The following is a 72,089-nucleotide window of genomic DNA, read 5'->3' as shown; positions in this document are numbered from 1 at the left end:
CCGGGACCTGTGGGGTCTAGAAGTTTGGTTTATGTAGGTGAAGTCCTATGTGATGAACAGTCATTCAATTATTTGGGGAACTGGGTCATTGTCTTTGTGAAGAGCTGTCCAATCTGAAGCTTTGGCCCTCAACTGATGAGGTTGTCTCTGTGGATCGGCTGTTTGAATGTTGGTTAGGTTCCAGGATTGCAAGAGTTAATCATAAATGCATCAGTTTAAGATGGGTCACACAGTTCAGTGAGTAGCGGTAGTAACACTGAGTAATAGACAGGTGTGTATGGCCTTAGTGGGTATTTATTCCATGGTTAAATGTAAAGGAGACTAGACGAATAAGGTAATGTATCTCCTCAGAGATAGGATGTGTCCACAAATTCAATCTGCAGGTTTAGCTGAAGGACTGGTATCAAGACAGCAGTTATCTGTGGCCTACTCAAGTCCAGAGAATGTGCTACTAAATCTTAGTGTCTCCAGATATAGAGGTATGTATGCTGGAAAGTTCTTGTATAGTTGTCTAGCGTGGATGAAACCCCCAGGTCCAATCAATTGTTTGGTACTGAGTAGGACTTTCAGGCCTTGTGTAGCTTGTGCAGAAACAAATGTAAGGGCTGTAATTTTACTTACAGTGTAGGCCTGCAGTCACATCGCCACCACTCAGGAAGGATTTTCACTCTTCTCGATATATCTGGCAGACTGGTCTGTGTCCCGTTGTAGGTTTTGGCTCATAGAAAATGGTTTGCTTCCTATCTCTCAAATTGCTTGTTTACAGTTTCCTTTAACAGCTTATCTTCTGATCTTTTGCCTCTCTCAGTAGGAGTACCACAAGGCTCAGTCTTGGGCCCTTGCCTTTTTTTCTCTCTATACATCCTCTCTTGGATAACTTATTTTTTCCTTTGGGTTCCAATACCAATTATATGATTATGAAACCATAAATTATATTTTCTCTCTGAATATCTATCCCTCTTTATTCAACCAGATTACCATTGGTCTCTCTGCAATTTCTTCCTGGATGTCCTGGCACTACCTCCAACTTAATCTGCCTAAAACTGATCTGCTTCTTATCCCCCCCCCCCTCTGCGAGGCATTCAACACCTGACATTTCTTTTACAGTTGGAGACTCTATCCTCAACACCTTACCTAAACTCCCATTTGCTTCACATATACAAGTGCCATGCACACCTATGTCCACCCGGCACCACTGCCCCACATTTTTTTTTTTTTTTTTTTTTTTTAAATTCACTTTTATTGAGGTTTAGTACAATAAGTGGTACAGAATGCAAGGCAAAGAATAAAATGAAAACATTGAATCGAAGACATGGCAATAACAATCTTGATACAGATCACTTTGGTCTATTACATCATAGAAAAAAGAAAATAACTTAACATACCACATTTAATAAGTAATGCCTCGTATTGCCATGCTACATTGATTACACTTAATAACCTATTTGATTGATTTTAAACCTCCTTTTTCTTCCTTCCTTAATTTATCTTCCCCTTCTTCTCCCCTTGTCCTCACAAAGAAAAAAAAAAAAAAAAATTTAAAAGAATTTTTTTTTTAAAATTAAATAAATAAATTGAGACCCCCCCCGCCTTGAGGAAAAAAAAAGAAAAAAGGGGGGAGGGGGAGAGAGCAACTTGGATCGTATATCTAATCAGCACCCCCCGACTTCCGCCCCCACTCCCATCGCCTACCACAAATTTAACAACACCAGTTCTGAATTCCTAAATGGGAAGATTATAATTTCTATTTCATTAATTGGATAGCCTTTGATAAAGGCTGACCATTTTAGAAAGAATTTTTTTATATCTCCCTCATTGTCAATATTAGTATCTCTTTGCTCAATCATACATTGTTTTTTCAAACAATTTTTTACCTCGGGAATTGAGGGAGTCTTGGGACCCTTCCAATACTTAAGAATCAGATATCTGGCAGCCAAGATTGTGAGAATAATTAGTTTTTCCTGAGGTTGTTGTCGTGCTTCCAATTGTACACAGAAAATAATCTGTGTTAAAGTGAGTGCCAGAGGGGCAGCCATCAGATTTTTATTGAGCCAAAATTCAACTCTGTGCCAGAATTGGCGTATTTTTGGACAATTCCATAGCATATGGACCAAATCTGCTGCAACAAGGGAGCATTTTGGACAGGCCCTAAATTCCGAGTTATGTATTTTATCACCTAAGGCTGGGGTAAAGTATGTTCTATGTAAGATTTTAAGATGTGCTTCCCTCCATGTAGCAGAAAGAGTGGCGCGAGAAACTCGCTCTATTGACCTCTGTACGCTATTTGGCTCTACTAATTTAGAGGAAATTAACCTAGACCATGTCGTTGCTATGTGTTCCAGTAAAGGAGTTCCTTTATTAGCGTTAAGGAGTGCATAACAGGGAGTAATTGACATACGTCCAACTTTTATCAGATTCAACCACTTCTCCAATTCTCCTAGGGTCCATGACCAATCCATGTTCCTAGTAATCTTTGAACCGTAGTGTCTAAGTTGCAAGTATGCAAAAAATTCTTTATGTGATAAGTTAAATTCATTTTTCAATTGCTCAAATGTTTTTATAACATTTGAGTCATTTTCAAAGATTTGCTTAACTTTTACCAGTCCTAAATGGAACCATCTGTCAAATATGGCCATTTCCAAACCGGGTTGGAATCTAGGATTTCCTTTTATTGGTAAGTATTGGGATACGCTGCAATCCAGTCTTAGAGCCTTCCCTATTTTCCACCAGGCTTTAATCGGATTCAAGATACTTTTGAGCTGTTTGATTTCAGGGGGTAGTAACTTGGGTGCACAGTGAACCAGACCGGTGAGGAGATATGGGTGACATATATTTGCTTCTAATGAAATATTTGTAACATAGTCTTTAAGAAGAATCCAGTCTGTCACTGTTCGTACTAGAAACGCCATGTTGTACTGCCGAATATCTGGCAAGGCTAAACCCCCATATTCCTTTGCCAAAGTTAGTTTTGTTAGGGAGATTCTCGCCTTTTTCCCCTGCCAAAGGAATTTACCAACTGCCCTATTGAGCAGCCTGATGTCTTTTCCATATAATATTAGTGGGGTGTTTTGTAATATATACAGAAGTTTCGGGAGAAGAATCATTTTATATAAGGCTATTCTCCCAGATAAAGAGATGGGTAAGCCTTGCCAAGATTTCAGTCTCTCACAAATCATTGTTAATACAGGTGTTATATTAAGTTTGTACAGCTCGGTAAATCTTACTGGTATGATGATACCCAGGTATTTAAAGGATTCAGAGACCTCTTTAAACAGACTATCTTTAATTGAATCACTGTTTTTATTTAACCAGAATAATTCCGATTTGGAGGTGTTGACCATATACCTGGAGAAAGAACCAAATTGTTGAATAATGCTAAGCAGTTTGGGTACATTCGACTTTGTATTTGAGATATAGAGAAGGATATCATCCGCATAGAGTGCGGCTTTCATTATATGTTCGCCCATATTAATGCCCTCAATGCTCTGTCGGATCTTAATTGCCAGAGACTCTATGGCAATGTCGAAGAGAAGAGGGGACAGGGGGCATCCCTGACGCGTCCTCCTTTCAATTGCGATATCTGAAGATAGTGAATTATTGACTATCAGTCTGGTGGATGGACATATGTATAGGTTGTGGATAAAATTAACAAAATTATCTCTGAACCCAAATTTAGCTAGAGAGGTGAACAGGTGACTGAAATAAACTGAGTCAAACACCTTAGCCGCATCAATGGCGACTATTGCAAGATCCTTTTTGCCCCCTGTCCCTCTCTCTCTAGTTTGAAAAAATTCAGTCATCAAGATAACCTCCCTAATTTTAGATGCTGAGTTGCGGCCATGGATGAATTCTGCTTGATCCTTGTGGATAATATATGGGAGGCCGCCTTGAAGCCTACGTGCCAAAATTGAGGCGAGGATCTTATAATCCGAATTCAAGAGGGCTATCGGTCGGTAAGATTCCTTATGATTGGGATCCTTGCCTCCCTTCAAGAGCAAGGTTGTAAAAGAGGCTGAGAAGCCAGCTGGTATAGCATTGCCATCAATAAAGAATTCGTTATATGTTTTGCATAAATACGGGACTATCTCTGAAGTTAAGATCTTATATACCTCATTGGGAAGACCGTCTGGGCCTGCTGCTTTATTCATTGCTGACTCAAATATAGTTTTACTCACTTCCTCATTGGAGATTGGGCTATTCAAGATAGAATTCATATCTGCTGTGATTGTAGGACAGTTTACCCGGCCCCAAAATTGTTCCGACTGAGATTTATCTGCAGTTTTTGCAGAATACAATTCGCTATAATACTCTGTAAAGGCCTCGAGGATATCTTCTGTTTTCACCAGTGACTTCCCTTGGTGAAGAATTCCTTCAATCATGGGGGGCTTGTTATCACCTTTGGCTAACTTTGCTAATAATTTGCCAGATTTATTGCTGAACCGGTAAAGCTTGGCCTGAAACCTTAGTTCTTTCTGTGTTTCCAGTAATAATGCCATGGCATCTCTTTCACTCTTTGCTTTTATGTATTTAGCCCAATGGAAAGAAGTGTTCTGCAGGAGATAGCGGTTATAAGCATTAGTCACAGAATTTGTGACCTCTTTCTCTCTCTTTTTCAATTTTTTTGAAATCATAGCGGCATAAGCTGTTATTTCCCCTCTAAGAACTGCTTTGGCAGCTCCCCAGAATATTTCTGGACGGTCAGCAAACTCGGAATTAAAATGAAGATATTCCTTGAATTTGTTAATCAAATGCTTCTTAAATTTAGAATCATTAACCAAGTAATATGGGAATCTGAATCTTGTAGAAGAATTCATGAACCGATTAAGCTGTAGTTCTAAAAAAATAGGGGAGTGATCCGATAAAGTTATAGGAGTTATTCCTGCAGTGGTTTTCATTGTGCATAGTCTATCATCAATTAGAAAGAGATCTATTCTGGATAGAGTTTTATGAGCCCTGGATAGGCAAGTATATTCTCGGACATCAGGGGTTTGAATCCTCCAGATGTCTTTAACAGCTAGATTCTGAGTTAAAGTTTTAAATATTTTTGTTTCAAGATTGTCTCTTTTTTATTTTGCTTGTTTATTAGTCTGCCGAAGCCTATCTAAAGGAGATTGTGGCGCCATATTGAAGTCGCCTCCTATTACCACATAACCTTCTGAGTAGGTCAATATTTTAGATTGCAGCGTATCCCAAAACTCATAGTCTAGTGTGTTAGGTGCATATATGTTACACAGAGTGAACAGTTGATCTTGAATTTTAATTTTCACCATCAAAAATCTCCCCTCAGGGTCTCTTTCTGAGTGAATTAGTTCATATTTTAGTCTTTTCCCAATCAGTATGGCTACCCCTCTCTTTCTCCCAAGACTGGGAGAGGCAACAACCTCTTTTACCCAGGAGCCTTTGATTTTTTTTAATTTCGTCTATGCTTAAGTGTGTTTCTTGAAGAAATGCAAAGTGGGAAACAATTGCTTTTCTTTTGATGGGGGTCGAAATACCACCTATATTCCATGATGTTAGTTTAACTTTGTCTAATTTTTTAGTCATCTGTTAACATGACAGAGCAATTGTAGCAAGAGGCGAGGATGGGGGCGGGCGAAGGGGGGAAACCAACCCGACACACAGAAGGAAAAAAAAAAAGGGGGGGGGGGGGAAGGGGGAGGAAAAGAAAACATGTTCTAAATATTTATTTAGAACCTCACAGTATCTCAATTCAGTGCTCAGCAGGGAAATCTCCCCTACTGAGTTCTTGGTCCAATAGTGATCCTCTTCTGAGGTCTGCTTTATTTTAAAAAAACCCATGCCTATTTTATTGAAGGTCTTTTAGCCTAGTTGTTATCTATTTGTAGCTGTCTATCTACACATTGTTTGTGTTGTGGATTCTATTTCAAGGAAAAAAAATTCGGCTTCACAAGCATTTTCTAAGAAATGTACCTTGTCCCTGATGGTTATTCTAAGTTTGTGTGGGTATAATAGTGTCGCTTTATATCCTTTTTGTATCATTTTTGTGCATACTGGTGCCAATTCTCTTCTTCCAGAAGCTGTCTCGGCTGAGAAGTCCTGGAACAAGAGAATTTTGGCACCGTCTAAGCTGATTGGTTGTTTCTTTTTAAATTGTTGGAGTATGTTAGTTTTATCAAGGTAATTTAAAAAACGTACAATTACTGGTCTGGGCCTGTTATTTGTTTTGTTGTCAGTCGGAGATGGGCCTATTCTATGAGCCCTTTCTATTATTATGTGAGAGGTAGGCATTTCTAAGAGTTGTACTAGGGTCTGCGAGACAAACAAGGAAAGATCTTCGTATTTTTTGTCCTCAGGAATTCCTATAATCCTAATATTGTTCCTACGAGATCTGTTTTCAAGGTCTTCGACTTTTAACATTAGTTTTTGAATTTTGGAGTTAGTTTCCTCTAGACTGGAACTATGCGAGATGGTAAGATCCTCTAGGTCTGAGACCCTCTGCTCTGCCTCCTGTAATCTGTTTGAAAATTGCCTAATTTCCTGAGAAAGTTGTGCTATATCCTGTTTTATTTCAAATCTCAGAGTTTCAAATTTGGGAGTTAATGCTTCTGATATGTTAGAGACCAGACTTTGAATATTTAAGGTCTCTATAGGAGGGTTAGTAATAGATGTAGTGATATCTGTAACATTTTCTGAGACTCCTTTTGTTTTCTTGTCTTTGTGCCTGCCTGCCATGCTTGGAGAGGTAGTTCTGGGAGAGGTATTAAAAAATCTTTCCATAGGACAAGTGAGAGCTGTGTAAGGGGAATGTGTGACTAGGTAAGTGACAGATTATGAATTATGGACCGAAAGGTCTAGATATGGGACGTGATTGTAATAATGTGAAAAGGTGAAGTGTGATGTTGTGAGGAGTGGGTTATTGTGAGATAAAAAAAAAAAAAAAAAGGGGGGAGGTGAGGTTGAGAAGGAATAAACTCTATATTATTGACCTGTAAAACAGGGTACAATATAGGCGTGTTGTGTAAGTGCCAACAGTGACTATTCAAGACTAAAACAGTGAGCCGCAGGAGACGTGAGGTGTTTGAGTGATTTAATACAAACTATTCAACCAGGCAATGGCAGGATTAGATCAAAGCGACCTCTTAGCAGTTTTTACTTGCCAGTTCCAGGCAAAACAAGGATATTCTTAATTTGGGTTTATAGGTTTATAGGGCAGGTTTTATAGCATAGCTTTTTTGGAACCCTAGAGGAAAATTTTATATACAAGAGAAAGCAAGATATTTTAATTGCCAATATTCATATCACATATTTGCGTGTGAAAAATTACTTGACAAGGCAAAAAGATTATATAACAACGTGTGGGAATTATTATTTTAAACTGCCGAATTACAGATTCCCTAATCTTAGGTTAGTCTTCCCTTTCTTGTCTTCTTACAGATAAAAGCAGCCAATTGTATATGTGTTTATATGGTGTACATGCTGTTTATTAGAATGCTCAATATAATAGAGGTCTCATATCTATGCCCTAAAGATAACTAAAAATATTACATGAAACACCGAACTAACGTGAGGGGGTGTTGTTTTTCCTGGACAACTGTGAAGGTGGAGATGTATTCAGGGAGAACTGTATTTTCTACTTTAGATTCAGCTGAAAGGTTTATCCCATTGAAGCAATAAAAAAAATCCCTCAGATTGAACCTTTGCTAGTGTTCTAAGAATAATAAGCAATTATATTTACAATTATACGCTTATCCCAGGCTTCCTTGAAGATATTCACTGATACAGTATATTTTTATTTCCTAATACCCCTGTTATTACTGCAAAAAGTCAGACATGTTAGCATTTTCTAGGAAAAAATCAAGCAAGTGTTAGATTTGCAGCAGGTTAGAACAAAGACTTAATATCTTATAACATCATGCATGTGTTAGTTCTCCATTTCCTATCTCCTTCAGGAGTAGGGATATACACGCTCAGTATAATAGACTTCTTGTGTCTATAACCAGCTATGACTGAGGTTATTATTTGCAGCAAAAAAAAAAAAAAGAAATAGCGTGGGAGAATATTGTTTTTTCCTTGAACAATTATAAAAATGGGGAGGTGTTCAAGGGAAGCTGCATATTTAACATTAAATTCAGCTAAGAGCTTTATCTTATTGAAGCAAGTAGTCCCTCAAATAAAACCTTGGTGTTCTGGGAACAAATGAGCAGTTGTAATTACAAATATATGCTTATCTAAACCTTACATAGAGATATTCATTAGTACAGTATATTTCTGTTTACCAATACCCCTGTTATTTCTAGTAGAAATCAAAATTGTTAATATTTCCTGGAAAATAAGATGTTAATTTAACGATAAGTTGAGACAGGAACTTAATGTCTTGTAACAAAGTGCATGTGTTGGTTTTTCAGTTCCCAGCTTTATCAGATTTAGGGAGAAAACTAAGCTACAATTATTGTTTCCCTTTAAACCAGGGAGTTTATGATATGCCTATAATACAGAGGAGCAAAGCAAGCAACAAGATATTAGTATGCTGGGGTAAGTAGAGTAGATTTCTCTAATATCTCAGGCCCCCCTTTTTTTCTCCTTCCCTTTCCTTTTAAAGTCCTGTAACACGGACAAAGCAAAAAAAAAAAAAAGAATAAGCCAGGCAAAAAGAAACAGGTGAGGAAGTTAGTAGCTCATGCAAAAGTTTGTACAGTTCTCCCTTTATCCATCCAACTTCCTTGTGAATGAAAATAGACAAAAAGAGGCACAGACCCCCAAGCTGGGAGATGTACTTTACAGGCCTCTTAAAAGCTGTCTTTACTTTTAGGTCTAACAGAAGGCTTATCCAGTTTAAGTTTAGATGCAGTTTTTTAGATGCTTGTGTTAAGTCTCTGTGATTTCCAAGTGGCCCGGTAACTTACACCCCAAACAGGAAAAGAGTACCTTATGCCATACAGCTCAGTGAAATGGCAGAAAACAGAACCTGTAGTTTTAGTGAGTCAGCTTTCATCCGATATTCTGGGTGTTTGTTTCCCTCAAGTCAGTTGAGAGTACAGGCTGCACCTCCCTCCCGGATTAGTTGGGCGATGTTCACCAAGCAGGGGCTGCCGAGATTCCACAAGCAGCAGCGGTGTGTGGAGTTTGCGACTCGGCAGTCACTCCTGTGCTATGTCGGTGGATGATCCGGCGCCAGTCGACAGACGTCACCAATCGGCGTCCAGTTGTTCCCTGTATCGCGTTTCCTCTGTGGAGCTGGGGAACAGCAAATTGGCTCCGTTTCTTCTGTGCCGGAAGGGAGGCAGGTAAGGTTAGAGATGTTTTGGGGCGAAGCAGAAGGGTTCCTTACACCGGGGCAAGACCAAGGGTCTGAAAAAGAGGTGCCTGATCTTTGGTCTTTAGCCAGGTCCAAGTATCCTTAGGGTAGACGTCAGCCTCAGCGGGTTTCCCTTCCACCTCCTCACGCAGCACCGGTGGGAGGGGTGGAGGGAGTCTGCCTATGCTTCTGTTCAGCGTATTCAGATGCAGGGAGTTAAGTCTATAGTGACCAAGCTAGAACACGGTGCGTTGTAGTTGCACCGTTATGGAGCCGGGATCCAGATATCCTTGGATTGTTTTAGCCGCCCAGGACAAAAAGGTCGGCGCGAAATTAGCCGCCAGTGGCTAGTACAGGAGTTTAGAGAGAGCGTGCACACAGCGTGTCCTGCACCAGTCTCCTCCCCCCGGATCTCAGAGCCAAAAAGTACCACTGCCCCACATTTATCATTCCACACTATGGCTAGTCTGATGACCGCTGCTTCTTAACTCTCAATTGTTTGCTTATACAAGCTTGCTGCTGGATCCTTTGACAAAATCCTTTGACAAAAATGGCCCTAAATAGAATGGTTGACCACCTTCAGGATAGGCTAAGCAATGTGTTTAGGTGAGTTTTCTCTTAAGCTCTCTTAAAGCCATTTCTTGAGCCTAGCCCCAGTTCCATACCACACCCTTCTTTAGAAGATGTAGCAGTAGTTTTGCTAATGCAGCATATTTGTCAATAACTTTGCGAGAATAATTGGTCATGTGTAAGAATTATCTTAATTTCTTTAGGTTAGTGGGGGTTTTAGAATGAATTATAGCTTCAACCTTTATCTTTTGAGTAACCTCATGTCCCAGAAAGTTGACATGGGTACAGCACCATTGAGCTTTTTGCAGGGATAATTTGACACCTGCTCTTTTAAGTTGTACACTAACACCCATAAACTACCTATTAACCCCTAAACCGAGGCCCCCCCCCACATCGCAAACACTATAATAACATTTTTTAACCCCTAATCTGCCGACCGGACCTCGCCGCCACCTACATTATACCAATGAACCCCTAATCTGCTGCCCCTAACATTGCCGACACCTACTTACATTTATTAACCCCTAATCTGCCACCCCCAATGTCGCCGCTACTATATTAGGTATTAACCCCTAAACCTAAGTCTAAACCGAACCCTAACCCCCCCATCTTAAATATAATTTAATTTAAACTAAATAAATTTAACAAAATTAAATAAATTATTCCTATTTAAAACTAAATACTTACCGATAAAATAAACCATAAGCTAGCTACAATATAACTAATAGTCACATTGTAGCTAGCTTAGGATTTATATTTATTTCACAGGCAACTTTGTATTTATTTTAACTAGGTACAATAGTTATTAAATAGTTATGAACTATTTAATAACTACCTAGCTAAAATAAGTACAAAATTACCTGTAAAATAAATCCTAACCTAAGTTACAATTACACCTAACACTACACTATAATTAAATAAATTACATAAACTACCTACAATTAATTACAATTAAATTCAATAAACTAAATTACGAAGAAAACCCCCCCACTAAATTACAGAAAATAAAAAAAATTACAAGAAGTTTAAACTAATTACACCTAATCTAAGCCCCCTAATAAAATAAAAAAGCCCCCCCAAAATAATAAAATGCCCTACCCTATACTAAATTACAAATAACCCTTAAAAGGGCCTTTTGCGGGGCATTGCCCCAAAGTAATCAGCTCTTTTACCTGTAAAAAAAAAAATACAATACCCCCCAACATTACAACCCACCACCCACACACCCCTACTCTAAAACCCACCCAATACCCCCTTAAAAAACCTAACACTACCCCATTGAAGATCACCCTACCTTGAGCCGTCTTCACCCAGCCGGGCAGCAGTGGTCATCCGATCCGTCCAGATGTCTTCATCTGATCCGGGCAGAAGAGGACATCCAGACCGGCAGAAGTCTTCATCCTATCTGGGCAGAAGAGGACATCCGGACCGGGAGAAGGCTTCATCAAAGCGGCATCTTCTATCTTCATCCATCCGACGAGGAGCGACTCCATCTTGAAGACATCCGGCGCGGAGCATCCTTCCAGCACGACAACTAACGACGAATGACGGTTCCTTTAAATGACGTCATCCAAGAGGGCGTCCCTCGAATTCCGATTGGCTGATAGGAACAGCCAATAGAATGGACCTCGCATTCTATTGGCTGATCCAATCAGCCAATAGGATTGAACTTCAATCCGATTGGATGATTAAATCAACCAATCGGATTTTTCCTACCTTAATTCTGATTGGCTGATAGAATCCTATCAGCCAATTGGAATTTGAGGGATCCCATCTTGGATGACGTCATTTAAAGGAACCGTCATTCGTCGTTAGTCGTCGTGCTGGAAGGATGCTCCGTGCCAGATGTCTTCAAGATGGATTCGCTCCTCGTCGGATGGAAGAAGATAGAAGATGCCGCTTGGATGAAGCCTTCTCCTGGTCCGGATGTCCTCTTCTGCCCGGATAGGATAAAGACTTCTGCCGGTCTGGATGTCCTCTTCTGGCACATCGGATTAAGACTTCTGGACGGATCGGATGACCACTTGTGCCTGGCTGGGTGAAGACGGCTCAAGGTAGGGTGATCTTCAAAGGGGGTAGTGTTAGGGTTTTTTAAGGGGGTATTGGGTGGATTTTAGAGTAGAGGTGTGTGGGTGGTGGGTTGTAATGTTGGGGGGGTATTGTATTCTTTTTTTTAAAGGTAAAAGAGCTGATTACTTTGGGGCAATGCCCCGCAAAAGGCCCTTTTAAGGGCTATTTGTAATTTAGTATAGGGTAGGGCATTTTATTATTTTGGGGGGCTTTTTTATTTTAGTAGGGGGCTTAGATTAGATGTAATTAGTTTAAACTTCTTGTAATTTTTTTTTCTGTAATTTAGTGTTTATTTCTTTTCGTAATTTAGTGTTTTTTCTTCGATATTTAGTTTATTGAATTTAATTGTAATTAATTGTAGGTAGTTTAGGTAATTAGTTTAATGATAGTGTAGTGTTAGGTGTAATTGTAACTTAGGTTAGGATTTATTTTACAGGTAAATTTGTACTTATTTTAGCTAGGTAGCTATTAAATAGTTAATAACTATTTAATAACTATTCTACCTAGTCAAAATAAATACAAAGTTGCCAGTAAAATAAAAATAAATAATAAGCTAGCTACAATGTAACTATTAGTTATATTGTAGCTATCTTATGGTTTATTTTAGTATTTAGTTTTAAATAGGAATAATTTATTTAATTGTAGTTAGTTTATTTAGATGTATTTAAATTATATTTAAATTAGGGGTGTATAAAGGTTAGGGTTAGACTTAGGTTTAGGGGTTAATAACTTTATTATAGTGGTGGCAACGTTGGCAGCGGCAGATTAGGGGTTAATTAATTTAATATAGTTGCGGCGATGTTGGGGGGGCAGATTAGGGGTTAATAACTATAATGTAGGTGTCGGCGATGTTGGGGGCAGCAGATTAGGGGTTAATACAGATAATGTAGGTGGTGGCGGTTAATAGTATAATGCAGGTGGTGACAATGTGGGGGGCGGCAGATTAGGGGTTAATAAGTGTAAGATTAGGGGTGTTTAGACTCGGGGTTCATGTTAGGGTGTTAGGTTCAGACATATTTTTTCTTTCCCCATAGGAAACAATGGGGCTGCGTTAGAAGTTGAATGCTGCTTTTTTGAAGGTGTTAGGTTTTTTTCAAGCCAGCTCAGCCCCATTGTGGAAATCGTGCACGAGCACGTTTAGCCAGTTTACCGCTAGCGTAAGCAACGCTGGTATTGAGGTGAGATGTGGAGCTAAATTTTGCTTTACGCTCACCTTTTTTCGGCTAACGCCAGGTTTGAAATAACCTGTAATACCAGCATTGGCTTAAGGTAGCGTTAGAAAAAAAAGGAGCGTTAGAGCCGCACAGCCTTACCGACAAAACTCATTATCTAGCCGATAGTGTTTAAACTGTTGCAATACTCTTTACAAGGCAAACCAAATTGTAACTTTTTAACTAGCCTTATTCACAATAGAATTTCATTCAATTAACACAATGAGATTCCGATATATTTAGCTGCTAACATTCAAGCAATACAATTAGCTATTTATCCACAATTTATCCTATATAATTCCAATTTAAAACATCAGAAATTGTATATACTATTTGTGTAAACAACCAATTCCTATGCTAATTTATCTAAGCTGAAATAAATTCTTAGTCACTTATAATTAAAATTAATTCTAAGATATGTATATCTATATTTTGCAAAGATAAATTACTTAGCATACAAAAGACAAACTTAACACTATACAGGACTATGAATGTAAGCTAAAATACATCTGCTCTCTTTAATCTATTACTTACAGCAGCAATGAATGTTTGTTTTAAATGTTTACCTATGTTTAAAATATTAAAAATTAGAACAACCATACATCACCAAAAATTACCAAATCGATAATTCAGCTCCCAAATTTGTTCCACCTCATATGAAAATAAGTGTAATTGCAATTGATAAGAGATAGTATGGCCCACTTTGCTTATAGTTTGACTGTGTCCCACGCAACAGTTTTCAGTCAGTCTAGCAAAATTATCAGCAGCCTCCTTTCTCATCCTGCATTCCAGCTTATATTGTCTAATCATATGTGAGAAAAATGGGAGGCCCTTTGAAAACCTTGTCCCTTCTTATTGGTTCATTTTGGGAAATGTATCTTTTAACAGTCAAATCTTTTGGCTGTAATACTGGACTTTGGCCATCGGGGGGCAACATGACAAACAAACAGCAATACAGTCCTAACGTTTATTTTATACTGCTAATATCTCCCTATATAATGATTATTTTAAACATACTATAATTTATTGCATTTATCACTTACAATATTAAAGGGACACTATACCCAAATTTTTTCTTTTGTAATTCAGAAAGAGTATGCAATTTTAAGCAACTTTCTAATTTACTCCTATTATCAATTTTTCTTCGTTCTCTTGCTATTATTTGAAAAAGAAGGCATCTAAGCTTTTTTTTTGGTTTCAGTATTCTGGACAGCACTTTTTTATTGGTGGATGGATTTATCCACCAATCAGCAAGGACAACCCAGGTTGTTCACCAAAAATGGGCCGGCATCTAAACTTACATTCTTGCATTTCAAATAAAGATACCAAGAGAATGAAGAAAATGTGATAATAGGAGTAAATTAGAAAGTTGCTTAAAATGTCATGCTCTATCTGAATCACGAAAGAAAAATCTCTCTCTCCCCCCCTCCTCTCTCTCTCCCCTCCTCTCTCCCTCCCTCTCCTCTCTCTCTCCCCCTCCTCTCTCCCCCCTCCTCTCTCTCTCCCCCCTCCTCTCTCTCTCCTCCCTCCTCTCTCCCCCCTCCTCTCTCTCCCCCCCTCCTTTCTCTCTCCCCCCTCCTTTCTCTCTCCCCCCTCCTCTCTCTCTCCCCCCCTCCTCTCTCCCCCCCCTCCTCTCTCTCTCCCCCCCCCCCCTACTCTCTCTCTCTCTCATCCCCTCTCTCTCTCTCTCTCTCTCTCTCTCTCTCTCTCTCTCTCTCCCCCTACTCTCTGTCCCTCCCCCCATCTCTGTCCCTCCCCCTCCTCTCTGTCCCTCCCCCCATCTCTGTCCCTCCCCATCCTCTCTGTCCCTCCCCCTCTCTGTCCCTCCCCCACTCTCAGTCTCTCCCCCTCCTCTCTCTCCCCCTCCTCCTCTCTCTCTCCCCTCTCTCTTTTGTGCTCTCTCCCCCTCTTTTGCTCTCTCTCTCTCCCCCTCTATTTTGTGCTCTCTCTCCCCCTCTTTTGCGCTCTCTCTCCCCTCTCTTTTGCTCCCTCTCTCTCTCCCCCTCTCTTTTGTGCTCTCTCTCTCTCCCCCCTCTATTTTGCTCTCTCCCCCATCTCTTTTGCGCTCTCTCCCCCTCTCCTCTCTCTCTCCCCTCCTCTCTCTCTCCCCTCCTCTCTCTCTCTCTCCCCCCTCTCTCTCTCTCTCTCCCCCTCTCTATCTCCCCCTCTCCTCTCTCTCTCTCCCCCTCTCCTCTCTCTCTCCCCTCCTCTCTCTCTCCCCTCCTCTCTCTCTCTCTCTCTCTCTCTCTCTCCCATCTCTCTCTCCCCCTCTCCTCTCTCTCTCTCCCCCTCTCCTCTCTCTCTCTCTCTCCCTCCTCTCTCTCTCCCATCTCTCTTTCCCCCTCTCCTCTCTATCTCCCCCCTCTCCTCTCTATCTCCCCCCTCTCCTCTCTCTCTCTCCCCTCCTCTCTGTTTCTCTACCCTCTCTATCTTGCGACCGCACCCGACCATGCCCCCTTCACACCCGACCACACCCCTTTCATGCCCATTCATGCCCAACCACGCCCCCTTCATGTCGGCCACACCTCCCGCTCATGCCCGGCCATGCCCACTTCTGCCGCAGATGAGATCAGCTAGGGAGTAGGACTCAAAGGCCAGGTGTGTTTGTCCTCATGCTGTCTCTATTGCGCATGACAGTTTCGGACAAACACACTTGGCCTTTTATATAATAGGATAAATTCTCTAAACTAAATACAATTAAAAAAATTTATCTAAAATACAAAAATCAAACACTAAATTAAAGAAAATAATAAAATAATTACAAGATTTTTAAACTAATTACACCTAATTTAATCCCCCTAACAAAATAAAAAAGACCCCCAAAATAAAAAAAGCCCTCCCCTACACTAAATTACAAATAGCCCTTAAAAGGGCCTTTTGCGGGGCATTGCCCCAAAGTAATCAGCTCTTTTACCTTTAAAAAAAATGACAACCCCCAACATTAAAACCCACCACCCACACAACCAACCCTACTCTAAAACCCACCCAATCCCCCCTTAAAAAACCTAACACTAACCCCTTGAAGATCATAGTACCTTGAGAAGTCTTCACCCAACCAGGCCGAAGTCCTCAACGAAGCCGGCAGAAGTGGTCCTCCAGACAGGCAGAAGAGGTCCTCCAGACGGGCAGAAGTGGTGCTCAAGATGGGCAGAAGAGGTCCCTCAGACAGGCAGAAGTGGTCCTCCAGATGGGCAGAAGTCTTCATCCAGGCGGCATCTTCTATCTTCATCCATCCGGCGTGGAGCGGCTCCATCTTCAAGACATCCGACGCAGAGCATCCTCTTCTTTCGATGTTGACTGAAGAATGAAGGTTCCTTTAAGTGACGTCATCCAAGATGGCGTCCCTTCAATTCCGATTGGCTGATAGAATTCAGCCAATCGGAATTAAGGTAGGAAAAATCCTATTGGCTGATGCAATCAGCCAATAGGATTGAGCTCGCATTCTATTGGCTGATTGGAACAGCCAATAGAATGCAAGCTCAGTCCTATTGGCTGATTGGATCAGCCAAAAGGATTGAACTTCAATCCTATTTGCTGATTGCATCAGCCAATAGGATTTTTCCTACCTTAATTCCGATTGGCTGATAGAATTCTATCAGCCAATCAGAATTGAAGGGACGCCATCTTGGATGACGTCACTAAAAGAAACCTTCATTCTTCAGTTGAAAACGAAAGAAGAGGATGCTCCGTGTCGGATGTCTTGAAGATGGACCCGCTCCGCGCTGGATGGATGAAGATAGAAGATGCCGTCTGGATGAAGACTTCTGCCCGTCTGAAGGACCACTGCTGCCGGATTTGTTGAGGACTTCGGCCCAGTTGGGTGAAGACTTCTCAAGGTAGGGTGATCTTCAAGGGGTTAGTGTTTTTTTAAGGGGGGATTGGGTGGGTTTTATAGTAGGGTTGGTTGTGTGGGTTTTAATGTTGGGGGGTTGTCATTTTTTTTTTTACAGGTAAAAGAGCGGATTACTTTGGGGCAATGCCCCGCAAAAGGCCCATTTAAGGGCTATTTGTAATTTAGTGTAGGGAAGGGCTTTTTTATTTTGGGGGGGCTTTTTTATTTTGTTAGGGGGATTAGATTAGATGTAATTAGTTTAAAAATCTTGTAATTATCTTATTTTCTGTAATTTAGTGAGTTTTTTTTTGTACTTTAGATAAATTTTTTTAAATTGTATTTAATTCTATTTAGTTTAGGGAATTGATTTAATTATAGTGTAGTGTTAGGTGTAATTGTAACTTATTTTACAGGTATATTTGTATTTATTTTAACTAGGAAGTTATTAAATAGTTAATAACTATTTAATAACTATTCTACCTAGTTAAAATAAATACAAAGTTGCCTGTAAAATAAATATAAACCCTAAGCTAGATACAATGTAACTATTAGTTATATTGTAGCTATCTTAGGGTTTATTTTATAGGTAAGTATTTAGTTTTAAATAGGAATAATTTATTTAATGATAGTAATATTTATTTATATTTATTTAAATTATATTTAAGTTAGGGGGTGTTAGGGTTAGACTTCGGTTTAGGGGTTAATAAATTTAAAATAGTGGCGGCGATGTTGGGGGCGGCAGATTAGGGGTTAATAAATATAGGTGGGTGGCGGCGGTGTAGGGGCGCAGATTAGGGTGTTACATGTTAGGGTGTTAGGTGTAAACATTCCCATAGGAATCAATGGGATATCGGGCAGCAGCGAACATAAGCTTTCGCTGCTTTCTGACTACCATTGATTCCTATGGCATCCACCTCCTCCAGGGCGGCGGATTGAAAACCAGGTATGCTGGGCCGGAATAGTGGCGAGCGTACCTGGTAGATATTTGATAACTTACAAAAGTAGTCAGATTGTTCCGAACCTGCGCTCGGAACATCTGTAGTGACGTAAGCATCGATCTGTGTCGGACTGAGTCCGGCGGATCGTATGTTATGTCACAAAATTCTAATTTTGCCGGTTTGTAGGGTTTGATAACTAAGGTGAATCAGGCTCGCCACAAATACGCTGCAGAATTCCAGCGTATTTGCAGATGACAGCTTGATAAATTGCATGAATATTTTACAGCAAACCTAATATGATATGTACATGGTAGTGTGGCACTCTTTATTGTTCCCTGTGTCAACTTACAATAAATAAATATGAAAACTAGTTTTTATTTTAATTTCCACTCTAATGTGTTTTTGTTGAAAGTCAAATCACATTATTAATAATAATAATAATAATAATAATAATAAGAAAAAATACTTCATACAACATACCATACCATATTTTTAATTCAAATACATTTTTGTAGTATAAAAGAGGTTGTTGATACATGTATTGTCTTCTGAGCTTGGTTGCTAAAAGGAAAATCTTAAAATCATAAGATAGAACATTTTTTTTTATATGAGATATATTTATATTGTTCTAATGTATTGCTTATTTTTGACAGTTTAGAATTAAATATTATAAATAGGTTGTTAGTACACACATTACAATGTGAGTAGAGTTGATAAATAAATGGGATGTATTAATAAATGTTTATTACTTGCTTTGTCATTAGAAAAGTCATATGTGTGTTTAAAAAAAATGTAATGGATGATACTGTACATAAATTAGATATCTGTAAAATATATTTGTGAGAGATCTCTGAAAATATCTACTTAGGAAAAAAATAGTCATAAGTGTGTTTTGAAATGATAAGTGTGAGATATCTGAGAGTATTTTGCTTAGACAAACGTGATGAGAAACATGTCATAATTTGAAGAAAAAAAATTACATGTTAGATTTGTCAGCATTTTTACAAAATGACACATGGCACAGTATTATAAATAACCTGCATATTCAGAGAATTCTCACCATACAAATGAGATAAAATGACAGAATATTGCATCCAATACTGAATGAAAATTTACATAAATTGTATTAAATTATTTTAATAAAAGATAATATATAAATTACATTTTTTACCCTTTTATTATAATTTTTAATTATAGACAATATCAAAATCTATATCACTCTTGATAACCATTTTAATGAAATAACAATATAAAAATAATTAAAATTATATAGAAAGGCAATCACTCTCCAACACCAGGTGGAGTGGAGTCATGATTTTAAAGAGAAGACATGGGTCCAAATCTGTAAATCAATCCTAGGAACACAAAATGTGGGCATTTTGGGTTGGATATCACCCAAATCTAGACCAAAACTGATAAACAACTACCCACTCCTTCGGGAATTCTTTGCATGTTGGGATCGCACTATGACAGAACACCCTCATATCACCTCGAACCCGTCCCCCCTCACTCCATTCTTGGACAACCCAGACTTGCCCTTCACGTACACACAAAGGACACGGACAGACGAAACACAGATAACACAGGCGACCTTCCAAAGACTTATCTCAGACCAGAAACTCAGGGGTATATCTGAGCTGGAACGCTCGGGGATGGAGCTCTCGTGGTATTTCCACGCGCAGCTCCAGCATTTCCTATCGACCAGCAAAAGCGCTAGACAGATAACTAGGCAACCGACATCATTAGAATCACTATGCTTACTACCACATGTACCTAGGCACATGATCTCCATAGCTTACCGCCTACTCTTTTCCCATGGGGACCTGCCGCTCCCAGGGTTTACATGTCAGTGGAATAAAGAACTCACCCCACCCCCTTCCCCTGAGGAGTGGAATAAAATATTTAGGACTCACACGAAAGCATCTGTTTCGGCCAGAGTACTTGAATCAAACTACAAGTATCTGTCCGGGTGGTACCTCACGCCGGACAGATTACAGAAAATATATAAACATACAGATGGGAGGTGCTAGCGTGGATGTGGGGAGCGAGGCTCCCTCATACACATCTGGTGGACATGTAAACACATTGAACCATTTTGGCACTCTACCCTGGATAAAATAGAGGGGATACTTGGTTCACCCATACCCAGATCACCTAATTTACTGCTGTTCCACACCCTCCCTAAATTCAGAGATAAAACGACAAAACAGCTGTTCTTTATAATGATCAACAGCGCTAAATCTCTCATCCCGAGGAAGTGGAAGAGTGTTGAAACCCCCACATTTGGGGAGTGGACCGCTCAAGTCGAGAGATACCTATCGCTTGAGAGATACAGATTCTTGAGAGACGATAAGATAGAAATACATGAATACATGTTAGATCGCTGGAAACAGGCTTTTGAAACCCCTGGTGCAAACTTATAGAATCGCCCTTGATAACTTACCACTAGGCAACTATCGCCATACACTGGCCGACTGGGAGGTCCTTCCCATCTCCTTCTCTCCTCCCTTCTCCCCCCCCGCCCTTCCTCCTCCCCCCTCCCCCCATCCTCCCTCCTCCTTCGTTCTTGCCCCCCCTTCCCCCCTTTTTTTTTTTTTCTCTCCTCTTTTCCCCCCCTCCCCTACTCCTCCTTCTCTTCTAAGAGTTCCCAACAGCTGATACAGGAACTCTTATCTCTTCTACTTATTTAATGTGCATTTGTTCAAGATATGTAACATGGAACAGTTGTAAAACTTTTTTTTTTTCTTCTTTCTCTATTTATTATTTATCAATGCATGCCCGAGCACGAAAATGGACTTGCTCTCGCCCTACTTGCCTTTCTCATACTACTTATGGACTTTCTGGACTTTATGGTTCTGTTGTACATAATGGGGCGAGGCAAATGCTTTTATGTAATGTATTTTACCTTTTTTCTCTCGATGCATGTACTGTTCTTCTTTCTAATCTTCAATAAAGCTTTTAAAACCCCCCCAAAAAAAAAAAATAATTAAAATTTATACCATCCTTTTTTAGATAATATTACAATTATGCTTTATATCCTTTTATAATCCTTTTTAATTAAAGACAATAGCAAAATAAAACTGTCTTATTACACATACAACATAATGGACACTAAAAAGAATCAGGTCAAATGTACAAACAACAATCGCTCACACAACATAGCACATCCGCAATCAACATTCACAATTGTTTACAACAAATACTACATAACATTTACACTAAACGAGGATTCGGAAAATACGCTGGGATCTGCATCACTGAACAAAAGAACAAGAAAAAACATTTTCACACTGATACACAAACAAAACATTCACATTGGCGATTAGGAAACATTATTAAAAATAAACATGTAGAACAGTTAACAAATATCATACGACCAGAAATCATCATTTGGATTTTGATATACTAAATCATGAGAATGTTATGCAAAACGATCACTATGACATCATCGCATTATACACATTCCATAAAAACATATGTGCATTTTGAAACTCAATATGAGCATGCGCAAATTCAAACAACTAATCCACATTGCACAAATACAAATCTTCACTAAAGCACACTTGGATCTCGTTTACTTTGCAAACCGATACATCATTAAGCATTTACATAGGGTATATAAGCACGCTATAAACATGGCTTCCTTGACTGTATTGCTTTTTCGAGATAGGTAGGTACAGGTCTAGGCATTGGAAGTTACAGATAGTCAGAGAGTTAGTGAAACAGAGAGAGTTAGTGAAACAGAGAGAGTTAGTGAGAGAGAGAGAGTTAGTGAGACAGAGAGTTAGTGAGAGAGAGAGTTAGTGAAACAGAGAGAGTTAGTGAGAGAGAGAGAGAGTTAGTGAGACAGAGAGAGTTAGTGAGACAGAGAGTTAGTGAGAGAGAGTTAGTGAGAGAGAGAGTTTTTGAGAGTTTGTGTTTGGTTTTTCATTACTTACACATAGTTAAACACATTTACTTTCATTTACACATTCAATACATACATACACATAGCAGTAACATTACATACACACACACATACACTCCCTACCCCATTCCCTTTAAACCTATACCCAGCCCATAGTTAGATTTTGTTTTATTTAGACCAACTTATTGTTTACATACCCTCATTTAGTCCTTTTTTTATATGTTTGTCTGTTTATTACTACCCCTTACCCTATTTTATAAATCCGATTCACACTTTGAGCACTTTTTATTTTTATTTCATTATTTTGACCTGTTACAAACTGCTGTTTGTAACTGGCCCTTTAAATGAAAAATTGCCCTGCTTCCCTGGATTTTGGAGAAGCCTATTTGCCAGCCTCCTTCCTCATGACTATGGCCCCTGGAAGATTGTGCCCCTGAGGACATATTGACTTTTGTTGGGTGTGTGTGGCCCTTTAAGAACCATCTGGGGACATATTGTGACTTTAATGAACAATGCCCCTTTAAGACTATGTCCCCAGACCTGTGAAATGACTTGTCCCTGGCTTTCTCCCACTTGGTTCAGTTTCATTGTGTGCCATTAAGAGTTAAATTTTGTTCAGCTTCAAGAAACCTATTCTAAATACAAGTCTGCTGGGATTAGCTCTAATTAGGTTTAGTGATCAACTTTCCCATTGTCTAATCAGACTAGTATTGATAAGGTGGACTGCATTGTTTTATTGTGTGTAATGTTATCTGCTGAAGTAAATGTTGTGGCCTGTCAAAGGGAGTGTCTCTCTATCTAATATCAAATGTGTGATGGGGGATTTTATGCCTCCCCCTGAGAGTGTCCTGTTGGCATGTAACCTCAATAAAAAGGAGGCTGTGTGCTCCAGCACATCAGACCTATTTTCTGTCCCTCTAACTTGCAGCTTTGACTCATGTTTGTAGGGGACAGCTTCAGCTAATATCACTACAGGGATTGCTGACTATGGTGCTGATGATTCTTTGGTGAGCGCTAGGAGCATCCTTTTCTACGGTCCAACTTCCAGCCAGCCTGGAGGCAACCGTAACATTTGGCGGCAGCGGTGGGATTGGCGTCCTAGCGCAAGGAGCAGCACCACAACAGCACTGGTATCGTAGGAGAGTTATTGAGGGCAACGCTAGCCACTGCGCAGCGTCCCTACCTACAGCAGCATGGAGCTGACAAGACACTATTCAGAACCCTGTGAAGAGCACCTCAACCTGATCCGTCGCTATGAGGGCGCGGATTTCGTTCCAGAGGTAAAGAGGCGGCTAGTCCGATATGGTCCAGACCCTGCACAGGAGGTAGTCAGTCGCATCATCCGGGAATTGGATACGGAGAACAAAGCGGCACGAGCCTTTGAGCGCCAACTGTGGAGTTTGAGGGTCTGGACACCTGGTCTCCAGCGAGAAAGTGAGTCACAGGGAGCGGAGAGCAACGACCTCCCTTCCCAGCGGCAGCCAGAGTTACAGGGAGAGGAGAGCAGCGACCTCCCTCCCCAGCGGCAGTATACCGTGCAGAGGGAAGAGACAACCAGTCCCCTTCCCCAGCCAGAGATACCAGAGGCAGCAGGCCTCATAGACTGGTCCTGGGAGGACCCCCAGCAGGCAGGTGGAGATGGGACCGCAGTCTCTCTACCGGCCCTACAGGGATGCTGGGCAGGCGGCCCAGATCCCCAGCGACAGACCCAGCTACAGGGAGGGGAGAGCATCGACCTCCCTCCCCAGCCGGAGTGTGCCTTCCAGGGAGAGGAGACAACCGGTCTCTCTCCCCAGCCGCAGCATGTTCCACAGGAAGCGGAGAGCATCGACCTCCCTTCCCAACGGCCACCGGAGTATCAGGAGGAGGAGGTAAGCCAATCTCCCCCTCCCCAGCTAACTCCTAACTTGGGCCCAGGGTTAACAGTGGAGATGTTAACCCCCACTGACCCCCACGTTCCCTTTGCCACCGGGCAGGACTATGCCCCAATTCCCCCAGCAGAAGAGCTGGCATCAGAACAGAGCGCTGCTGGCCTCTGCCCTACAGACCCCCTTGTTACAGGACTGGCCTGCAAACCCCTCACCCCAGCAGAAGCGCTGGCACCAGGGCAGAGTGCCGCTGGCCTCTGCCCCCCAAGTACCATCAGCTATTTGCCCAGCTGCGCCAGGAAGGCCGAGGATGCTGCACTTTCATCCTGCAACCTGGAACTTACAGGCCAGTACTACGTATTGTGGGGGGGCTACTTTGCTGCTAGCGATTATTTGTGGGTGGGTTGCGAGACTAACTTGGGCACTGACCGGCAGAAGGTCAGGTGCCTGGTTAGTCTCCCTCCAAAAGGGGAGATATGTTACAAACTGCTGTTTGTAACTGGCCCTTTAAATGAAAAATTGCCCTGCTTCCCTGGATTTTGGAGAAGCCTATTTGCCAGCCTCCTTCCTCATGACTATGGCCCCTGGAAGATTGTGCCCCTGAGGACATATTGACTTTTGTTGGGTGTGTGTGGCCCTTTAAGAACCATCTGGGGACATATTGTGACTTTAATGAACAATGCCCCTTTAAGACTATGTCCCCAGACCTGTGAAATGACTTGTCCCTGGCTTTCTCCCACTTGGTTCAGTTTCATTGTGTGCCATTAAGAGTTAAATTTTGTTCAGCTTCAAGAAACCTATTCTAAATACAAGTCTGCTGGGATTAGCTCTAATTAGGTTTAGTGATCAACTTTCCCATTGTCTAATCAGACTAGTATTGATAAGGTGGACTGCATTGTTTTATTGTGTGTAATGTTATCTGCTGAAGTAAATGTTGTGGCCTGTCAAAGGGAGTGTCTCTCTATCTAATATCAAATGTGTGATGGGGGATTTTATGCCTCCCCCTGAGAGTGTCCTGTTGGCATGTAACCTCAATAAAAAGGAGGCTGTGTGCTCCAGCACATCAGACCTATTTTCTGTCCCTCTAACTTGCAGCTTTGACTCATGTTTGTAGGGGACAGCTTCAGCTAATATCACTACAGGGATTGCTGACTATGGTGCTGATGATTCTTTGGTGAGCGCTAGGAGCATCCTTTTCTACGGTCCAACTTCCAGCCAGCCTGGAGGCAACCGTAACATGACCCCTTTTCATTTGTGCACTTTCACCTTCTGAAAGGGTATGGCAGGAAGGAGGACTAGGGGAGAGCCAAGGCAGGAGATTAGTGAGGAGATGTTGCAGATTATTAGGCAGCAGGTTAGGGGAGAGATGAGCCAGTAGAGTGAGACAGGGAGTGGGAGAGGAAGGGGGGAGGTCAGGGTAGGTGGGCCCAGCCACATTGTTGAAGATGAACAAGTAGCTGGGCCCAGTGGTGTAGTTCAGGAGACCAGACAGGGTGCAATACAGTCCGGAGAACAGAGGCTCACATCACATGGGAAGCACAGGAAAAGGAAGGAGAGATAAACCAGGGAGGAGAAGAAAGCCCTTATAGCGGCCTATATGGAGAGGGCTAGGAGGCTGCAGGCACTGAAGGCCACCCCTTCAGTGAAGAAACAGTTGCGGATGGAAATAAAGGATGTTGTCAATGCAGTGGGGGAGTTCAGGAGGGATATAAAATGCATACAGCACCGCTACCGGAACTGTAAAAGTGAGCTAAAGAAGAAAATATTGAGGGAGAGGGAATACAATGCCGGGACCGGTGGCGCCTCAGTGCAGACATTTGTCTACAGCCTTTGGAGGAAATGCTGCGTCCCAACATCTCCGAAGTGACCCTAGTCGGTATCGGAGGACCCGATACCGGGAACCTGCACTTCTCATCTGCTGGTAAGCTCATTTACTAATCTCTTTACATCCACCTCATAACCCATTCACACGCAAAATAAATGATGGATATGACTAACGCAATTGCGCTTTTTTTTAAACATTATTACGTAAACACATTCAGAATTACCTTGAGAAAGTTGGATTTGAAGAAAAGCCATCACATTAGTATTTAATCTACAGATTAAGTCTGCATTTAAACATATTTAAGACGCACGCAAAAATACATTCATATTGACCATCTAGATATCCGAAAGACGGGTTTGCAAATACGTAAATCATATTGATTGCTTTTGGTTACAATTGAATTACGAATGCAGCCTCAAAAATACACTTTCAAATATAACATATACATCTTTATTTGGAACTGTGCTAATATCTCTTATTTCTTTAATTTTCAAATATACAGAGTCTGAGGCCAGGGGAGGAGGAAACACAGCAGGAACATGCTCCTCCTTCACCCAGGCATGAGAGTGGTGCTGAAGATGACAGACCACCTCAGGGAGAACTGGAGGAGAACCCTGCAGCAGCAGCAGCCCCCCTGCAGAAGATATCCCTGCAGCAGCAGCCCGCCGTGCAGCAGTTCCCCCTGAGGAGAACATCCCCCGAAATCCCAGAGGTGGAACTAATAAGGGTCTTCCTGGGGGAAATGCAGACCTCCTGTAGGGCACAACATGCACACACACAGTTTCTGACCAATTCAGTGAACACCCTGATAGAAGGACAAACAAAAATGTTGAGTGTTCAAAATAACATTACAGATCCTCCGGGAGTTGGCAAGCAGACCATATCCTGAAATAGGAAGACCACTAGAGCCTGGACCATTAACTCCTGGACCATCATCTCCTGTGCCTCCTCCTCTTCTTCCAAAACCATCTCCAATGAGGACATGTCGGAGGGGGCATTTGGCCACCCCAGAGCCTCAGTCTCGTGGGAAGAAGAGAAGGAGGAAGAAGTTATTATGTTTAGATGTAATTGTTTGTAATTTAAAGTTAATGTGTAAAGGTTAGGTATGTGATGATGTTGTCTTCTTACACTTGTGGACTCGAGCACACTCTGTATTTAATAGGCTTTTATGGGACCGGCTCCATGGTGGCACATTGTTTGCAGAGTGTGTTTTACAAGTGTGTTGAGACAACATCATCACATGCTGTCCTTGTTGATTAGATTGATTGGTTTTTGTGATGTGATGTACAAACCTGTTTTCCTAATACAAAATAATGACCATTACAATTATACATGATGACATATCACTGTGTTGATGCCAGCAAAATAGCTTAAACAATAACATATGCTAACATATACTAATCCTTAGGGCATATTGGTATATCTACACATGCTTGTTAAATCAAGCAAATATCGGTAGTTTATAATAAGCTTGTATGCCATATTTCTCTCGATGTGTTGACAACATTGAATACGTTAAATAAAGTGTATATTTTTCAAGCTAGCTTAAAGTGTTTTACTTATTTGGGAAATATATTTCATTTAAAAGGTGCATGAAAGCAGAATATTCGCTTACATGATTTTGACAGAGCATAACATTTTAAACAACATTCACATTTACTCATATTCTTTTATTCGTTATCTTACTCTGCTTTGCTGAAAGGTTTATCTAGGAAAGCTCAGGAGCAGTAAAGAACATAGCTTTGATCTGCTGATTGGTGGTTGCATATATCTACCGATTGCCATTGCCTCACCCAAGTGTTCACTTAAAAACTAGTAGTGTATTGATGCTCCTTCAACACATTATACCAAGAGACTAAAGCACATTTGAGAATAGAAGAGAATTTGAAACCTGGTTAAAATTGTATGTTCGACATAACTAATGAAAGATACATTTAGGGTTTCATGTCCCTTTAAGAGTTACATTTGAAATTCATGCTCACAGTACTATATTTGGATAACAACAATGTGGAATCACTACATAACACAATATTGAACATTTACATTAAGAAGAAATATCAGGACATAACATCTATAAAAAGTATACATCTCATATATATATCATGATATAGGTGAATGCATATTGAGAAATGACTTCAAATACAAATGCGCATGTTTAGGAATTTTCAATGTAGACAATTAAACACAACACATTAATTATTTGTTAATGTGAAAATATTGTTGATAAACATATTAAACAAGATGGAGTATATTCATTGATGAACATTCATGGACTAGCACTTGCCTCAAAATATATTCAGGATCAACAACACATTGCCCTTATTTGTTTCTTCCATGAGACAGCCATCAATAGATATTTGTTTGCTCTTTATCATCTGTTTCAACAATGTACATGATTGACATAATCCATAAACATAGAAAATCATGGTTTTAAACTTGTATTCTCATTCGCAAACATGGCGCATCCAATATCACGGAACAACATAACACAATCAAACGATGGATTTTACACCTTTGCTTATGACGTCTTACGCAACATTGCGCATCCAATATCGCAGAACAACGTAACCCAATCAAATGGCGGATTTAACACCTTTGCATGTGATGTCTTACGCAACATGGCACATCCAATATAACAGAACAACTTAACCCAATCAAATCAGTCCCCTCAGTTGCACCAAAAGACGCTAACAGTTGGGATGATAGTGTTAACACAAAAGAAGATATGAAACAGAATGGTATAATGAATCCATACATCCTGGCTACTGAGGCAAGCCCCGCAGCTGCAATTTATGATGCAAAGAAAGCTGACAGCTTATCCACAGATGACAGACTTAAGAATACTGGACCAATCCCTAATGCTGCAACAGGAAACGATCAAGTTGAGAAAAGGTCTAGCTATAAACCAGAGGAAGCCACATGTCCTATACAGCTATCAAAATGGAGGACCCATATGGTGTAGGCCACATACAATATGGACGGACAGTACTGTATTGTCACAAACTATAGTATCTCTATGGGGGCCAGTCGTGTCCAATATCTAACCCAAATTTTTGTTTCACTTCACATGAGTACACTACCATTGGTAATTCTGTAGTTACACCTGTACCTGTCAATGGAGAAGAAAATTTACTGGATAGCAATCCTACCCCCAATCCTGAGGACTACATTCCTATTTTCAATGTGCACATAGATCCCCTATCCTTAAATTTAGAAAAACTTTTAGAAAGAAAAGACACTCATATCATACACATTAGCAACATGATAGAGAAGGCAGATGTAAAACTTAATGAACTATTACATGATGGGGATTTTAAAATAGCAACAACCAATTCATGGGTGGAAATTGGGATGAAATGTCTACTAATTGTACAAATGTGCTTGGTTATCGTATTAATCATATTGATAATACATATTAGATACATTATGAGGAAACAGCGGAGAAAATTAAGAATATTAACAGAGATGAAACATAAGCAATTACTCTCATAAGGTGTGGCCAATCCAAAACAATTCTCATGGCCTCAAGGGGGAGACTGTTACAAAATGAGTAATTGATAAATATAATAAAATTCTACTACTTCCCAAGGGCACACCTGTTCATGTACAGAAATAAAGTAATAAATTGCTTTAATTAAAAGCAAGTTCATGTCAGAAGCCGTCAGGAACATATTTAATAGCACAACTGGTGTCCTAACAAACAGCTATCCAAAAAGTCAGAAATAGCTAGAAGTGCAGAGATACAAAAATATATCTCAGACCTCTCAGCAATTATAATAACCAATCACATTCTAAGCCAACCCAAAATGGATACCAAGCATCCACCATTATCCATTTTGGGAAATATTAGCTGAAGGGGCCTGTCATTATAGGTATATATGATGTAGGGATAGAAGGAGGAGTTAGAGAAGAAGAAAGAAAGAGAGATCACAAGCAATAGAGTACCAGAAGTAAAGACAGACTTCTTACTGGGGGCCCCAGAGGTAATTATATTATGCACTTACTTTGTCTGCTTACATTTAATGTCTGCTTACATTTAATGCAAGAAATTATATGCAGTTATGTCAATGTGTTCTATGTCATGTATTTAATGTAACTCATTTTATTGGTACCAAATAAGGAAGCATATAATGTTGTATTGTGTGATCAAAGATTTTGGGTGCTGTGACTAAATAAAAGTTGTTATATTGAGCTGAATTTCTTACAAGCAAATTCTTTACTATTATCATTCCAATTAATATAAATATTGTATTCCAAAATGAATAATTAATCTTCAATACGTCTTATGCAACATGGCACATCCAATATCACGGAACAACGTAACCCAATCAAATGATGGATTTGGCACCTATGTATGTCAATAACAAATATATTTCTATTTAAAAAAACTAGCATGTGCAATATTGTTAACTAGCAAGCGTGTTTGTTTTATGTAATGCACAGCTTCACATAATGTAACGCTAGATAACATAATACTGCGATATGTGAAATATAATCCATTGTTATTAATAAATATATATTTTATTAGAATAGGAAGATTAGGAATTTTTTAGGAAGCTGCAAGGTTTAACATAGAAATAATGCTACTATATACATCTTGAAAATGTGTATTGTTTATACATTATATGCTACCTATAGCAATATATCATTTGATAATTAAATATAATAAAAAATAATAGAAAGAGATTAATCATCTAAAATGTGTGCATTACACACAGTGATTTCTTATGTTATACTACTACAATAAGATGTAATGAAAATTGGAATATATGTACTGCCAACATTCAGATAATAGTCTGTTTTAAATATATCATATGTGTATGTTGATTTCCAAAGCAAAAAAATTAAAAAGTACATTATGAATGCATATCCATAAATTAAGAACTGTTGTCAACATCACTTAATGATTATCAACATAAAATAACTTTTATTACAAATGACATTAATAAATAAAAAAGAAATATAACATTTTAATTACATAATTCTTTTTATTATGATAAATATGATTAATGAATGACATAAAACATAAATAAATAAGATAATAGGACAAATAAGTCAGAATGATAACACAGCCGCATTGGAGCCATCTGACAAGATGACATAGTGCATCACAGTCCTTCCATGTAGTTGACAAGGGTAAACAAAACCCAACAAAGCTCCTTTGGAGCCATCTGACAAGGTGACATAGTGCATCACAGTCCTTTCATGGAGTTGACAAGGGTAAACAAAGGCCATCATTGCCCCTTTGGAGCCATCTGACAAGGTGACATAGTGCATCACAGTCCTTTCATGCAGTTGACAAGGGTAAACAAAGGCCAACATAGCCCCTTTGGAGCCATCTGACAAGGTGACATAGTGCATCACCGTCCTTTCATGGTGTTGACAAGGGTAAACAAAGGCCAACATAGCCCCTTTGAAGCCATCTGACAAGTTGACATAGTGCATCACAGTCCTTTCATGGAGTTGACAAGGTAAACAAAGCCCAACAAAGCCCCTTTGGGGACATCTGACAAGGGCAAACAAAGTGCAACAAGCACAAGAAACATAACACAAAAAACACCAATGGGCAACAAAATAACAGGTTATAGGGATGGAGGAGCTAGTCCTGCTCCCTTGGGTCATCTCCAGACCCTCCACTTCCTGGGGTAATAACATTCGTATTCAGCATCATTTCAAATCTGAACATTTTGATGCTTTCCAATATTTAGTACAAAAGTTATATACTTGTTGATAGATAGATAGATATATTTGACTTACCATCAGACTCCAAAGAAACATCCTTCTCCTCTGTCACACATATAACATCCAGATATGTAAAACATAATATGTTGTGTACACGTTAAAAAAAATCTTAAAACGTGATACTGGTGCTCAAGGAAACACATCAATGTTGCATTCAAGAGATACTGAACAAAATTAATGCATTTCATAATTTATATGGAGCATGCAATTGAAATCAGATATTTCTCGATGATTAGGATTTAAATATTATTGTATGAATTTTGTATATCATGAAAAAAGCATAGTACACAGAACATTTAATCCTTATTATGCATGTATTGCTTGATGATTGTTGTTGTCTACATTTATACAAAAAATCACCATGTGCTATCCATGTTCTGAAGCACAAAGGTGTAAACTAAGAAGCTTTGAGATTTGAATATCAAAATAATCAGAACAATATTTATAATTAGAGGAATACATTATAAGGTTTATTCAAATGGAATGCTCCCTCATAAGCATAATCTGAAAATGTTTGTTAATACACTTTTCATGACGTATGAATGAGTAAATGGACTTACCATCAACCTGCAAAGGCAGGTCTAGATTGGTGCTGGATCCCTCCGGGCTTATCACATTATTTTCAACTACTAAAGATATAAATAAAAACTTATGTAACACAATTAGTACATCTGTTTTAAAAAACATATTTGGTATGAATAAAAATGTATTCCAATTTATTTAAAATAATATCTTTCCAAATGTGAAGAGTAGAGCACTAATATGAAAATGTTATTCATTGATCATCAAGGTGAGTGGAAAGAAAATTATGTCTTTCATAGATGTACTATTTCTTAAAAAATTAGACATCCAACTCTTATCATATTCATCTATTGCAAATTTGAATATATCTCTTGGTCCCTGTTTCAAAATAAATCCAGACAGACAATTAATACTTTGAATAACAACTGATGACAACTAAAGCATAATACATGTGGCACATAGATGTTTGTGCAATGTACAGTAAAGTGGTTTCTGACACAACACATATTGACCACAATGCAAGACATAAGATATATTAAAAAATATGTCATCATGGTGCTGTTAGAATATGCTTATATATAAAGGTAATCTGAGAAGGAAATATGTTATTTAAAGTACAGTATTGTTTCCTTAAAACAGTGTAATGGGTAAGAAAGATATTTTGTATCTTTAGATAAATACAATGTCAATATTTGGGACTTTTCCTCTAAAGGAATTGTCTATTGCATATGTTAATGTAATGAATCGGATAGAGCATGCAATTTCAATCTCATATATAATTTTCTCCTATCATAATGAATATTTAATTCTCCTTCTATCTCAATTATAAGAATAAAATATAAGCATATGAGATGTTTCTTTTTATATTCAGCACCTGTGTAAATATTTTTTAAATGTATTAACCCCTAAATCTAACCCTAACACCCCACTAACTTAAATATAATTTAAAAAATCTAAATAAAATTACTACAATTAACTAAATTATTCCTATTTAAAACTAAATACTTACCTTTAAAATAAACCCTAAGATAGCTACAATATAACTAATAGTTACATTGTAGCTAGCTTAGGGTTTATTTTTATTGTACAGGCAACTTTGTATTTATTTTAACTAGGTACAATAGTTATTAAATAGTTATTAACTATTTAATAACTTCCTAGTTAAAATAAGTACAAATTTACCTGTAAAATAAACCCTAACCTAGGTTACAATTACACCTAACACTACCTTATCATTAAATAAATTACCTAAACTACCTACAATTAATTACAATTAAATAAAATAAACTACATTACGAAAAAAACAAACACTAAATTACAGAAAATAAAAAAGAAATGACAAATTTTTAAACTAATTACACCTAATCTAATCCCCCTAATAAAATAAAAAAGCCCCCCAAAATAAAAAAAATTCCCTACCCTATACTAAATTACAAATAGCCCTTAAAAGGGACTTTTGCGGGGCATTGCCCCAAAGTAATCAGTTCTTTTACCTGTAAAAAAAAGACAATACCCCCCCCCAACATTAAAACCCACCACCCAGACACCCAACCCTACTCTAAAACCCACCCAATCCCCCTTAATAAAACCTAACACTACCCCCTTGAAGATCACCCTACCTTGAGCTGTCTTCACCCAGCCGGGCACAAGTGGACATCCAGACCGGCAGAAGTCTTCATCCGATCCGGCCAGAAGAGGACCTCCAGACCGGAAGAGGTCTTCATCCAGGCGGCATCTTCTATCTTCTTCCATCCGGAGCGGAGCGGGTACATCTTGAAGACATCCGACATGGAGCATCCTCTTCCATCTGACGGTGACTGAAGAATGAAGGTTCCTTTAAGTGTCATCCAAGATGGCATCCCTTCAATTCCGATTGGCTGATCCTATCAGCCAATTGGAATTAAGGTAGGAAAAATCCTATTGGCTGATGCAATCAGCCAATAGAATTGAGCTTGCATTCTATTGGCTGATTGGAACAGCCAATAGAATGCAAGCTCAATCCTATTGGCTACCTTAATTCCAATTGGCTGATAGGATTCTATCAGCCAATTGGAATTGAAGGGATGCCATCTTGGATGACGTCACTTAAAGGAACCTTCATTCTTCAGTCGCTGTCGGATGGAAGAGTATGCTCCGCATCGGATGTCTTCAAGATGGACCTGCTCCGGATGGAAGAAGATAGAAGATGCCGCCTGGATGAAGACTTTTGCCGGTCTGTATGTCCACTTGTGCCCGGCTGGGTGAAGACGGCTCAAGGTAGGGTGATCTTCAAGGGGGTAGTATTAGGTTTTATTAAGGGGGGATTGGGTGGGTTTTAGAGTAGGGTTGGGTGTGTGGGTGGTGGGTTTTAATGATGGGGGGTATTTTTACAGGTAAAAGAGCTGATTACTTTGGGGCAATGCCCTGCAAAAGGCCCTTTTAAGGGCTATTTGTAATTTAGTATAGGGTAGGGATTTTTTTTATTTTGGGGGGCTTTTTTATTTTATTAGGGGGATTATATTAGGTGTAATTAGTTTAAAAATTTGTAATTTCTTTTTTATTTTCTATAGTTTAGTGTTTTTTTTTTTTCGTAATGTAGTTTATTTTATTTAATTGTAATTAATTGTAGGTAGTTTAGGTAATTAATTTAATTATTGTGTAGTGTTAGGTGTAATTTTAACTTATGTTAGGGTTTATTTTACAGGTACTTTTGTCTTTATTTTAGCTAGGTAGTTATTAAATAGTTAATAACTATTTAATAACTATTGTACCTAGTTAAAATAAATACAAAGTTGCCTGTAAAATAAAAATAAACCCTAAGCTAGATACAATGTAACTATTAGTTATATTGTAGCTAGCTTAGGGTTTATTTACAGGTAAGTATTTAGTTTTAAATAGGAATAATTTAGTTAATTATAGTAAATTTATTTCGTATAATTTAAATTATATTTAAGTTAGGGGGGTGTTAGGGTTAGACTTAGGTTTAGGGGTTAATAAATTTATTATAGTGGCAGCGACGTTGGTGGCAGCAGATTAGGGGTTAATATATTTAATATAGTTGCTGCGGCATTGGGGGGGCAGATTAGGGGTTAATAAATATAATGTAGGGTTCAGCGATGTTGGGGGCATCAGATTAGGGGCTCATAAGTATAATGTAGGTGGCGGCGGTGTCCAGAGCGGCAGATTAGGGGTTAATAATATAATGTAGGTGTTGGCAGATTAGGGGTTAATAAGTGTAAGATTAGGGGTGTTTAGACTCAGGGTTCATGTTAGGGTGTTAGGTGTAGACATAACTTTTATTTCCCCATAGGAAACAATGGGGCTGCGTTAGGAGCTGAACGCTGCTTTTTTGCAGGTGTTAGGTTTTTTTTCAGCCAGCTCAGCCCCATTGTTTCCTATGGGGAAATTGTGCACGAGCATGTTCAGCCAGCTCACCGCTGACTTAAGCAGCGCTGGTATTGAGGTGAGATGTGGAGCTAATTTTTGCTCAACGCTCACTTTTCTGAGGCTAACGCCGGCTTGCAGAAAACTCGTACAGCGTTGTCTTAAGTGAGCGATGAGAAAAAAAGGTTCATTAGCACCGCACACCATTACCGACAAAAACTCGTAATCTAGCCGATTGTTTTTTAATTTGACAAAGTAAAACATATTTTAATTCTTCATGTGAGTTCATTGTTTTTTAATATTTATTTATAAATAAAGAGATCATGTATGCTTATTTTAAAGCTTTTATATTGCTGACTGTCCCTTTGAGTCATATTATGTATTCTTGCATTGTCATCAATTGTTATACATTGATCTTTCATTTAAAAATGTATATTGAAAGTATAGATCACTTTATAATATCGAAACTCATGATACTGTATTCTTTTTTTTTTTTTTTTTAAATAACATTTTTTATTGAGGTTGAAAGAAAAGATAACATTCAATTGTGAGTCCACACAGGTTACTTATAATATAAGATGCCACAGTATAAGTTTATAACAGCAAGTGTAGGTTGTCCCATTCAATATCCAAAGTTACTTAATAGGAGAGACACAATTAGGACAGAGAAAAATAACCTGTGTAGAGATAGAAGAAACCTCTTTTTCTTTAAACCAGACACTACATGGTATAGCGGGTTATAGTATAGTATAGGTGTATAAGTATGGAGAGCTTATTATTGAGGTATATGGAATATACGTGTCTCAATGTTCAAGGATACTCAAAGGGTTAAATTTATAAAGCGTGTACCTATATGTTGCAGTGGGTAGTAGTATGGTTTAGGTATATAAAAGGGAGATCAGTGGGCGAGAGCCACTCTTAATTTGGAGGGGGGAGGAGGGGCGGATATATTTAGTAGGGATACATACTGGGATCTAAGGCAACTCTAAAAGCCATAGCAACATTACTGAGTCCAGAGGGGTCAAATCTAATCTAGAGAACATGAGAGTTATGAAGGGACCAATCTGTTATGTGTAATGGACGTGAGGGACCTAGGGAAAAGTAATAACTGCCTGGTTTTGGTAAAGTGTGGTAGGGGATGCTCTATCTACTATGAGGCAGTTGGACCACTTCATCGTGTCAAGGCTCTAGTAGTAGGATAAATAAAGTGGGTGATTATGTTCTGGAGTTCTGTTTGCAGATCTGGAAATATAGTACTAAGTAAGCTAGGCGACTGACGCCAGGATATTAACTTTCTTCAAATGTTTTGGCCATCACAGTGAAATATGTCCTAAATAGGAATATATATCTCTGGGTATCCCGACCCATCAGCTATGTGTGAGCTTAAAATTGCTGACTGCTATATCAGCAGATTACATTATTCTAACAGGGGAGAGGTGTTACTTGAGATAAAGAGTCTCTAACCATGCGTCTCGATATGTAGGAGAACCAGGAATAAAGTGTTAGTTGGAAATGTAGTAGTCTAGGAACCCACAGGAGGTGGGTAAGTTGTAAAGCAAACATATGTGTACTAGACTATCTACTTTCCTTATATAAATACACTCGCACTCTAGGGTAGTATGGTTTGAGCACTATTATTATGTGGGAGGTCCTAAATAACCAAACTGTTTATGAGTGGTATAAAAATACAAGGGAATAAGTAGTTTGAGCCCGTCAAAAACTCTTGTTAATGAGGAGACATTATGAGAAATGTTAATTAGTATGTGGGATGGAGACCACAGGGGTGGGAGATAAAGTAGCTATAGCGAATATACAATTATGATGTAGCAATAGCATAGTTTAACACCAGATAGAGATACATGTATATGTTATGGAGTAATCGCCAGGTACCTTAAATTAGCTGAACTCTATACCCTTGAAGACTAGGCATTGTAACTGTTCCTTCGATAAATGTGGAGCTATGTAATAACATTACTAATATCAACTAGGGCTATATAAACCAGTAATCATGTTATTCAAGGTAAAATTGCATGTTTATAGTTGCAGTAATATAAGGGGGTACCATAGTATATGTTCAAAATAGATTGTGTATATAAGTCCGTAATATCAACTTGGTGAATATAGTTATATCTCAAATTTATGGTCCCCATATAGTGAGTGCAATAAACAATAACAAGACTACTGTCAGGGAGCCGGTAGATGATGATAAGTCTCCAAAGGCTTAAATATGACCTTCCTTCTATAACTATGAGTATACGTTCAGCAAATAAGATATTGTGGAACACCGGGTACCTGTAAATAAGTAATAAAAAGACACTAATGTTATCATTTACCATTATCTAACGATATAGAAATCTGTGAGAGGACCATTCAAGACAAACTCCTGTGATCAGTATAATAAGTGGTTATGCTGTGTATGTCCTCTAGGATTTTAGAAGGAGGAAGGGAAAGCTACCCCTGTGGACTAGTATAATATGCAGAAGCCAACTTGGAGCTGAGCTATACGCTCATATGGAATATGGCCGATCACGTGGAGGCACAGTGTACTCATATGTAGATATCAATATAACTTGTGCAAAAAAGAACATTGTGTTATATTCCTACAGCCTTATTTTAACAAAGTAAAACTCTCAATGAAAAGTATGGGTCTTAGATTATAGCAAAGCTTGAGGGGGGTAAAAGTGATTAATCCAAAGAAGCTATAAACATACATATGAACTTAGTAAATCGTGCAGTAATAAAGTGTAACTCCTTATAAAAGATAAGCTAAAAATAAAGAACTATCTCCTCAACAGAACCAAAGATAGGGTAGTACTACGCCGTAGCGTCCCAAAGCATGGAGGAAGAATGTTCAGCAGTAATAGAAAGCATTGCCCAGGCTTATGAGGTTTGACAATGTCTTAATTATATCTAGTCTATAGTATGCACATGTATAATTTCTAAATCTGGGTCGGTACTGGTGGAGTAAAGAGCCAAGTAAGTCACTCGATAGCCCACTCCAGACCTGAAAGGGGACCATGGTGGAAGCTCAGCATAGGACAGAGGGTGGAGTGAGGGACCATGTCCGACAATGGATTCTTGTGTAAATAAGGCTAATCCCACCTCGGCAAGCTGCAGGTATGAGCTAGTAATGGTTCGCGCCCCAGTTCCTTGAAGAGTATACTTATTTTTCCCTGACTTCTGCAGCGCGGTATATCTTAGGTATGGTGCATTGCGCTTATCTCCCGGTTTAGACTTTGCTCTCAACTTAGCCTCAACCTCTAGAGGAGGATCTCCGGATGAGTCGGCCATCGTTGTACAGGAGGGAAAGTAGGCTGTCAACTGCAAGCTGCATGCTCTGATCGATCCGAACAGCTGCGTCCGCAACCCCTCCGAATGTGCTACATTCCGCTGCGCGGGCCCTGTGAGAACAGATAAGGGCTGCAAGGTGCTATTCTGTTCATCCATTTCTATCTGTTCCACCTTCATAAGACTGAGGTCTTCTTTGTCTGACGTGAACTTCTCCGCTGGATCTCTGGGAGCATCATTGTGCAATTGTGGTGGGTCTGGTTCAAACCAGTCAATCTCCCTCGTGACCTCTCTTATTGGTATTGTAGTCTGTGGTGGATCCATAACAGACCTCAGTTCAGCGACAAGGGCTTGTTGATGGGAATCCATGGAGCACATTAAGTCTTGCAACGCAGCGAATATTTGTTTCCCCATTAGCATGCCGAAGGTGTAATACCAGTGTAGGAGTTATTTCTCTGTCAGATGTTGTACTCCCTGCCGTGGTCTCAGATAGTCAGTAGGCCTCTACAGCGATTTTATATCAATAATTTTTTATCTTAGTCCCAGATTATGGAATCCAAGTCCCAATATATGTTAAGAGCCATATATGGAAACATATTAATTCTTATAGTGCCATAAATTAATATTTTGATGATCAAACTACAGGAGCATTGAGATGACACGTCTTGATGCTTTGGCAGTTGGCTCTGCCCCCATGATACTGTATTCTTAACATTTATACAAATTAATGTACACATTTGACCAACATGTCTAAAGTAAGGCCACTGTAACAGCAAACTCATGTTCACGTCTCTGTGTAATTAATTATATCTTCCATGAGCATTGCGCATTAATTAAAAGCTTAATTGCGCATCCGTGATTATGAATTTATTTTGATCTAGTAGTGTGATGAGTATATTTTAGAAATCCTTCACATTTATTTAGATTTGTGTGTATCACGAAATTCAAATATGATCATTGTAAATAATTAATGTTAAAAATAAATATTTCAAATTTTTGTATGAATCGATATTCAATGTATAAAATGGCGGAGGATAGGGATTTCACAGATGTGCACTTCCATTTTAGCTCTGTGACGCATATTTGTAATTTTGCAAACAATAGCATTATTTCTATTTGATGTCTGACAAATCTAAATTCAGGTGTCTACAATCCTAGGTAATGTCTGTTGTGAAATCTATATATGTTGACAATATGACTGTATACACATTGCTTATATTAAAATATATATGAAGTCTGATCTTTACATGGTTAAACCTCTGTCCCGCTTCCTCCCAGGTCACCGATTGGAGATGCACTGGCCTCCGGGTTGGGAGTTTCATGGCCAGCAGCTGGGGGCTGGGAGGGGGCCAAGGACTGGGGGGCTGCAAATCTCCGGGGGACATGGAGATTAAGGAGGGTGCATAAAACTTCCTCATGAGGTTTGAGGACACAAAATCAAATGATGGTGCCAGCACTGTGGATAAAATTATACTTTTATTGAAGACCTTAAAAATAAGATGCGTTTTGGGGAGACCCCCTTAATCATGCAATCTGATACATACACTTTGCGATACACTTTTAAACCCTTTGGATATTCGCGCCAACTCTGTGATGCACTGTGTGCACAGCACCATCTAATGGCTAAATATAAAAAAAAAATTATAAACAAATGTTAACATAGTGTTAATTTGTATCAAAATTAAAAACATAATACCACATTTGTCTGTAAGGGTATAAAACTATTTGCAAAGATACATTAAAAATGAAAAATGAAGAATATCAATAGAAATATTGGAAAGTACACTAACATTAATCACCTTAGATTTATTAAGTAACAGTTCATAGTTCTATATTCTAAAAGGTGAATATGTAATATAACTGTAATAAAAACATGTAGTGTGTTGATCTATGTATATTATATAAAGCAGGAGAGATCGAAATCTCGATTTAACCCCTTGGGTGTCATGGTCTCCATATTGAAGATCCACCACATCTCTCTCTGCTTTAATAATATCTCCCTATCAGTACCATTTCTGGGAGCCTGCACATGCTCTATGATTTGCCAACGTAATTGACTGATGTTATGGCTTTTCTCAATTAAATGTTTGGATAGTGGAGCCTCTAAATTTTTCTTCCTAATATTGCATCTTTGTTGGCTGATGCGATCCCTTATTTTTTGAGTGGTCTCTCCGAAATAGATTATGGAACATGGGCATTTGATAAGGTATACCACGTATGTGCTTTCACATGTGTGGAATCCCTGTATATTATATCTTTTCCCACTATGTGGCCCTTTTATAATTGAGCTACAGCTCATGCATCCAAGGCATGGATAACTGCCTTGTCTTTTACTACCCAAATATATTTGTCTAGGTCCCATAACTGGGCCTACATCGGATCTAATTAAATGATCCCTTATGTTCTTTACACGTTTATAGGCCATTAACGGTGGTTTGAGGACAAGTTTCCATGGGGGTGGGCCTGGATCTGCACCGCTCCGACGGGCACTCCCTCATGAGGCAGACTTTATTACGCAGCCGGAACCTCATATCCCCGAATCTCCGGAGCATTTGCTCGGGGCTCCTCTGGATGTCTGCCACCCCATTAACAAAGAGGGCGACAGACACCTAGATGGCCTTTTTGACCGGTCCAGTTGTTGACCTCCTCTCAGCCCCATAAAGCTGTGGATAAAACTCCTCGACCACGTACACCAGTGTAGCACTTTCCTCTCTGGTGAACCTGGGAGTAGACGTCCTGACCACCAAGCAGGCATTAGAGAATTGACAAAAATGGCTACGTGTAATGGACTTTTATATGGGGAATTAAACATGAGATACACCATGGGACATGGTATCTGTACATCTAATTGGATAAAATACTGTTATTTTGTAACCATGTTTGTAAGGCCATACTCAAGTCATGTTTGTGTGATGAAATCTGATTGGCCGTTAATTGTTCATGAATTCATATTTTTGGAACTTCCATACACATACCTCCTAGGGGTGCTGTTACTACATTTGGCATGTAGACTTTTATTTGGAATTGCTGGAAATGTAATGCGTATGTGACGCATATATAACATACGTAATCCGTAAAATATTAATCTTTTTTTTTTTATATTAAATTTTTTTTTAATTTCATCACGATAGTAAATATAATCTGGACACATTATTAAATATTTATGAAAACATTCAAAGTTTAATATTGATCAATAGATGTGTAACATTGTTCAAGTTTTTTCAAAATATGTTTATAATATTTTGGAATCCAGAATGTTAATATTGTATGTATTCCTTGGTTGTTAAATGAATATCGTGACTCATTGTGAAGTATTGACAGTGCGTTTTTTTAAAATGCATTTACAATCCCAACAATGCACATCGATTGTGTGCTAAGTGACAGTGTGAATTTATATTTGACTTTTCATAAATGCGAATCTCGTGTTGAAAGATACTTTACCACACTATATTTCAATAATGGTGAAATGCGGTCTTCGTATTTATAATGGACGTTACTTTGAGAAAATAAAAGAACATGTTTTTTTTATAGATAAAATAAAATTTTGTTCCTTATTTTCAAAGGATAAAATAGAGGATGTATTTGTCTGAAATATTCACTTTAAAATATTTTTAAAATATAATTCTCATGGTGTATTAATTGTTAAGGAGCAAATATGCAATACTGTGAAGTATCTAAAGACATCTGTCTAACCATTGCAACTATGCATTGTTGCCCACCCACAAATAAGCAGATATCTCCCAGTAATGCTTTGCTGCTCATAAGCCTATATATATCTTTTGTTTTAACTTAGGATAACAAGAGAATGAACCATATGTGATTATCTAAGTAAAATGTTGTTTTCTAATAAAATATGCTCTGTCGGAATCATGGAAGATTAACTTTGGGTTGCATTTCCCTTTCACTACAAAGTAAATAGCCATCACAAGCAATTAACAACAACTAAATAGTTGACATATTTACTTTTACAATATTGCTCTTATCATTGATGAATGCATGTAATACACACTATTCTAATAGTAAATATGCAATGCTAATGTTTTTTTAAAAAAACATTTAGATGCAGTGATGTATAAATATAATAATACATTTATATAGATGAGTGTATACCCCGTGATAAGGTATATACATTTAAAGGGACAGTCAACAAAATATAGATATTTACTTTAATACCCATTCCACATTTTGGCATACTCTACACTATTATATGAATATACATGCGACCTGTGTGAGGACCTTGTATGTAAGCCTAAGTAAACTGGCCACTTATCTACGTCCTTTGATAGAACTTTTTAATGAATCAGTGCAGACTCTTAAAGGGACAGTATACTATAATATTTGGTTGACTTAATGTGTTTACTATTCCTTATTATTTAATTATCAGCAGAGTATCTTATGCATTAAATTCTATTTTGACGGTTTGTATATGAATACTTATTAAGTGATTTTAAGTCACAACAAAATAAAATGTTTGTAGCGTGTGGATATAATCATATCTACTAACTTTTTTTAAATTGTGTACATATAAATGCTTCTTTATCTTATATCTGTGTCATAAGAGAGAAGAAAAAGAAAAAAGCACACAGGGCAAGACTCAAGTGAAAAGATTTTAATATAAATAGCTGCACACGCAAGTGTTATTGCACTTACTAGAACAAAGAATTAAAAGGCATTCAAGTGAAGTGCTGTGTTCCTACAGTTCCTTGTCTCTCACAATAGGCTTAGTTGGACTGCTTTTTCTGAGCTGTAACATGTAACGTCTGGCAAAGTTTCCGGATCCTGTACCAGGATACTCTGTAGCTTGTGGGGACAGATTGCTTGTAAGTTGCAACCCCTCTGGGTGATATGCCAAGAGCCTAACGCGTTTCCCCCGATCTGCGGCCGGGCTTCTTCAAGAGGCAAAAGATGTGTACGGATAACCCCGGTATTGCGCCTTTTCCATTTACAGGCGTAGTAGCCAATCATATTAAAGGGGTATGTTGTATGGCCAATCATACTTGGGGGTGTGATCGGTGGCTCCGTATTTACATTGGTTCAGAGTGTATCAAGCACAGTATAAACTGAGCTCTAAATTGCTAAATCTATTGGTGAATATTACATTATAAACAATAAAACGTTACATGTAACATAGGTTATACAAATGTTATATACATATTGATAAAAAATTTGCGCTAGACACTATTGTCTTGCAAAATAAAAAATCTCTAGTGTCATCTGAAAGATGTAAAAAAGAACATGGTAAACAGAAGTACGCTTGAAGAATTTCATACACTTCTCAAAGATAAAAACAAAAATAAAAACAAAACTAAAACAACCCTACTTGTATACAATTCATCGTTGAAGAAACTAAATGTCAAAGAAATCCTCCTAACATCACTAATAACAGACCCATAATACTCTAATCTTGTGTGACCTGCGTGACGTTGATAGCTGTAATACCAACATGCTTGTGAATCGGAGATGCCTAACATGTGACAAACTAAACTCTAAATTTTGCTTCATCGTATCATTTGTGGTTATTATTAATGAAAAAATCTGAACTGAAAATTTGCATTAGTGGGATGGATATTATAAACACAATTAACCCAATTGTTGCAATAAAATAACATAATAATGCTTTTCAACAAACTATGTTATGTTTTTAGTTGCAGCATCAATATTATAGGGGGGTAATTAGAAACACTATCTATGTAAAGTGATAATAAATAGCAACAGCCTGATAGCTGCAAAAATGACATATTAAAAAACCATGTGAAGTTTTAACCCTAAATGTACCTAGGTAGAGATATTGGTATTGATGTTTCTATCTTTTTTTAAAAAACTTTTTTACTATAAATATAATCTTATATCTGTGTGTAAATCAATCAACAAACACTTATCTCATGTATGCCCCACTGGGAGTGTAATTTGTTATGATGGCTGGGTTTACACAGCTTGGCCTTAAGGCCAAAAACCTTCAGAATAGTTTGAGATACCACAAGAGCACAAAGCTATTTTAAATAAATAATGGTAATGGTTAGACTTGTAAACTATTTTTTTTGTACGTAAATCCTTTATTGAGGTTTTTATAGTATACACCAATATTTAAATCCATATACATAAGATGTAGGGTAACTTGCCTGGGTGGTATAGATGATAGATATGTTCTACAAATATAAAACAGAATCAAATATGTTAACAATAAAGTTGTATATAAGAGCGGGAAACCTCCTTTTTTTACATTTCGAGTATTGCTCCCCATGATGTCTAAAAGCCTCCCTTGGACCTTTCTATTCTCATGATACAAAAGTGAGAGAGATTAGCAACTGTAGTGGTCACTCTTGGACCTTAGGACTGATTAATATATTAGCATCTGATATATTGTGTAAATATTCTAAAACATTAACTAATGGAGTTAAAATAATATGGTAGCTCATAGATAAAATTGGATTAGAATTAACAGTGAGATTGCAATAATAAGAACTATGCATTAGCAGAGTTACTAAATTAATCTAGTTGGTGAAAACTAAACTGAAATTTCTTAAGTGAATATGTCTAGTGGTCCTTCATGGGAAGCCCAGCTACTTAGTAATTGACTACCCTCTTTAGCTTAGCTTGAGACCCTTACTCACATAGTCAAGGGAGGGTAAGATAGGGGGTTGCACCTCTAGTGTATCATGATCTTAGTCTTTATATCTTAGATCATTTAGAATGTACATGGTATTAGGATGGGTTTATGTAGATATATATAAAAAATATAAAACAACACTGCCTCTGGCAGAGGTATAGGTTGACACATATGCTTGGTACTTAAATAAGACTGTTAAATTAGTAGGTGTCAGCTGGGTGATCTTAAGGGACAGGTCCCTAGGAGGGCTGGAAGCTCAAAAGAGGTATAGTGTTAGTAATCTATAAATTACAATATAACTACATACTAATTAATCACATTTAAGTGAGAGCTGTCTTCACACAGGCTGGTAAGGACAATATATTTCTGTACAGGCATATCAGACAGTAAAGTCATCATTATTATATACATAGATAGGTGACATAGCGATAGTGTCCTTTTTAGTAGGTTTTAGGAAGCAAGCCATAATAATAACCCTACCCAATCCCTGACCGAGTGTCCGTGTGGTTGCAGCTTACATTGCAGGAACAATGATTAGAGTAGTGAATAAGAGGGTGCCATCTGGGATATTCTCCTAATAGCATCTGACCTACCAAGTGTGGGTAGGTAAATGTGCTATGAGTCACGTCTGTCCATGCTGGCAAGAACACCGCAAAGAGTTTAGGGTCACCGGTCGTCACCAGATCGCACTGTGGTTCTCCCTGTCGCGTAGGGTGGCCGGCAGCATACACCCACACTAGCTGTTGTTTCTCCTACAGTGCTCCTCTATGCCTAGTAGCAGTAAATTTAGTGGTGGCATTAGGATTCCCATGTCTCTGATAGGATGGATTAGCTTCCTGTAGCTGCATGTGTAAATCTTCTCGTGCTAGTGCACTGCTCTGGACAGTCTCTGCTAGGTTGTGAGTAGCTGCACTGCGTAACATATTTTATCCCATCCGCCATTTTAAATTCTGCATCCCCTTTCTTAATAGGTCAGGTCTTCACTATGGATATGAGGTGGGCAAAGTAGTTATCCAATTGTTTAGTCAGGGCCTAGCCAGTTGTCCGGTTTAGCGTTCCAGAGACTGTGATCGTCACAAAAATTGGCATAACTTGTTTCAGTCGTGCTTCGTAGGATTGCTGCTATTTAATAAAGTCCTGAATTTTAAGTTAGCGCATGAATAATCGGCGGATTATCCACCTAAGGTCAGGAGCTACTAAATTTTGCAACCGAATATAGCCTCTGTCCGGACACGCCCCCCATAAACTATTTTTAACAGTCCAGCAGGTAAAGTGTATAATTGTGAACAAATTGAATTTGAAACAAATATGAGTTAACTGTCCCTTAAAATGACTCTACTCGAGTGTAAACTCATCAATATGGCAACAATAACTAGCTCTGTCTAAAAGTTACAATAAACTTAGCTATCATGTTTTATTTTGAAATCATTGAATCTACCTATGTGATCTTGTAACTAACGATACCATAATAACTAAGCAATATTTGTTTTAATAATATATTAAACTTTACTAAAAATGTGCATGATAGATATTAGAATGAAAATAGAACATTAAGCTAGACTGTCACTTTAATCTAACAAGTTCACCCTACACATTTATTAAAAGTGATATAGCAGAAGTTATTATGTAATCAACATATAATAATATGTACATATATTATTTAAAATTCTAAATTATACTTCCTACACTGGTCATTAACCCTTAACATTTTTTTATTTTTACATCTCTAAATTACACAAAGAAAAATTATTATATGGCTGTATCTAACTCCACCCTCACTTTGTTAAAATATAAGACTTTAAAGGGACATGAAACCCATATTTTTTCTTTCATGATTTTGAAAGAGCATGTAATTTTAAACACCTTTCTAATTTACTTCTATTATCTAATTTGCTTAATTCTCTTGATATTCTTTGCCGAAAAGCATATATAGATAGGCTCAGTAGCTGCTGATTGGTGGCTGCACATAGATGCCTCGTGTGATTGGCTCACCCATGTTCAATGCAATTTCTTCGATAAAGGATATTTAAAGAATAAAGCAAATTCTATAATAGAAGTAAATTGGAATGTTGTTTCAAATTTTTATTCTCTATCTGAATCATGAAAGAAAAATTTGGGTTTAATGTCCCTTTAACACTCATTATCTGCTGGAGCTGTGTTGATTTTGCAAAGTAAATTATATATAATAGCAGGTATGTGCTTGAAAAAAGATTATTTAACAATCAGTCATGGGACTATTATTTTCTTACCAAACAAGAAATGAAGAGTATCCAGTAGAGAGTTAAATTTAAACATTTTGCTCAAATAAAATCAAGATCAAGCAGCTGTACAAATGAGATGCATGAACACCTCGGGGCTGGCAGGCTTACGCGTTTCGGCATTACCCCGTAGTCATAACATAATTTGCCAGTCCCAGGTGTGCAATTTTATACACAGGTAACTTTAACATAATTGGTTAAAACCAACACAGAGTAAAAACAGGAACACACCCACAAGATGTTACTAGTTCATGCGTGGAAAACAGAATATGGTCATACTAGGTTTCAAATGTAGCAAAGAATAAAAAGACAAGTGAATAAAGACTAATCTTGTTGATTAATATGACATAATGTATATAAGCAAGTATACAGACTATTAAACAATGATGTTATAATAATAACATTGCACATGGTGTAAAAAGGAGAGTATGTATGAAAAGAATATTTTATTATAAAGTATAACTGTATATATGCAATACAAGAGTTTCTCCTTATGGTATTCAATAGCACTACACACAATAAGCAGTTTGTGCAATATATTATACATAACAAATAGTATAATATAACAGATATGTATAAATGCAAATATAAAGCAACATATAATAAAATATGTATATACATATATATGCACAAACTGCTTGATTGTTTAAAGTGTGACAAGCTAAACTGGTATGTTCAATCCGTCCTACAGTGTATATATAGAAAGAGAAGGAATATGTGACAAGACACACACATATATATATACAGGATTACTGTGTATAAACAACAAGTTAGAGATTGTATGCACACAAGAACATATATGAGTGAAGATTAAAATGAAGACTAACCATTGCATTGGTTACAATAATAATATTTTTAAACCCTAGGGAACCCTGGTCTCCAGTTCAAAGATCCACAGCATCTCTCTCTTTTGAAGCATGGTCTCTCTGTCTCCCCCTCTCCGGGGTCGCGGTATCATATCAATTGGTTGCCATGAAAAGCAAAAGTTCACCTCATATGTTTCTCCAGTTACAGTAGATCCAAAGTGAACGGAAATAGTTACATATTCACACGCTCCACATCTGGAGCTACCATACCTAAAGGATCCTTTACGTGCTAGCCATGCAATACCTTGAGATATTGGCCTCCACAACACAGTCGGGGATAATATATTGCCCAGTGTGCGATTCCTGCTATATGAACACCTCAGGCCTTCCTGCACATAATTGATTAGTCTATTGTCAGCAATAAGCATCTTGAAGTGGTGTTTTACAATGTTACGCACTTCATAATATTGAGAACTAAAATCTGTAACAAAAGTTACCCCTGCTTTGGTTATCATATTATTGTTATTTTTCTCCTTTATGAGTTCTGTTCTATCACATCTGCTAACCTTGCAGTACGCTTTCTTAATTGCCTTGCGGGGATAGCCTCTGTGCACCAAGTGCCCACGAACATCCTCCATCTGTATTCTACAGTCCGCCTCCTCTGAGCAATTTCTCTTGACCCTAGTAAACTGTCCCTTCGCAATAGCGTAAGGTACATATTTTGGGTGGCAACTTGAAGCGTGTAATAAGGAATTGCCCGAGATAGGCTTTCTGTAGAGACAGGTGGTGACACGTCCCTCTTCTGTACCAGTTAGCGTAATGTTAAGAAAATGTATAAATTTCAAATGAGTCTCAAAGGTAAATTGAATACCTACATCATTGGCATTGATATTATGGACAAACTCCCCAAGTTCAATCTCATTACCTTCCCAAACCACAATCAAATCGTCTATGAAGCGACGATAGAATATTATGTTGTTTTTGTGGGTATTGTTATCTCCAAAGATGTGGGACAGCTCCCACGATCCCATAAAAAGGTTGGCATAAGAGGGGGAAAATTTCGCCCCCATCGCTGTCCCACATCTCTGGAGATAAAAGGTGCCTTCGAATTCAAAAAAGTTATGTGTCGAGAAGAAACCTTAACACACGTAAGATATAAGCTTGGAATTCGGCCGAAAGGTCTGACCACTCTCTGAGAAAAAAGGCTGCAGCCTCCATGCCTCTATCATGGGGAATGGAGGAGTACAGGGCAGTAACATCGATGGAAACCCATCGGTACACACCCTCCCTCCATTGAAAGTCTCTCATGAGATTAACAAGGTGTTTTGTATCTTTGAGGTAACTGGGTAGTGCCTCTACAAATGGTTGTAATATCATGTCCAACTACTGAGACAAGTGCTAAAAGAGAGAACCAATGCCGCTGACGAATGGGCAACCTTTGACATTACTTAGAGACTTGTGCACCTTCGGGAGATGGTGGAACACAGGCGTCACTGGATTATCCACATAGATATATATTACAGTGTCCTGGTCAATAAACCCTTCCTCCAAACCATCATCCAGAAGGTGCCCAAGTTCTCTTTGAAAGCGATGAATAGGATTAAAAGACAGTACACTGTAAGAGCTACTATCTTCCAGCTGACGTAATGCCTCATTAATGTAATGATCCTTATCAAGGACCACTACAGAGCCCCCTTTATCCGCATTGCGTATAACAATGTTAGGATTACTGGCCAATTGGTTTATGGCCTCTTGTTCACTCCTGCTCAGATTATTACGGGGCTTATTAGGTGACTCTGCTAGAATCTTAAGATCTTTTTCAATTCTTTCATAGAAACTCTCAACAATGACCCCCCTACTATGTATGGGGTAAAATCTTGATGGTGATTTGATACTCTTAACACTCTTAATCTGAGCACTTAAATCAGAGCTCACTCCTTCCTTTTGAAGATTGTTAAGAGATATCAGATCACAGGACTCAGAAAAAGGATACATCTGTATTTAAATGGGTAGTAACCCATTTAATAGGAGTGGGAGTAATATGTTCAGCTATCTCAGGTCCAGAGAAGTGACCCTTTAATGTGATGTTGCGTATTAATCGATTCACATCTATAATTGTTTTGAACAGATTGAAGTTAGCTGAGGGGACAAAACCAAGGCCCTTCCCCAGTATTTTAGTTGAGTGTCTGACAATGTAATTTTAGATAGATTAAAGACACAGTCTATTTGTATTTGGTTTGTTGCCTGTTGTCTCTCAAGTTGTACCCCTGTTTCTCTAGGTTCCTGTCCCCCCCCTGTCTCGTTTGCTCTGGGGAAGGGAAAAAACCTGTTCTAATTGGGATTGATCCCTAACATTCTGTTTATTTGCACCCAACAATGTTTCTGTGTTTGTCACTGAGCTTGTTATGGATTGTGCAATCAAGGGTGTACTAGTTGTACTAGCATTGTATTTACTAGGGTAGGAGATGTTTTTTGGTCTAGCCACCAGTGTCTGATTATTACCACTTACTGGGGGGTTATCAGCTTTAGTATTCATTGTATTTTTCAAAATTCCTTTAACCCCATTTGATGACTGTAATTCATCACCACTGGTAGCTGACCCATCTTCCCCAGATTCAGCCTCTGTGTCAGAAAAGGTCACCAGGTTTGGTCTACTCCCCCGCCTTCTATTTCTACGTCTCTTGTTGTTAGACCTACTCCTGTTTTGTTGTCTATTATTTAAATTGCGTCTGTCACAATTCCATATATACACGGTATGAGTGTCATAGTCTGTCTGATCACGTATATATACTTAGAGTGTTTTATGTCAACAACCTGTTTATTAACATCCACTATAGTATTCCTAAGTATCATATCAAACTTGCCATAGTCTACATTATTCTGTGCTAGGGTACATAACAAGGGCCTTTCTTGCATTTCATGGCAACCAATTGATATGATACCGCGACCCCGGAGAGGGGGAGACAGAGAGACCATGCTTCAAAAGAGAGAGATGCTGTGGATCTTTAAACTGGAGACCAGGGTTCCCCAGGGTTTGACCTTATAAACTACTGGGAATAGAGAGCCCTGGTCTTTTTGTCCAGCCAGATCTGCAATACATTTCTGTTTTCTTATACATATTTAAATAGTTCCAATTCAAATATCTTCAACACCCTTATACACATTATATATTGTTGCTAAAGGGACAGTGTATATATATATATATATATATATATATATATATATTTACCTCTATTATTATTATTTTTATACACAATACACATAATACACATAATAATAGTGTGTCTCTGAGTTTGTATAAGACTATATATATATATATATATATATATATATATATATATATATATATATATATATATATACATAAATATATATTGTATACGGCCAATGGGCATGACATGACATGTATGTATAGGGGATTCTAATCATTGTTTATAATAATGTTAATAATAACATTGGTGTTGTCATTGTGTGCGGGCCCATTGTCCAGGGTCTGAACCAAAAATTGGCTGGCTCCTTAGCTTAGATGCCTTCTTTTTAAAATAAAGATAGCAAGAGAATGAAAAAAAATTGATAATAGGATTAAATTAGAAAGTTGCTTAAAATTGCATGCTCTATCTGAATCAATACACACAGAGAGAAGCACACTCACAGGAATGAACAACTGGCTCAATACTATTGTTAGCCTGTTCTATGGCAATTCACCACCTAGGTGCAGCTTCTTTTAGCCCAGTAATGCTTTTCACAGAGAACTTTCCTGTAGTATATCAGTCTCATTCCGCCTATTACGGTCAGTCCAGTGCCGAAATACCAGGTAATTCCTCTCTGAACAAGGAACACAGCAACCCCAGACGATCGTTTCGGCCTTCATTGGGCCCAGTCAGTGAGGTGTAGCCATATTCCTCTAAGCACACTGAGCAAGGAGTCCAAGTCTGGTTTCCCATTTTCCCCATAAGGAGGCTAAATACACACAGAGAGAAGCACACTCACAGGAATGAACAACTGGCTCAATAGTATTGTTAGCCTGCTCTATGGGGATTCACCACCTGGGTGCAGCTTCTTTTAGTCCAGTAATGCTTTTCACAGAGAAAAACTTTCCTGTAGTATATCAGTCTGATTCGCCTATTAAAAATCAGTCCAGCACCGAAATACCAGGCAATTCCTCTATGAACAAGGAACACAGCAACCCTACTGTGCTAAAAAAAAGCTGCACCCAAGTGGTAAATCATCACAGAACAGGCTAACAATGGTATTGAGCCGGCTGTTCATTCCTGTGAGTGTGCTTCTCTCTGTGTGTATTTAGTCTTCCTATGGGAAAAAGGGGAAACCAGACGTAGACTCCTTGCTCAGTGTGGGTTGCTGTGTTCCTTGTTCAGAGAGGAATTGCCTGGTATTTCGGTGCTGGACTGATTGTAATAGGCGCAATCAGACTGATATGTTACAGGGAAGTTCTACTCTGTGAAAAGGATTACTGGGCTAAAAGAAGCTGCCCCCAGGTGGTAAATTGTCAAAGAACAGGCTAACAATAGTATTGAGCCAGTTGTTCATTCCTGTGAGTGTGCTTCTCTCTGTGTGTATCTATCTGAATCAAGAAAGAAAAAAATTGGGTTCAGTGTCCCTTTAATAACAGATTAATCTTTTAAAAATTGTTATATTTTCCAAAATATAATGAGCCCCTTTAGACATCCTCAATAAGAAATGTTTGCTATACATGCTATATGCACTCACTGCCAATGCACAATGGAAAATGCCTTGTGCAATCCCCTTACTCTTGTACAAGGGATTTTAATGACAGTAGGCACTTGGAATTAGAACAACTAATACTTGTATCTACATATACTGTACTTTCCTGAATGGTGGGCCCTAATTTTCATTAACAGATTCCAGACCTCTAGTTTAGAAGGATTATTTGTTAAAAAAGAAATACCACTGAATTTTTCCACCCTGCCAAGAGCGAAACTATCATTGGTGCAGCAGGTACAGTAGCACCAAGGCCCAAGTGCAGGGGCGGCTCAGCAACCAGTCTATACATAGGCATGCTCATTATCAGGATGCATCTGTGTGTGTGTGTGTGTGTATATACAGTTGTAATCAAAATTATTCAGCCCCCATTGCAAATCAGGTTTATTGTCAACATTTATAGACTTTCAGCTTTACAATGAACAAATCAAACAAAGCTCAACACAATAAATGCTTCATGTGGTTTGCCCAAATTCAACTGAAAATGCAACTTTTAATTAATTCTGCAGTCTCACAAGTATTCAACCCCTTCATGGCAAGCATCTTTAGTACTTAGTAGAGCACACTTTTGCTGTTATGACCTGCTTGCAAACAGACACCAGCTTCTGGCAGCGTTCCTGAATATTAGCCCATTCCTCATGAGCAATGGCCTCTGGTTCAGTAATATTCTTGGGTTTGAGTGCTGAAACCGCCTTCTTCAAATCCCTCCAGAGATTTTCTATGGGGTTCAAATCAGGTGACTGTAGAATCTTCCAGAACTTCTTCTGCAACCTAGCCTTGGTGTAATTTGAGGTATGCTTGGGATCATTGTCCTTTTGTAAGGTCCAATGACGCCCAAGCTTCAGCTTCCTCATAGACGGCATGACGTTTTTTTTCCTAGGATTTCCTGATACTTCAATTAATCCATCTTGCCTTCCACACGCTGCAGGTTTTCAGCACCAGAGGATGCAAAGAAGCCCCAGAGCATCACTGAGCCACCACCATGCTTAACTGTAGGCAGAGTGTTCTTTTTAGCATATGCTTCATTCTTCTTCCTCCAGACATAACGCTGATCCATCAGGCCGAAAGGTTACAATTTAGTTTCATCGCTCCACAGAACAGAATCCCAAAACTTCTGTGGCTTATTTATATGATTTTGAGCATTTTGGAGCTAACTTTTCTTTTTGCTTTTGGTTCAGTAATAGTGTACGTCTTGGAGGTCTGGCATGGAAACCTTCTGCGTTTAGTACAAGCCTTACTGTGCAAACTGAAACCTCAGTATTTGTTGCCACCAAGTCTCGCTGCAGGTCTTTTGCCGTCACTCAAGGGTTTTTTTCAACCTGCCTTCTCAGAAATCTAGTTGCAGCCGTTAATAGCTTCCGTTTTCTGCCCTGTGCAGGTAATGTAAGCACTGTTCCTTTAACTTTGAACTTGTAAACTATGCTTCCAACGGTGTCTCTAGGAACATTCAGTGCCTTCGCTATCTTTTTGTATCCTGTTGCTTGTTTGTGAAGGGCGATGATCTCTTCTCTTCTTCTCTAACCTTTTTGGACCATTCTTTTGACTAAGCCATATTTCTAACATACAATCAAATGTGACACTCAACAACCCCTAGCCAGTTCAGGTATTTCATGTGTTTAAGCTCAAGCATACCTGGTGCAACTAATGAAGCCCTTGTTTAGTTGCCTCCTGATCTCAGTTTAGAAGGTCTCACTGATAGGCATACTATGTTAAAGTTGACAGGGATATATGTCATTGATGTTTTAATTGTAACCATTATTATCTTTATATTGGTTACTGTGGAGTACATTATGTATAACGTTGCATTGCTTTTTTTTTACCTTTACATTGTTTGTATGCCTGTCCTAAACAAGAATAAATCCTTAATAAAAAAATGTAGGACAGCGTTGGTTCAGTATCCAGACACATTTACAATGCATAGAAATATCAGAAGTAGAGGGATCACCATATTAGTCTGTCAATAGATAGATAGATAGATAGATAGATGATAGAGACATGCAGGGAAATGAAAGGAAAAAATCATAAGCATAAATCAAATATATGATCTTGTCAAGCCTAGAATTGCCTCCTTACCTTAGTCAATTCTGTCTCAGCCTGTGCTAAGGAGAATACTAGTTGTAGCACTGTCTGTCCAGGTATCCAGGGTCCTATGTGTGCACAAACTGAACTGGTTCCAGCTACACGGAGGCTAGACATGCAGTCAGGGCTGGACTGGGAATAAAAAGCAGCCCTGGAAAATTTGGAGACCAGCCCTATTTTCCGTTGACTTAGTATAATGTGCACACTCAATTTTTCTCAAAGGGGATTACTGGGATACACCTTCCCCCAATATTTTGTTTCCGAATTATATTATATATTAATTTGTATTAAAAAAGTGCCAGATTGTTGTTATATGCACTCTAAAGTCCAATTGCATCCATTAACCCTTTGAGTGCTAAGCACTTTCCCACCTGGGTGCTAAGATTTTTTATTTTATTTTTTTCATTTTTTAATTTTTTGAACAATTTTTTTTCCCCAGATCCCCAAGACTTAAACTATTGGAAAAATGGCGGGTCTTGGGGGTCTGTAGCTGCTTAGATGCCTGAGATACAGCATGCCCCCTGCTCCTATACTTAACATTGTTAAAGGGACAGTCTAGGCCGAAATAAACTTTCATGATTCAGATAGAGCATGTAATTTTAAACAATTTTCCAATTTACTTTTATCACCAATTTTGCTTTGTTCTTTTGGTATTCTTAGTTGAAAGCTTAAAATAGGAGGTTCATATGCTAATTTCTTAGACCTTGAAGGCCACCTCTTTTCAGAATGCATTTAAACAGTTTTTCACCAATAGAGGGTGTTAGTTCACGTATTTCATATAGATAACACTGTGCTCGTGCACATGAAGTTATCTGGGAGCAGGCACTGATTGGCTAAACTGCAAGTCTGTCAAAAGAACTGAAATAAAGGGGCAGTTTGCAGAGGCTTAGATACAAGATAATCACAGAGGTTAAAAGTATATTATTATAACTGTGTTGGTTATGCAAAAATGGGGAATGGGTAATAAAGGGATTATCTATCTTTTAAAACAATAAAAATTCTGGTGTAGACTGTCCCTTTAAGTATAAATAAAGTTGTCCTGTGATGTCATCACGTTATTGCGCATGAGGTCACTGCGCATAACATGAAGCGCCGGTGATGCCTGTCACTATGCAGGCCCGATCGCCAGGGTAGGAGTGGGTGGGAGCCCTCAGATCTCCCTCAAGGTGGGAGATTGCTAGTGACGGCTCTGAGCCGTCATTAGCACCAAAGTGGGAAACTCTGTGACGGCTCAAAACCATCATTAGCACTCAAGGGGTTAAAAACCTCTTTAAATTGTTGCCCCAGCTGCTGCAGCCCACCGGAAAATCTTGTAGTATCCTGGTAGGACAATCCGGTCTAGAATGCAGTGCAGGAAAAAGGCCAATGCTATGGATGGTACGATTTATAGTATCTGAACTGATGCAGTAATGTAAAGAGTTCCTAGAGAAGAACAGGAGACATCAAAATGTTTCTGAAATCTGCCTTTGGTTACTGGTTATTCTGCTGTGATAATCCTGGAGCTCTTGATTTCGGACCCCCCCCATTTGTTGTGACCTTGGACTGATTTTTGGTTTACAATTTATACCTGACCCATTGCTGTGTTGCACAATTCCTGCTGAATACTTATTTTTAAAAATTTGGAAGTGTTTCCCCAACTTCCTTAATTTACTGATTCCTGGCTTTGGCCTGTATTTGGCCTTTGATCTCAAACCTTCTCTTACATACCTGAATCCTGAAAACAACAAAGGTAATCTCCTTTAACCTTTACAAATCTAGAAATAGAGCAGATTCTGTTTCTTGGAGCCAAGAATACATTTTCAGCTTGCCTTTAAAAAAGGACTATTTTTAACTTAGGGCAAAACGTTCAGTGATTACAATCCATTTTCTGAATACTTTTCAACAGGTTTTCAAGACCATTTTACACATATTGTATTCAACAATTAAAGACACTTGATAAAGCCCTGAAATGGCCTTTATGACAATTTGGAATAATTCTATTATGTTGCATGTGTGCAAAACACTCTAAAATGGCCGCAGACGGCATTTTAGGGGGGGATTTGTATACATGGTGTAAATTCATTAAAGCTCTATCATTGCTATGTCTGCTGTGGGTGAGACACAATTGTACATATGAGTATATATTTAATCTGTAATATCCCATACAACTAACAGTATCTGCAGGATAATAAGGGAAATAAAAACCATGACATCTAGAAAGGATATGTAGCATTGTTTGTTTCTAATACACATTTTGGGAAATTTTGACAGCTATGGGCTTTTAGCACCTGAATCCATTTTGGATTGTGATTATTAGAAATACACTCTTCCCATATCAGCCAACACCGAAACCTTGTTATCTGGAGTTTATATCAGAAAGATTACAGTAACCTCCATGGGTTTAATCACTGCAAAGGAGTTAAACACTTAGGAGCCGATTTCTGAAAGTGTGAGCAGACATGATACGATGTAGCGTATCACGTCTGCCGCACGCACTCTGTCGACATTTATCATGGCACAAGCAGTTCTTGTGAACTGCTTGTGCAATGCTGCCCCCCTGCAGATTCATTGCCAATCAGCCGCTAGCAGGAGGTGTCAATCAGCCCGATCGTATAGGATCGGGTGGATCGATGTCCGCAGCATCAGAGCAGGTGGACCAGTTATGGAGCAGCAGTCTTTAGACTGCTGTTTCCGGTGAACCTGAAGGCTCGCGCGGAAACAGGGGCATCAAGCTCCATTCTGAAATATACTAGTGAAACTTTATTCCAATGATCAGCATAAACATATTATCTGCATATATTCTTCATCAAACTAATTAAAAGTAAATCTAAGTAGATATGATTTTATATGTTTTTTCTTAATTGTACATAACAGCTCTTGATGATACTTATGTGAATGGTGCTGCAATTATAAGGTCTGCCATTAGAGGGTGCTGTTACATTGTGTTTAGATTATTGTACCACCAATTATGAATATTTTTAATTTAGTCTCTTGTATTACCGTACTACTTGTACTAAATACCGCTAGCGTTATGTTTTTTCGATTCTCGGGATCCGCTCGTATTACAAGTTGAAAAAAATATGTTTTTTTGCTAGCGGTAGCCCGAGAATCACAAACATCGCTAGTGGAGTTTTGGCGTGCACCATATTTGTGGTATGCGGGTCCATCTTCTTCACGGCCATGGTCCATCTTCTATCTTCATCTCTGTGGTGGCGGCGAGGAGGAAAGCTTTTTTCTTTCATCCTATTGGCTGATATGAATTTGAAAAATCTAATCAGCCAATAGGAATGCAAGGGTACCCCTATATAAAAGGGGTACCTTGGATGAAATCATTAGTCTGCGGCTGGAGACCGCATGAAGAGGGAGCTGCCTATTATCATTGGTGAGTACCAATTTTGGGGTTAGACAGGTTTTTCTTTTTCTTTTTTGGGGTGTTTTTTTTTAAGATTAGGGTTTTTTTGTTATTTTTTTATGGGCAGAAAAAGAGCCCAATGCCCATCCAAATGTCCTTTTTGGGGCAATTGGTAGTTTATTTTTTTTTTGTTAGTTTTTTATATTGTGAAGGTTTGGGGGGTTTGTAATGTTAGAGGGTAATTGTTTTATTTTATGCAAAAGAGCTGTTAGCTTTAGGGCAATGCCCTATAAAAGGCCATTTTAAGAGCTATTATTTGTAGAATAGGGTGGGGGGTTTTTTTGGGTAGTTTTATTTGGGGGGTATTAGAATAGGAATATTTTGTTTTATTTTTGGTCATTTCCTTTGTTATTTTTTGTAAGGGTAGCTTTTGTTATTTTTTGCTATGGTAGGTTTTATTATTTTTGTGTAAATGTTAGGTTTTTAATTTTTGTAAACGGTAGTTTTTTTTGGTAATGTTAGATTTTTTTGGGTAAGCTTAGGTTTTAATTTAATTTTAATAGGTAAGTTTTTTTTAGTTTTCTTAATTTATGGGTATTTTAATTGGGGTTAAGTTAGGGGGTGTTAGTTTAGGTGGTTTAGTTGTTAGTTTATTACTTTGGGTTGTGGGGGGGGGTGGTGGTTTAGGGGTTAATCATTTATTTAGATAGTTTGCGTTGTGGGGGGATGGCAATTTAGGGGTTAATACTTTTATTTAGTGTTTGTAATTTTAGGGAATGGCTGTTTAGGGGTTAATACTTTTATTTAGTGTGGGTGATGTGGGGGGATGTACATTTAGGGGTTAATAATTTATTTACATAGTTTGCGATGTGGAGGGATGGTGGTTTAGGGGTTAATACTTTTATTTAGTGTTTGCGATGTAGGGAGATGGCAGTTTAGGGGTTAATAATTTTATTTAGTGTTTACAATGTGGGGGGATGGTGGTTTAGGGCTTAATACTTTTATTTAGTGTTTGTGATGTGGGAGTGACGGTTTAGGGGTTAATAGTGTAGTTTATGGGTGTAAGTGTACTTTGTAATGTATTTTTGTTGTGTTTTGTGCAACTTTTTTATTATGGTACACACTTTACCAGAGCTCTAAGAACCTGGAAAAACTTAGGGGTCGATTTAACAAAAGCCGAATAGCCCTTGTTTCCCTTGTTTCCGCGCGAGCCTTCAGGCTCACCGGAAACAGCTGTTATGAAGCACCGGTCTAAAGACCACTGCTCCATAACTTGTCCGCTGCCTCTGAGGCTGCAGTCTTCAATCCACCCGATCCTATACAATCGGGCTGATTGACACTCCCTGCTAGCGGCTGCGAATCTGCAGGGGGCGGCATTGCACAAGCAGTTCTGGTGAACTGCTTGTGCAATAATAAATGCAGACAGTGTATGCTGTCGGCATTCAGCGATGTCTGTTGGACTTGATACGCTACAGCGTTTCATGTCGGACAGACATTGGTAAATCTACCCCTATTGCTCTATTGTAATGGCAAACCAAGCGCAGCGCAGGGGGTAAGTCTCACACAGTTGGGCAACAAATTGAAATGTATATGAATATATACTGTACATATATGTTTATGTGTTTATATGTGTATATTAACACATAAATATATATGTTTAAATTTTATTAGGAAAGCACCACCTAGTGTAATTCTACAAGGATAATAATACTGAACAGCAGCTATTTTATACAAAGAAAAAACTTTTTTTCAGTAAATAGATTCAAATACTAAAAAATAAAATTCTGCAAAAGATTTAACAATACACATTAAAAGTTCTTTTTGATTCAAATGTAGCAAAAATCTAACGACTGCTAGCAATATGATATAAATATAACAAAAAACAAAGAACAAATTAAACGTAATCAATGAACAATATGGGGGTGTTTATTTATATCACTGCAATGATCAAGCAACCATATATAGGGGTAGATTTATGAAGCAGCGGATGCTGATATCTACCCCCGTAGTTTTCAGATCGCTGAAAGCAAAAGTTAAGAACCTCTGAGGTTGTGGATAGCAATCATCCCAATTGGATACGATCGGGATGATTGTCACCACCTGCTAGTGGCTGATTAACCGTGAATGTGCAGGGGGCAACATTGCACAAGCATTTCACACAAAATGCTTGTGCAATGATAACAGCCGACACCGTATGCTATTGGCATTTATGGATGTCGGGCGGACATGATCCGCTACAGCGATCCCATAGCCTTTAAATAAAGTTTGCTTACATAAAAACTATTTAAAGCACAATGTAGGATTTTTATATATTTATTTATTTATTTATATATATATATATATATATATATATATATATATATATATATATATATATATATATATATATATATATATATATATATATATATATATATATATATAAAATAGCTTGTATAAGCCAGCTATGGCGTAAAGTGAATGTTATTAACCGCCGTTTGGTAAACCCCACTTTTTCACAGTATTCCTGTTACATACAGGTGAAAGACAAGATAAAAAATGAAAACAAGACAAAACTGGTAAAAAATCTCTACATTCAGAGAGCGAATATCATAGAACACCTGGCCAGACCTGTGATTGTTCGTTACTATACACAATATACAATTATAAATATATATTTTAGATATGTGCATGATCGAAAAATTTGTTTCGGTTCGGTTCGGATCGATTCAGAGTTTTTCGAATTTTGTTTCGGATCGATTCGAATTCAGAAAACTTCGAATTAATTTGTTTCGGATTCGTTTCGGATTCGTTTCGGATTCATTTGGATTCAAAAAAATTCGGCTGGATTCGGTTCGGTTCGGAAATTCGGAATTTCGGTATGTGTGCTGTGTATTAGACTAGTATTATGTACTGTAACCCATAGCAGAGTGATATAACCTAATACTAGTGTAATCCATGGCCATCCGAATTTACCGAATAAATCCGAACTAATTCGGATTTATTCAGTAAATTCGGCAGTATTTTAATTCGGAAATTTGGTTTGATCCGCATCTCCGAATTTGCCGAATTTCTGAATCGATCCGAAACGAATTGCACATATCTAATATATTTATAGAGAACACACAGTCCCCATAGCCCGCGATGTAAAGGAACTTTTCAGTGCCGTTTGCTTTCTAACACCACACACCCGCTATCTTTAACTCCTCATAACTGCTTCATGAATTTATTATTTTATTTTTTTGTTTATATAATTTTTATTGAGGTTTTTAACGATATGATATACAATCATGAAAAAAGAAAAACATAACTTCACAGTTTCAGTACATTTACAACAAGACACCAAATACATTCAAGTTCAAAATGACATTAGTTGTTGGTGTATCACATTAATAGTCTTAAGTAGTATACACCAATTGAGAATAAACCTCAGGTTTTCCATTTTTGTTATTAATAAGCTAGAACATTTACACATAGTATTTTGAGTTGTCGCATTTTGAGTAATATAGACATGTAGAATACAGCACGTGTTTAACATCAAAACTTCTTTTGAATCATATTAATACGCCATGTGTTTCGCTTATGCTCATGTTACTATCTTTTCCACATAACTCACATAGTAGAGATTCTGAGTAGCTCAGAGTGGGAACTAGTGAGCTAATCTTATAAATTTATAAACTTACAAAGAGTACATCACTAACCAAGATTGATCTTTTGTACTTTGTCTTATATGTCCTTACATTGCTATAGGATAATATCTATACATATGGAGAGAAGAATAAGGAGCTTAGGTATTATAAAATATATTGTTGATAAATGCGGTTATTTTCAAGGGAAACCGCCAAATAAGTGTCTGGCCAAAATTATAAAGAACCAGAACACTATAAAGGGATGGGGGGGTAGGAGACCAGTCAATTTATGTGACGTAGATATACTTAAACTATTATTGTTATTGTTATTGTTATGGGAACAGTAGGGATATTGAGCTAGATGCCATGGTCGCAAAGATGACATGTATTGTTGTGGCGAGGTTGCCGAATCAATGACTAGCAGGGGTTATTGTGGAGAACATACATATCAACACTGAAGGACATGAAGGGAGAGAATCCGAACAATAAAAAAAGTTGGCTTTACTGGAACCAGTTGGATGCAAAGTTTATAGCCTTAAACTTATATCGTACATCATACATAATAGTCATAAAAGAATTAGGTTGTATACATAGATACTATGAATACGTATATACATGTGTAGAACCAGCTATAAAACCTTTTCATGACAGACGCCCATTAATATCAGTATCAGAAGTTAATATATGGGAATGGGGGAACAGGAGGTCAACCAAATTGCATAACTTAAATAATCTCATAAAGCTTATTAGTAAAAGTAAAACTAGCGGGGTTAACATACCATATCTGGAGAAACCCTAGTACACAGGGATTGTGAGTAAATAAGAGTTGATCTCTTTGATTAGTCAAAAGCTAAGTCTACTTCCCAGCATGCAAAGGATAATATTATACGCAACAGCTCAGAATATTAATGCAGGCGTAGATCTTGTCTCCTGGGTGTGGGCCCTACACCCATTAACAAACAAACATAGACCATGATATATACATAGTAGCCGGGAAATTGACATCCAAGCAAAAATTTAAATGCCTTATGAACATATCTTTCTCCATACCTTAGCAAGAAGTGGTTTACAGTCAGAATATATACATTGTTAAATACTCAGTGTCCTCCAAAATAGTAATATTAAGCACTATCAAACTGGTACGTTCATACGCGTCCCATGAGTATTAGTTATGAAGATGGTGACTATGTATAAAATAAGAAGGCTAAACTACAAACTTATAGCCTAACTATATATAGGTATGCAATCAATATTACCTAGATAAAACATAAGAATAGAGATTAAAATATTGAGAAAGGCTATTCTGCAGCAGAGTATGCTTAGGATAGTAGTTTGTCAGTGACATGATTCTCAGCAAACATAAAGGGCTAAGAATATTGAGGGAGGCAAAGGTAATAAAGTGATAAAACACAGAGATTTGTGGTGTACAAGTCATAAATAAGCCGTGACTCCCCTCTAGTGGTGTAAAGTGGTAATTACATCATCCTTCCGTGAATATTATTTTAAAGTAAACAGGTTAATTACAAGTGTGTACATTCCCACCAAATAGAAAAACAGTAACCAAATGTTTAACTATAAAAAAAATAACTCCCCATTGATCAGCTTCTGAAAGCAAGAAAAATGTCCAGCAGTGTAAGTGGTAGTGAAAACAATTATATGAGATCACAATTAAAATGTGGCATAACTATTCAGGAAAGTTTCAGGTCCGTTAATCTTCATGTTGAGATAGCCAGACTGAAAAAAATTTCGGCTGTTGGTAACAGACACTTGCTCAGTCCAATCTACCGTACCTGTGTAGATTTTCTCTGAGAGAGGGGTTATTGCAATTAATCTTCAATCCGTAGAGACTTTTACGATCAAGAGTGTTAAACAAGCAGTAACTTTAACGTATCATGTGCAGCACACAAATCAGTCATATAATCCTGACAGGCAGGCATAACTGTGTGGTGTTAAGAGGGGTAGAATGGCTAAGTCCAGGGGTATGTTGCCGTTGGAATCCAACCTAGTAAGTGACCAGAGAGAGAATGACCTCAGGGAGGTTGTTAAGAGCCGGCTAACCGATACCCAGCTTGACATCAGCTTGCCTTGCAATCCAGACATGTTCGCGGTCTGTAAAATTCATGCGCCCCATAGCTGCAGGTAAAGTTGGAAATAAGATCTGAATGTCCCCAAAATCTCGCCTGGGGCAACCAGCGGTCTGTTTCTCAGAGAGGTGTTGGTAGACTAGTTGCAGCACGGGGTTCCTACATAAACCATGCACCAAAATCAACCCCTGGCCAGGTTGGGGGGTATGTGTGAACAGTGATTCCTTTATGTCGCCATGAGGTGCGTCTGTAAGGGAGACCTGCATCTTATTAACGGGACTCAACTCTTCATTGATTTTGTGTCCCTCACAGTCTGCTTCACCATAGCGCCACGTGCAGTGCCCAGGCTGTAGGGTTAAAGATGGCGACTGTTGCGGATCTGTAACATCTTCCTCCTGTAGCTTATCCTCACTGACGGTTAGGGTAGTCAGATCAGAAGCGCTAGCTATAAGAGGCTTAAATGCCTCAGTCACAGCATTCAAAAGAGCATTGTTGTGGCTGTCTAGCAAGTCTATTAGCTGAGTTATAAAAAGCGCAGCCATGTTTATCTGTGCTCAGGGTCACGTTAGAAGGCAGAGAGAAGGAGATGCAAAAATCACGATGTTGAGCACTGCAAAGTTCCCCCAGCAGCATTCAAAAGATAACAGCCAAGTTATGCCTCCACAATATAGGTAGAAGTAGGGAGAATATGCTGGATAACCTTGTAAAATTATTGTATAAAGCAGGAGCTCATGATATATGCGACCAGCTCCCTTGGCAGTTGGCTCCGCCCCATCAATATATTATTTTTAAAAATAAAAATCCTACACTTTTTTATTTTAATAAACTACACTACACTGTATTTTGGGGGCAATTAGGGGACCTATGATCTCTGGTTAATTTTCAGACCGCTAATTTCTACCGTGAGCTTGCGGTAGCAATAAACAGCCACTTGTTATAGCTAGTTATTTATTGTGTGCTTGTAAACAGGCAAATTTACCTGCTTACGGGTCCTTGATAAATTAGCGCTACACTTGTAATCTAGCCCTTTGTGTTTAATGTCCTTTTAACAACTCGTAGCAACACAATAATCTTCATGTTCTATTTTGTTACAGATGTCTGAAAAAAGATTATATTTAGGTTTGAATTAAAGTGAGTTATATTTTATGAATAATGCTTTATCTATTCAGTAAATATTTGTGCACTGCCTCATTACTAGTAAAGACATATGAATGTCATATTTTGTTATCACTAGATTTGGGGGGGTTGTTTTGTGGCGGGTGCTATACACAATGGGTACTGTTCAGTTAAGCTATTTATAGGTTTTTACCACAGTTCATGTGATTCCCTTGGTCTTACAGCTAGGTATATAAAAAAACTGAGAATGTCTTTTGTATTGTATTATCAGTGGCTCAATCTCAACAACAGACACTTTATAAAACTTGTTAAAAATACCTTACTTCCATTTTTTAAATAGTGATAAGATGTAATTCATTATCAAGCAGTCAACTATGCTGCATTCGACGGCACCAATACGCTCGCCTAATATCGCGGCCGCGGACCTGAATACGCTCTCCTTATTTATAAAAAAAGGTATCAAAAAGCCGAGCACCAAGTACGGTGCGATGAGCAGTGGACTGTTGGTAACTAGCAATCATCGATCTCGCTGCTATTCGGCTTTTTCCCAACTTTATTTATACACCTCCACTATACTAAAATGTTTAACCCCTATCCCGCCACTCCCAGACCCCGCCGCAACTAAATAAAGTTATTAACCCCCATCCCACTGCTCCCGTAGCCCACCGCAACTCTAATAAAGTTATTAACCCCTATCTCTCCACACCCGGAGCCCACCGCAACTCTAATAAAGTTATTAACCCCTATCCCTCTGCTCCCGGAGCCCACCACAACGCTAATAAAGTTATTAACCCCTATCCCTCCACTCCCGGTGCCCACCACAACTCTAATAAAGTTATTAACCCCTATCCCTCCACTCCCGGAGCCCACCGTAACTCTAATAAAGTTATTAACCCCTATCCCCCTGCTCCCGGACCCCTCCACAACTAAATTAATGTATTAACCTCTAAACCCCTGGCCTCCCACATCGCTACCACTTACTAAACCTATTAACCCCTAAACCGCCAGCCCCCCACATCGCCATAAACTAAATTAAGCTATTAACCCCTAAACCTAACAACCCGCTAACTTTACATTAAATATTAACTCATCCCTATCTTATAACAGATTTAAACTTACCTTTAGAATTAAAATAAACTATATTAAACTACTAATTAACCTACCCTAACTATTATCCTACAATTACATTAAACTATATTAAACTATTAATTAACCTACCCTAAATATTATACTATTATACTAAAACTACATTAAACTAACAATTAAATTAACTATATTACATATTTAAAAACCTAACCCTACTCAAGTTATCTACTATTAAAAATGACTAAGTTACAAAAAAATAACAACTAAGTTACACAAAATAAAAAACACTAAATTACACAAAATAAAAATTTAAACTAATTACACCTAATCTAATAGCCCTATCAAAATAAAAAAAGCCCCCCCAAAATAAAAAAAACCCTAGCCTACACTAAACTACCAATGGCCCTTAAAAAGGACTTTTGCGGGGCATTGCCCCAAAGAAATCAGCTCTTTTACCTGTTAGCCAATAGAATGCAAGCTCAATCCTATTGATTGCAACAGCCAATAGGATTTTTTCCCCTTTAATTCTGATTGGCTTATAGGATTCTATCAGCCAATCGGAATGTAAGAGACGCCATCTTGGATGACGTCATTTAAAGGAAACTTCATTCTTCAAGAGACATTGTAAGAAGAGGATGCTCCACGCTGGATGTCTTGAAGATGGAGCCGCTCCGCGCCGGATGGATGAAGATAGAAGATGCAGTCTGGATGAAGACTTCTGTCCGTTTGAATGAAGACTTTGGCCCGCTTGGATGAAGACTTCTGCCGACTTCAATGAGGACTTCTGCCGCTTGGATGAGGATGGATGTCCGGTCTTCGAAAACTGTAAGTGGATCTTCGGGGGTTAGTATAAGGTTTTTTTAAGGGTTTATTGGGTGGGTTTTAATTTTAGGTTAGGGACTTTGGGCAGTAAAAGAGCTGAATGCCCTTTTAAGGGCAATGCACATACAAATGCCCTTTTCAGGGCAATGGGGAGCTTAGGTTTTTTAGTTAGGGTTTTATTTGGGGGTGTTGGTTGCGTGGGTGGTGGGGGGTATTTGTATTTTTTTAACAGGTAACAGAGCTGATTTCTTTGGGGCAATGCCCCGCAAAAGGCCCTTTTAAGGTCCAGGTAGTTTAGTGTAGGTTAGTGTTTTTTTTATTTTGGGGGGGGGCTTTTTTATTTTGATAGGGCTATTAGATTAGGTGTAATTAGTTTAAATATTTGATAATTTATTTTTTATTTTGTGTAACTTAGTGTTTTTTATTTTGTGTAACTTAGTGTTTTTTACTTTGTGTAACTTAGTTGTTATTTTTTTGTAACTTAATAATTTTTAATAGTAGATTTAAATAACGAGTAGGGTTAGGTTTTTAAATAAGTAATATAGTTAATTTAATTGTTAGTTTAATGTAATTTTAGTATAATAGTTAGGGTAGGTTAATTAATAAATTGTAAAGTGAGCAACCATATTACTCAAGACAAAGTTCAGGACTGTGCTAAGTGCTGAGAGAGACTGTCACCTTCGCGACATGTAGTGTTAAATGGAGAATACAGATATGTATATAAAGTAGCGTTCCATAGAAAAGGCAAACCAGGTTACAATACAGCGTGTTCACCTAACTTTAAACTCTGAGCAAAAACGAGCAGACAATGTGACTTTTCTTAGACCATTAGTAGGGCCGTGCAAATGATATGCCTTTAAGCAGTTACTTCAAATTTCAGCATCAATGCCCCTAGTATTCTTGAGTAGCCCAGCTATAAACAATGTGCCCACAAGTAGCCCACTATTAACCATGCAGGAGAGGATGGTATAACAAATAATAATGTAGTTGTACTGGCCTGTCAGCTCGTATATCCGTAGCGTTAATCAGGCTCACATCAAAGCACAGTTCCACATCTCCGTGGCTTAGAGCTTATTAACGAAATTCAAGGATAAAACATGGTCATAAAAACTCTCAGCAAGAGAGACAAGTAAGAAAGGTCTGACCGGTTTCGGCCCAGTGTGGCCGTAGTCAGAGACAGTGACAGGTATTCAAAGAACACACCTTATATACCTGTTGGCCACTCCCCAAATGGGAGTGGTATAGAAAAAACACAAATTAAAAACAACTTGTTACTCTTAACTGTCTCAGAAAAGGGATGTATTATATATATGAAATTACAAATGGAGATATAGATTACAAATGGAGATATTGTCTAGGGATCCTACACCAGAATACAAGGCAATTCTAAGGGACCTATTGGATGACGGGGTGGAGATGGGCATTATCGATGAACAGACATATGATTGTCTGCTGGTGGATAATCCTGTAATGCCCATCTTTCACCACCTTCCCAAGGTCCACAAGAGCCTGGTGGATGTACAGGGCAGGCCAATAGTGGCAGGAATTGGTTCCCTTTTGGAATCTTTGTCCAGGTGGGTGGACCAATTCCTACAACCGCTAGTTCGAAAATTACCTAGCTTTGTGAAGGGCACTACCCATGTGCTCTCTAGACTTGAGGATTTTGTTTGGGAGGAGGGGTAAAGTTGGACTACCATTGATGTTGTGTCCCTATACTCCTCTATACCACACGAGCATGGTCTGCAAGCTGTTTCGTATTTTTTGAAAAGAGAAACTGACCTTTCCCCCGAACATGGAGAGTATGTGCTGAGAGCGGTTAGCTTTCTACTCTGGCATAATTTCTTCATGTTTAGGGGTAAATTTTACCTCCAGAGACGTGGAACTGCTATGGGGCAAAGTTTGCCCCCTCCTACGCCAACCTGTTCATGGGGTGGTGGGAGCGGTTCCACGTCTTTGGGGGTAATAGAAACCACACTCAATATATCGTAAAATACTTGCGCTATATTGATGACCTGTTTGTCATCTGGTCAGGCAGCAAAGACCAACTAGATACTTTGGTTGATATGCTCAATGTCAACAGTGTTGGTCTGCGATTCACCTTTGAGTGGAACCAGACTAGCATTAACTACTTGGATGTTACCCTCAGATTTGATGGTGATACTGGGGGGGTATCCTCATCTCTCTACAGGAAGCCAATTTCAGGGAACACGCTGTTGCATGCTAGGAGCAGCCATCCCAGGCATGTCTTTAAAGGCATTGCCAAAGGCCAATTTATGCGGATAAAAAGAAACTGTTCCCGGAAAGAGGATTTCCTGAGAGAGAGTGAGGATCTGAAAGTGAGACTAAAGGAGAGAGGTTATTCTAAAAATTTGATCAACAAGACCTTCATGGAAGTCTCTGCAATGGATATGAGATGTAACCAAGGAAGGACAAAAGATAACAGACTGAGGAATGATACTTCCACTAGAATTAAACCCACTCTGGTCACTGCTTTCTCTAACCAATTCGACAAGGTTTGTAAAGTTATTGAAAGGAATTTGCCTATACTTTAGGTGATACAGTACTGAGACAGATTATGGAGGATGGATGTAATTTCATCTATAAACGCAATTTGACCCTGGGCAACATTTTGTCTCCCAGTATGTTGCCTCAACAGGATAGTGGCAGCTCTTGGCTAAAAGTCAAGGGAACATATAAATGTGGTAAAAAAACATGCAAGTCATGTGACCACATGGTTGTTTCAAAAACCTTTTCTTCAACCAAAACGCTGGAGGTTTTTGACACTAGGGGTTGCATTAAGTGTGGCAGTAGATATGTCATTTACTTAATTGAATGCACCCAGTGCAAAAAACAATGTGTAGGCAGAACCACTAGGCCTGTGGGTAAGCGGATTAGGGAGCATCTCTCCTATGTCTCTCAAGAAAGGGCTGTTTCTGCTCTATCCAAACATTTTCTAGAGGTACACATGGGAGATGTTGGAACCTTCAGGTGGCGGGCTATCGAGTCAGTGTCCAGACCACCTAGGGGAGGTGATTTATTCCATATCCTCTCCAGGCAAGAGATCTACTGGATACATAGGCTCGGTAGCCTGGTACCTGAGGGTTTCAACTCTGAATTCGACATTATTATTAAATTACTGGCACAGATAGTGCCTGACTCTACCATTTTATCCTTGGCATTCTAGAATTGGTTAAAATTAAAATTAATACCTATAGCCATTTCGCAATCCACCTCTCTCTGGGCTTGAAGGCACACTTCTAGGTTTAAGAATGACTTTTTTATAAATACATCTTCATTATATATTTAGGTTTAGTGTATGAAGTACCAAATGTTCATCTTAATGCTTAGCCATTTGACTGTATGGTTCTCTAGTTCATATTTATATGTTAATAACAATTTTCACTATTTTTATATAGTTTGTTGTTTCTTTAATACATTTGTAATATCACTCTTGCATATTTGTAGTTATGAACCAGTGTTTGCATTTGGCTATTCAGAAATTCGTTTTTGATATTTGTATTGATATTTGCACTTTGCTTATTATTACTTTCATTCACAGTCATTACCTAGCTTGTTTTTATTAGTTAATATATTTATGAAATAATGAATGTATTTACTTATTAACTTACCTATAGGTGTAAATCTATCGCATATGCCTAAAGTCCATATATATATATATATATCTATGTCTCCATTTGTAATTTCATATATATAATACATCCCTTTTCTGAGACAGTTAAGAGTAACAAGTTGTTTTTAATTTGTGTTTTTTCTATACCACTCCCATTTGGGGAGTGGCCAACAGGTATATAAGGTGTGTTCTTTGAATACCTGTCACTGTCTCTGACTACGGCCACACTGGGCCGAAACCGGTCAGACCTTTCTTACTTGTCTCTCTTGCTGAGTGTTTTTATGACCATGTTTTATCCTTGAATTTCGTTAATAAAGGTTTGCTTTTTATACCTATGAAATTGGAAATCAAGTGATTCTTTTCTCCACCTTGGATGCGCTTTGGATATCCATTTGTCTTTATTTACTGTGGAGTACAGGGACTCCACTTCCGCCAGCACGTTCTGACCGACACGGATCACAGCTGACCCGGATGACTCCAGCTGACTAGAGAGGGCGTGCTTCATGGAGAGAGGCTGAGTAGTGTTATTTGTGCATGAGAGCTAAACTACTGAGATTGATACCTAGGAATACTAAAGTTGTTAACAGCGGAACACCAATACTGTGAGTATGCTTTTCTATGCTTGCATGTGACTCTTGGAATTTATCTGCTAAGACCCGGCTCTAAGCCACGGAGATGTGGAACTGTGCTTTGATGTGAGCCTGATTAACGCTACGGATATACGAGCTGACAGGCCAGTACAACTACATTATTATTTGTTATACCATCCTCTCCTGCATGGTTAATAGTGGGCTACTTGTGGTACCGGTCAGACCTTTCTTACTTGTCTCTCTTGCTGAGAGTTTTTATGACCATGTTTTATCCTTGAATTTCGTTAATAAAGGTTTGCTTTTTATACCTATGAAATTGGAAATCAAGTGATTCTTTTCTCCACCTTGGATGCGCTTTGGATATCCATTTGTCTTTAGGTTAATTAATAGTTTAATATAGTTTAATGTAATTGTAGGATAATAGTTAGGGTAGGTTAATTAGTAGTTTAATATAGTTTATTTTAATTCTAAAGGTAAGTTTAAATGTTATTATGGGATGAGTTAATATTTAATATAAAGTTAGCGGGTTGTTAGGTTTAGGGGTTAATAGCCTAATTTAGTTTATGGCGATGTGGGGGGCTGGCGGTTTAGGGGTTAATAGGTTTAGTAAGTGGTAGTGATGTGGGAGGCCAGGGATTTAGGGGTTAATACATTTATTTAGTTGCGGAGGGGTCCGGGAGTGGCGGGATAGGGGTTAATACATTTATTTAGTTGCGGTGGGCTCCGGGAGCAGCGGGATAGGGGTTAATACATTTATTTAGTTGCGGCAGGGTCTGGGAGTGGCAGGATAGGGGTTAATACATTTATTTAGTTGCGGCGGTGTTGGGGAGCGGCGGGATAGGGGTTAATAACATTATGTAGGTGGCGGCGATGTCAGGGCGGCAAATTAGGGGTGTTTAGACTCGGGACTTATGTTAGGGTGTTAGGTGTAAATGTCAT

The sequence above is a fragment of the Bombina bombina genome, chromosome 5 (assembly GCF_027579735.1).
Source record: "Bombina bombina isolate aBomBom1 chromosome 5, aBomBom1.pri, whole genome shotgun sequence".
In the NCBI taxonomy this organism is placed as follows: domain Eukaryota; kingdom Metazoa; phylum Chordata; class Amphibia; order Anura; family Bombinatoridae; genus Bombina; species Bombina bombina.
This window is presented reverse-complemented; position numbering follows the sequence as displayed.